The sequence below is a fragment of the Elephas maximus genome, chromosome 1 (assembly GCF_024166365.1).
Source record: "Elephas maximus indicus isolate mEleMax1 chromosome 1, mEleMax1 primary haplotype, whole genome shotgun sequence".
In the NCBI taxonomy this organism is placed as follows: domain Eukaryota; kingdom Metazoa; phylum Chordata; class Mammalia; order Proboscidea; family Elephantidae; genus Elephas; species Elephas maximus.
Window position 1 is genome coordinate 141,519,601 of NC_064819.1, and position 72,089 is coordinate 141,591,689.

The window sequence follows — 72,089 nt, forward strand, 5'->3', positions numbered from 1 at the left end:
TTCAGGGTGCCAGTTCCAGGGGAAAGCTTTCTCTCTCTGTTGGCTCTGGGTGAAGGTCTTTGTCATCAGTCCTCTTCTGCTCCAGGAACTTCTCAACTCAGGGACCCCTGGTCCAATGGACTCAAGCTCCTGGCTCTACTTTCTTGGTGGTATGAGGTCCCCATGTCTCTCTGTTCTCTTCTCTCTTTTATATCCCAAAGAGATTGGCTTAAAACACAACCTAATCTTGTAGATTGAGTCTTGCCTCATTAACGTAACTGCCACTAATTCCATCTCATTAACACCACAGAGATTAGGATTTACGAAACTTAAGAAAATCACATCAGATGGCAAAATGGTGGACAATCACACAATACTGGGAATCATGGCCTAGACAAGGTAACAGATATTTTGGGGGGACACAATTCAGTCTATGACATTAGATATTTAGTCTCCTTCTTTCAGGAAATTTTCAAAAATACATGAAATCGCACAAGACATAAAAATGATTATTATCTTGACCTATATTTACCATAACTGGGCCATCAATTTAGTACTAAATTTTCTAGAAACTAGTTGCAAACAAGGAATCCTTGTCAGTTAACAAGAGTCACAGTGTTCACTGGATAAAAACATCAAATTCTAGGATGATTATAAATATTCTTGGAAGTAGAATAGACAAAATTTTATCCTGGGGGCTTTGTAAAGAGAACACCTTGTGAACTATTCAACAACATTCTCACAATTCAACGAATTTCTTAGGCATCTTTCTTATAACACCGTCAGTAAAAGCTGATATTATCATTGTTATTTTTTCCATCGAGTAAATTCCAACTCATAGCAACACTAGAGGACAGAGTAGAACTGTCCCATAGGGTTTCCTAGAGTGAAATCTTTACAACGGCCAGGTCTTTTCTCCTGCGAAGCAACTGGTGGTTTCCAATCACTGACCTTTCAATTAGCAGCCAAGTACTTAACCATTGTCTCACCAGGGCTCCTTCGTATTATCATACCTGTGCATAATTTAGTAACAACAATTCTCTGTGTGTGTGCCTGGGTGGGGTGGGGAATCCAGGGTAGTGGTGGTGGTGGTGGTGGTCGTTGTAATTCAATGCCAACTAGGTGTCCAGATTTTGGCTGACTTGAAGAGGATTGGACTCCTAGCACCAACGTGTTGCCCTGAATGTAACAGATGCCCAACAAATCTTCGTTGAAGGTGATAATTATTTCCAGAGGGAACAGATATTTAAGAATGTCCCTGAGTGGCTCATCTGCCTACAGTCTTCATAGGAGCATCTCGTTACAGGCTACTTGAAATCTGCTACTCTCGGTGCCCATGAGGGTGGAACAAAATGATGTCAGCTAGCCAGATCGAGGTCTGAAAGATTGCTCCTCAGTTTGTGATAGCTCATATTTAATAACTTCAATACCAAAAGCACGAAGTTAGTCTTTCAAATATCTCTTTAAAATGTCTATAGATTTAACCCCAAGATTTAGTTCTGTCTGTTGCCAATAAATGTAAAATCCTTGTAGGGTGGGAACACTAAAAAAAAAAAAAGTTGTCTTGGAGACAAGTTCGACTCTTGCAACCCTATATGTTGCAGAGTAGAACTGCACTCCATAGAATTTTTGTGGCTATGACCTTGCATAAGTAGAATATCAAGTCTCTCTTCTGAGGTGACTCTGAGTAGGTTAGAACCACCAAATTTTCGGTTAGTAGCCAAGTGCTTACGTCAGTAACTGAGTGCTTAAATGTTTATGTCACCTAGGGACTTACACATAAAGAAATTGAGGTTCAGAATGGTTGAGTGTATTGATCCAGTTCATTGAGCTAGCAAGTGGCAGACCTGGGGCTTGAACTCATGTGTGTCTGACTCCACAGTTCATGATCTTAACTACTGCACTGTGCTGAGACAGACCTTGTAGGGCTTGGATAATAAACTTTCCCTCACAAAGAAAGGGTAAAAAAAAGGCACTGAAGATAGAAGGAGCTGTAACAATGTCACAGTCAATAATTCTAGAAATTCAGATATTCTAAATCTGTTCTGTTGCTCCAGGGTCTCAAGCCTTATCTTTGTTGTCATGTGAACTGGACTTTCTCAATGTCAGCCTTTGTGTGGTGCTTCAGGGGCAGCCTGTCTGTTGTACATTTTGAATCCCAGAGACATTGGCTTTCACGGGAGAGCCTACATCCTTTCATTTATTTCGTGCGCTCTCAGGTGGTATTTAAGTTGACAGCCAAGGCCTCAGTTTTCTTCTCAAGGGATTATAGGTGTTGAACTGCTTTCATCTTTCTTTGTCTGTGTATTTTTTTAGTGATAAAGGATCAAGATGATGCCCCCTCCTCCTCTCTCCCCAGTAGTCCCCTGGCACCTCAGCAAAATGTTCTTTGGAAAATCACACTCCTACAGCGGTGGTTGGATAATTGAAATTCAATGCAGTAGAGAGAAAATCAGTTCTGGAGGCCTATTTTTGTACAGATTCTTTATTAGGATTTCTACCCTGGATCAGCACTGGTCAAGATAGGAAATAGAGAAGGGGGACAGGCCTCCTGGAATGTCACAAAAGGAAATGATCACATCCTATCTCTTTACTTCTGAGATGGCCTGCTTACCTTGCACACAGCCCTCTTGTTTTCTCTTCTTTAGATGTTCCTTTTGATGTCATGTCATCCTGCAAAGCATCTTTAGGAAATGCCATTTGAGGATTAGACACACAGTGTTCGTATTAACATAGTGCCTATCATAATCCTATTATTATTATTTTTTTACTCTAAGCAGGCTGACAGTCCCATCACACTCTTCTTAACTGTAGCCTGCATAATTTCCTCAGGCCTACTTATTAACAGGATGCTTTTGTCAACTAAGATGATGCATCCCTTCTTCTGTGGGAAATCTGGCTTTAAAGAAACACGTTCTCTCCTGACAAGTGTAATACTGACATTAGCCAAAATGATAAAGGCTGTACTTTTAAAGTTTAATTTTCTGATTCATTGAATACATAGGCATAGCATAGAGCCCAAACTCACAATGTTATAAGATTTTGAAGAGTATGAAACAAAAGGATTAGAGAAAAGAAGCCTGCAGTATACATGGATAAGGTCACAAAACCTGTGAAGTACAAGTGAAGTGTCAGTTTCTGCTGCCCCAATGTAGTTTTTTTTCCACTACAATTAAACTTCATGAAGAGAATGATAAATGACATGTAATAGAACATGGTTTAATTAAGGGAACATACTTGTGTCACCAGGGGATGAAATAAAATTAATAGAGAATAATGTGTGTGTACATATATATATATACATATTTGTATGTGATGGAAAGACATTAATATACGAAAAGGCTTTCTGACATTCTGTTATTTTATAGGCTTAAGTTTGCAAGGTTGTTGTTGTTAGGTACCTTTGTGTGGTTTCTGACCGATAGCAACCCATGTACAATAGTACGAAACACTGCCAATCCTACACCGTCCTCACAATCGTTGTTATGCTTGAGCTCATTGTTTAAACCACTGTGTCAATGCGTCATCTCATTGAGGCTCTTCCTCTTTTCTACTGACCCTCTACTGAGCATGATGTCCTTCTCCAGCGACTAGTCCCTCCTAATAACATACCCAAAGTATGTTAGATGAAGTTTTGCCATCCCTGCTTCTAAGAAGCATTCTGGCTGTACTTCTTCCAAGACAGACTTGTTCATTCTTCTGGCAGTCTGTGGTATATTCAATATTCTTTGCCAACACCATAAATCAAAGGCATCAATTCTCCAAACTTCCTTATTCATTGACGAGCTTTCGTATGCGTATGAGGCAATTAAACACAGCATGGCTTGGGTCAGGCTCACCTTAGTCCTTAAAGTGGTCTTTGCTTTTTAACCCTTTAAGGGGTTCTTTTGTAGCAAAAAAAATTTTTTTTTTTTTTTTTTTTTTTTTTTTTGTAGCAGAATTGCCTGATGCAATGTGTCATTTGGTTTCTTGACTGCTGCTTCCATGGGCGTTGGTTGTGAATCCAAGTAAAATGAAATTCTTGACAACTTCAATATTTTGTTTTATTTGTTTGTTTTGCTAAGTTAGGACCAATTGGAAAGGTTAGGACAAAAAAAAAAATAGTATTTCATGTATATTAATGCTAGATTTCAAAAGTCATTCTCACCAGTCTGCATTAACTTTTTATCATTCCTGATTATATATTATGTCGTATATATGTATATATAGAGAGAGAGAGACAGAGAGATATAGAGAGGTTTTAAGAACTCTTTCAAAGCATTCAAGGTATGCTGAGGCAACCAGGACAAAACTGAGTCCAGATAATCCAGATATTGCAGTCTTTGAACATGGATTTTAAGATAAGTGTGATTATGTTGAAGAAAACAAATATAATAAGCTGAAATATGTCAGCAGACAATAGGAATGTGTAAAGCAGAATCGAGTAGAAAATCATAAATTTAAAAATAAAAAGACAGGAATTTTTAAATGAATTCATGGATTTTGTTAAAACTAGTTAGATATAACAGAAAAAAACTGGAAGATCTGTCAATAGAAAACATTCAAAATGAGAAAGTAAAATAAAATATATAAAATAGAATTAAGGGATTTATGATGTTCAGTGAAAAGATCTGACATTCATTTCGTTGGAATTCCAGAGATGAGAGAGAGAGATAAAGAAAGAGGGAAAGGGAGAAGGAGAGAGAGAGAATTACTGAGGGAAGTATTATTTGAAGAGACTGTTGACATCGAGTCAATTCTGACTTATAGCAACTCATAGGACAGAGTAGAGCTGCCCCATAGGGTTTCCAAGGAGAGACTGGTAGATTCAAACTGCCCAGCTTTTGGTTAGCAGCTGAGCTCTTAACCATACACCACCAGGATCCATTTGAAGAGATAGTGGGTGAGAGTTCTTCAAAATTTACCGAAGAAATTAGGCCAGAGATTGGAATCTACCAGCTGCTCCTTGGAAACTCTATGGGGAAGTTCTACTCTGTCCTTTAGGGTCCCTATGAGTCAGAATCGGCTCAGTGGGACACAGCAACAACAATAAACTCTAAACAGGATAAAGTGAAAATCATAACTAGATATATCGTGGAAAAATATTAAAAATTAAAAATAAAGACTAAATCTTATAAGCCACTCTCCCCCGGACACACTTTTAACTCAGTACTGCAGTCACTCCTGAAGGTCACCCTTCACCCGAAGAATAGACAGGCCCCTAAAACAAAATGAGACTAAATAGGCACATCAGCCAAGGGACAAGGACGAGAAGGCAGGAGGGGACTGGAAAGCTGATAATGGTGAACCCAACGTAGAGAAGGGGAGAGTGTTGACATATTGAGGGTTGGCAACCAATGTCATAAACAATATGTATATTAATTGTTTAAGGAGAAATGAATTTGCTCTGTAAACCTTCATCTAAAGTACAATGAAACAACAAAAAAATCTTATAAGCCACTCAGATAACAACAAATCAGAACAAAAAAGAAGACTAATGGCAACAGAAGAAATGGAAGCCAGTAGACAATAGAATGACAAACCTAAAATGCTATAAAATGTGAAAATGTCCTTCAAAAAAGTAAAGCAATCAAAAACTGAAAGAAATTAAGGAAGAACTAAAAGGAATTTTTTTTTCAGTAGTAGAAAAATATTCTTAAGTCAAAGAGCAGAATTACAGAACAAATAAAGAATACTAGAAAGTGTAAATATGTAGGTAAGTATAAAAAGATTATTCACTGTTTAAAGAGACAATAATATACCTTGCAGGGTTAAAAATATATGTAGAATTAAATACATAACAACAATAACATAAAAGATGAAAGGAGGTAAAGGATAAGCGGAGTTGAATGTTATGAGGTCCAAGCATTGTCAGGGAATAGAAAAATAATAATTTATATTCAATGTTATTAAGTCAAGGTTTAATGTTGTAATTGCTAGGGAACCACTAAGAGGATAACAAAAGAATGTATAAGTAAAAGGATAAAATAAGAATAAAAAGATAATAAAAAAACACTTGAGGACTACTAGTTTCAGCCACAATGGAATAATTGGTTTCAAACTAGTATTACAGCTGTACAAAAATATATAAAACAACAATTTTCAGGCATTAAATGGCAACCAACATGGGGCTATGACTTTTGAAAAGTGGAAAGCACAAAATATGAGTCCATATTCATGCAGACTTTCTTCCTGGAAATATTTCCAAATACAGCCCAGGAAAACAGAACCCGAGTTAGGAAGTAGTGATGTCACTGGGTGGAAGAACTAGAAATCTGACTTGGGGCTGTTGAGGTAGGTGGAATTTGGAGAAAATAATAAAAAAATCCCAAAATTTTCCCTAAAAATCCCCCTAGGTTCAATTTTTCTCTTCCAAGCCACAGATGTGCAGGGGGAAAGACTTAAACAGTTACTTCACAAAAGGTTATATCGAAATAGGCAATACACATATTACACAGTCTCAACCCCATTAATCCTCAGAGATATGCAAATTAAGATCCTAATGAAATATCACACACATCCATCAGGCTGTCTTAAAAAAAAAATTGCTAAGGCAAAATATCCACAAAGATTTGGAACTATCATGCACTGCTGGTATGTGGGTAATTGGTACAACCAATCTAGAAAACTCCTTGTCAGTATCTATTAAATCTCAACTTATGAATATACTATGACCTAGAAATTCCATTTTTAATTATACATACAGCAGAAAGCAGACACACTCACCATAAGATACATACAGCTATGTTCTTACAAGCATTATCTGTAATAACTCAAATTAGAAACAACACAAATATACATCAATTATATTATAGATAAATAAATTGCAATTTAATCATGCAACAGAATACTATTCTGCAATGTTCGTGGTGATAGAAATCATGCTAGTTTTGCTTGCTTTTGAAATTTAGCTACACGGGATCAAGCAGTATGTATTCTGTATGCCAAAAACATTTTGTTCAGTACAGTGGTTAAGAGCTCAGCTGCTAACTGAAAGGTCAGCAGTTTGAATCCAACAGGCACTCCTTGGAAACCCTATGGGGCAGTTCTACGCTGCCCTATAGGGTCACTATGAGTCAGAATCGACTCTACAGCAATGGGCTTGGATTTTTTTTTTTTTAAATTGGGGAATCTCATGGTTTTCATATCAAATAATATGTTTTTCTCATTGCTGAATAGTACATCATTCATGTGCTTTCCTATGCATATGTATAAAAAATGCATAAAATAAATATAATATGCACATATGTCTAAAATACATAAAATGTGTATAATAAACATAGATTTTAAAATGTTTTCATAATAATGTTCTGGGGTTCACATTTAACAAAATACTGAACCAGGTGAATTCTCTAATCATGACTGGACAGCTAAGAATTAATTGCATAGTAAGAAGAAATAAATGAATCACTGAAACTGGACCTGGCTCTTTAAGTAAAGTGTATTCTCACTGAATGCTAAAGACCACAATAACTTGCTTCTTTCTCAGGACTGAGAATGACGTAATGAAGGATGAATTTCCTTTGGTCTGTTTTCTAATGTTCCTTTTAATTTCTCTCTTTTTCACACACCTCACATGCAATGAATCAGAAATCTTGCCAAAAAAAAATGGGCAAAGGATACGAACAGATACTTCACCAAAGAAGACGTTCAGGCACCTAACAGACACACAAGGAAATACTCGTGACCATTAGCCATTAAGAAATGCAAATCAAAACTACAATGAGACACCATCTCACCCCAACAAGGCTGGCATTAGTCAAAAAAACACAAAATAGTAAATGTCGGAGAGGTTGTGAAGAGACTGAAACACTTACCCACTGCTAGTGGGAATGTAAAATGGCACAACTGCTTAGGAAATTGATTTGGTGCTTCCTTAAAAAAGCTAGAAATAGAAGTCCCATATGATCTAGCAATTGCACTGTTTGGAATATATCCTAGAGAAATAAGAGCCTTTACACTAACAGATACATGCACACCCATGTTCAGTGAAGCACTGTTTACAATAGCAAAAAGATGGAAACAACCAAGTTGCCCATAAATGGATGAATGAATAAACAAATTATGGTACATTCACACAATGGAATACTATGCAACGATAAAGAACAATGATGAATGTCTGAAACATAACATGGAGGAATCTGGAAGGCATTATGCTGAGTGAAATTAGTCAGTCACAAAAGGAGAAGTATTGTATTAGGCCACTATTACAAGAACTCAAGTAAAGTTTAAACACAGAAGAAAACATTCTTTGATGGTTACAAGGGTGGGGAGAGAGGGACTGGGGTATTCACTAATTAGATAGTAGACAAGAAGTATTTTAGGAGAAGGGAAGGACAACACACAGTACATGGGAAGTCAGCATAACTGGACTAAACCAAAAGCTAAGAAGTCTCCTAAATACAACCAAACACTTTCAGGGACAGAGTAGCAGGTGTGGGGGTCTGGGAGTCTCGGTTTCAGGGGACATCTAGGTCAATTGGCATAACAAACTATATTAAGAAAATGTTCTGCATCCTACTTCAGTCAATGATGTCTGAGGTCTTAAAAGCTAGAAAGCGGTCATCTAAGTTGCATCAATTGGTCTTAACCCACCTGGAGCAAAGGAGAATGAAGAACACCAAAAACACAACAAAAATATGAACCCAAGAGTCAGAAAGGACCACATAAACTAGAGAGTCCATCAGCCTGAGATGGGAAGAACTAGATGGTGTCCACCTACCACCAATGAGTGCCCTGACAGGGAACACAACAGAGAATCCCCGATGGAGCAGGAGAAAAGTGGGATGCAGACCTCAAATTCTTGTGAAAAGACCAGGCTTAATGGTCTGACTGAGACTGGAGGGACCCCAGAGGACACGGTCCCCAGACTGTTTGTTAGCCCAAAACTAAAACCATTCCCAAAGCCAACTCTTCAGACAAGATTAGACTGGGCTATAAGACATAAAATGATACTGGTGAGGAGTGTGCTTCTTCGCTCTAGTTGACACATGAGACTATGTGGGTGGCTCCTGTCTGGATGAGGCAGATGGGGACAGGACCTGGTTGAATGGACATGGGAAATACAGAGTGGAGAGGAGGAGTGTGCTCTCACATTATAGGAAGAGCAACTAGGATCACATAACAAGGTGTGTATAAGTTTTTGTATGAGAAACTGACTTGAACTGTAAACTTTCACTTAAAGCACAATTTAAGAGAAATGAAGGTGAATAGAGACATTTTAAGACATAGTAAAGCTGAAAGAATTCACCAGCAGACCCACACCACAAGAAATGTTAAAGAAGTCCTCCAGGCAGAAGGAAACTGATTCCAGATGGAAATGTGGATCTACAAAAGGAAAGAAGAACACCAGAAATGGTATGTACACAGGTATATACAAGTTTTTTTCTGGTTATCTAAATCTCTTTAAAAATATTTGACCACTTAAACAAACAAACAAAAAGAAATCTTACCAGTTGTACTTTCAAAACTTATCTTGACTGTGACCTCTTCTTACTAGCTCCACCACTACAATCCTAGTTCAAGTCATTAACCAAGAAGTTAGAAGAGTGTAGGAAAATTATCCGGGAAAGACAGAAAGAGCCATAACACAGAAACAGCACGCTACCCAGGATAGTAAACAGAGCTCATCACCATTCCTAAACCTGAAGAGGCAAGGAGAGCATGCTGTTTATTGGACTGAGAGGGCTGCCTGGTAGAAGTCAGGACTTTAGCTAAGTCTGACCTTGAGTTGAAGAGGTCAGCCAGCTTGAGACAGCTATTCCTGAGGAGGAAAACTGAGGAATAAATGTCCTAAAATTACTGTCCTTTCTACCTCAGTTCTTTGCAGGTGTTCCCCATTGGCTGAACCCAACCTGAAGCCCGCCTTCAAAGGAGACCATTGATGTGGTGCATGAAGGTCATACAGTGAATCTGGGGTGTGTATCTCCTAAAAGGACCTTCTTCTTCCACTCTTGTTTCCTTTTATTTTCTACGAAGCAGCCCAACTGATTCTCTAAAGCCCAAGGCAGATCATGCCACTGCTCTTCTCACAAACCTCCAGTGATTTCCAGTCTCAACCAGAGAAATATCTGAAGTCCTTCTAGTAGACTGTTAGGTGCCATTGAGCTAGTTCCAACTCATAGCAACCCTGGGTACAACAGAAGGATATGCTGCCCGGTCCTGCACCATCCTCACAATTGTTGTTATGCTTGAGCCTGCTGTTGCAGTCACTGTATCAATCCATCTCATTGAGGATCTTCCTCTTTTTTGTTGACCCTCTACTTTATAATGTCCTTCTCCAGGGATTGGTCCCTCCTAATAACATGTCCAAAATTTCACCGTCCTTGCTCCTAAGGAGCATTCTGGCTGTATTTCTTTCAAGACAGTTTTGTTTGTTCTTCTGGTCCAGTAGACTAGAAAACCCTAAATGGCCTGGCCCCATTAATGCTTCTTTGACTTTATGTTAAACCATTCTCCATCTTGGACAAGATTCTTCAGTCCCATGACCTCTTTTCTGTTCCTTAGACATAACAAGCTTACTCCCATCCCAGCATATCTATGATTTCTATTCTCTCCCTGGACTTCTTCCCCATACCCTGCTGTATACAGATAGATCTAGATTTAGATATATCATCCCTTCGCCTTTTCAGGTCTCTGCTCAAATGTTACCTATTTAAAGAGATTTTACTTGACCTTTCCATATAATATTGCACCTCAATATCACTTTTATAGTCTAACACTGCTTTGCTTTTTTTTCCTAGCACTTAACTGTTTCTGGCATATATTTTATATTTATTTGTGTGTTTATTATTTTCTCTACAACTGTAGAATGCAAACTCCATGAGAGGAGGGGCACATTTTTCCTCTGCTGTATCCCCAGATCAATGACTGGTGCCAAGTAGGCACTTATATTAGTGTGGAGAGGCTACCAATTACAATGAACAACCTGAATTTAACACCTAAAAGGGTTATTTCTTGTGCATGTTACATCACGCCACTATGAGGTAATTACCAAGGGATCCTAACTGCTAAGTGGCAAACAATCTATATACACCCAGACAGGTAAATGATTATAATGGCTAATATCATCGGTTTTATGAAACTTCCAGTACATAAAGAATAATCAAGCTCTGGATAGCTCCCACCCTATTTTTAGCGAGTCAGTACCTGCCCTAATCTCAGAATTGTTGTAGCTGTTGTTATTGTTAGTTGATGTGATCCATGTGTATAAAGTAGAACTGTGCTCTATAGGGTTTTCAAGGTTGTGATCCTTCAGAAGCAGATCATCAGGCCTGTCTCCTGAGGCGCCTCTGGGTGGGATCCAACACCCAACCTTTCAGCTAGTAGTTGAGCACGTAACCATTTGCACCGCCTAGAGACTCCTATTAATTAAGAGAGAGAGAAAGCATCAGAGACAGAGAAAATGAGAGAGTGGGGAATTTATTTACAAGCTTATACTTATTCTTCTTTCTTCCAGTCATCTAGAACTAATTCTCCTTTCCTTCTGAACAAGGTAGCTGTATCTTCAAATTCTTATTCCTATGAAATATTTTTGGCAACCATCAGGCCATTCCTTTTGTCAAGATCTGTCCTTGCATGTGTTACAGAAGACCCCATTGCCATTGAGTCGAATACTGACTCATAGAGACCCTATAGAACAGAGTAGAACTACCCCATAGGGTTTCCAAGTCTGTAATCTTTATGGAAGCAGACTGCTGCATCTTTCTCCTGAAGAACAGCTGGTGGGTTTGAGCCAACGACCTTTAGGTTAGCCGCTGAGTGCTTAACCACAGTTCCACGAGGGCTCTTTGTTCCTGACGAACCTCTGATATTTCTGGAGTTCATTTTTCCTGTAATAAATATTCCAATCAGTGCAACAGATAACTGTGAGCCTTACATTTTCATTTCTTTCATTGATCTAAAGGCTTTTGTGCATGGTCATTTGTCAATCAATACCTATTTCTAGTATTCTTCAAGAGAATTCATTTAATTTTTGCAGTACAAGCAATGTTACAATGAAAATAATCAATTTCCTGCCATACATAATAAAAAAATGAATTAATATATTTAAAAGAATAATGCCCTTGAGGAAAAGGAAAAACCATTACCTTATATGAGTTGAGAAGGGTGAGAAGTGTCACAAAGTCTAAAATCAGTAAGTAATTCAAGTGCACATACAAGTGCAGATACAAGTACAAAGAGGTTACCAGGAAGTACCACACACAAAATCCATCCTGTTGAGGAACTCAACTTTATTAACATTTAACTTTATGAAGAGTGACTAGTTTTTAAACATTAAACAATGGATACCAGTGTTGTGTTTCTGAAGAAGATAAATATATGGTTAGACTCCTGACCTCTTTGATGATGCTGAGGCTTTGTTTCTTTTCAGGTCAACTATCTAAAGTGAAAGGCTACGTGAGTCATTCCATGGCCAATTGTTCCAATTTCTTCTTTAGCAGGATCATGATCTGTACTTTTCCTAAGGAGTAATATACTTTTCAACTTTCTCACTACAAGTATAATTTAACTGAACATAGTAGTTTTTATATGTGCAATTTTGTTGTGTGTTTTCAACGTATAAATTTTTGTTCTTAAAACAAAAGCATTACTTCTTCATCATATTTGATTGTCTTCAGAACAAGACAATTTAGGCATTTGCATCACGGAATCTATCTTCATAGAGCCCCCAATCTGAAAATATTTTTAAGGCATACCATTTCCCAAAGAAAACGTAGTAAATGGACTCTAGATCCCTAAAGATTTTTCAAACATAAGAATAAATTTATTTATAATGAGCTTAAAACAAATTTTATGTTAGAATAAAAGCGGTTTTGTACATTGTTTTGGTGATAGCATTAAAGTCTGCAATGGAACTCGAATTTCTGTGCTTGGGATAAGAAGAGAGCAATGTAGCCAGGCTGAGGGGTGGATGCTAGGCAGTTCACCAATTCGCCATATTACCTAAATGATACCTTCTCACAAGCCAGCCTTGCAGCAACCTGTAAGACAGAAAATGTGGCTAACTTCCAGGAGACCCTATCAGTTGAGAAAAGTAGACTACTGCATCCTTTGCTCTTAAGCTCCAGCCCATTTCATCTAAAAGTAACATTTTTTTTTCAGCTTAACATTGTACAGTATTTATTAGAAGACAATCTTAACTGAACAGTCAATTTTTCATGTAACAGATTTACCATTTGTGTCTTTGGGGACTGTCCACTGGAATAGACCAAAAAAAAAAAAAAAGGATTGCTTTAGATCACATTCTGAATAAGACGATTTCTTAAATTGGGCAAATTAAGGACTGTGGCATCTCTTATTGACAAGTCCACGAAGGGCCTGACGTTGCCATTTGCCCTAATACTTCATATTTAAGAGTTTAGTGACTTATCAAGCATTTTTTCAATCCATAAGAGTTGTTGAATATTATTAAAATGTTTTGGTAGAGAAATCAGTACTTTATGCATAAGGATTTACTAAAATGGAGATTTTATTTAAGGGCAGTTACAGGAAGCCAGCATTGGGTTATGTACTAAATACACCCAGGAATGATACTGCAGAGGTCACCCAGAAAACTGGACTTAAATTTCCCGGACTACTGATGTCATGTGCAACTGTTTTATGATCTGAACTGCTTCCTGCGTCTTTACCCATTATTCCTGCAAGAATGGGAGTAGACGGTGTCTCCATGGTGATGCTTCTGTTCTGCTAAAGCTCTTAGTTTTTTTCTGGTTCCTTTTTTTTTTTTTGAACCTGCTTGATCTTGTCCTTTTTTTTTTTCTTCCAAATTATCCTCAGATCAGAGGATTGCCCCCATCAGGTGGACAAGAGTAGTTCCACATTGGTGTGCATCCTTTCTCACTGCAGTTGATATTAGAAAACTAAAGTCCTGAAACAAGATTTCTACTTTATGAAGTCAAGTCCCAACAAAATAAAAAGTGAGTGATGTTTACCTTCAACACTCTCCACTCCTATTTCAATCTTTCTGCCTCCCTTTTGGGTATTAGTCACAACAGATATTGAATCTCACACTGTTTTGTCTTCTATCGTCACAATAGAACCCTATAAGGCAGCTACAATTATTATCTCCACTTTGCTGATTAGGAAACAGTCATAGAACGAGTAAGGAATTGGCCAACCCATCCAAACCAAACCCATTGCCGCAGAAATGGAACCCCTTTTGAAACAAAGATTTGAACCTCATTGAGCCTAGAGTTTTGCTGAGATGACTTCCTTTTCTGGACTCTCTTCTACATTCCCCTCCATCTGATATTCTCTGAACTCCCATCCCCTACCCCTGACCTGCCCTCTGAGATGCCGTCAAAGCTCTGTAAGTTACTTTTCCACCTTGATTGCTAAGCTGAGATGCAAAGTTACTTAGCCTGTGCCATGCCAAGTATTGGCACCACACCAAGTAATGCAAGAAACAATTTGAAGTAAAGGAACTAAGGATTGACAATAAATTACTTGTTAAATTTTTCTGACAGGCTGGAACTGTCTAGTCAAATCAGATTTTGGATTTGTAGTATAGAGGTCCAGGCCTATAGCAGTTTGGAGGTTTGTTCTCCAAATTTTATTGTATAAATCTGATACTTTTTTTTTTTAATAACTTTTATTAAGCTTCAAGTGAACGTTTACAAATCCAATCAGTCTGTCACATATAAGTTTACATACATCTCACTCCCTACTCCCACTTACTCTCCCCCTCTTGAGTCAGCCCTTTCAGTCTCTCCCTTCTTGACAATTTTGCTGGCTTCCCTCTCTCTCTATCCTCCCATCCCCTCTCCAGACAAGAGTTGCCAACATAATCTCAAGTGTCCACTTGATATAATTAGTTCACTCTTCATCAGCGTCACTCTCCCACCCGCTCCCTTTCATGTCTGATGAGTTGTCTTCAGGGATGGTTCCTGTCCTGTGCCAACAGAAGGTCTGGGGAGCATGGCCGCCGGGATTCCTCTAGTCTCAGTCAGACCATTAAGTTTGGTCTTTTTATGAGAATTTGGGGTCTGTATCCCACTGATCTCCTGCTCCCTCAGGGGTCCTCTGCTGTGCTCCCTGTCAGGGCAGTCATCGATTGTGGCCGGGCACCAACTAGTTCTTCTGGTCTCAGGATGATGTAGCTCTCTGGTTCATGTGGCCCTTTCTGTCTCTTGGGCTCTTAGTTGTCGTGTGGCCTTGGTGTTCTTCATTTTCCTTTGCTCCAGGTGGGTTGAGACCAATTGATGCCTCTTAGATGGCCGCTTGTTAGCATTTAAGTCCCCAGATGCCACATTTCAAAGTGGGATGCAGAATGATTTCATAATAGAATTATTTTGCCAATTGACTTAGAAGTCCCCGCAAACCAAGTTCCCCAGACCCCCGCGCTTGCTCCGCTGACCTCTGAAGCATTCATTGGAAACTTCTTTGCTTTTGGTCCAGTCCAATTGAGCTGACCTTCCATGTATTGAGTGTTGTCTTTCCCTTCACCTAAAGCAGTTCTTATCTACTGATTAATCAATAAAAAAACCCTCTCCCACCCTCCCTCCCTCCCCCCCTCATAACCACAAAAGTATGTGTTCTTCTCAGGTTTACTATTTCTCAAGATCTTATAATAGTGGTCTTATACAATATTTGTCCTTTTGCCTCTGACTAATTTCACTCAGCATAATGCCTTCCAGGTTCCTCCATGTTATGAAATGTTTCACAGATTCGTCACTGTTCTTTATCGATGCGTAGTATTCCATTGTGTGAATATACCACAATTTATTTACCCATTCATCCGTTGATGGACACCTTGGTTGCTTCCAACTTTTTGCTATTGTAAACAGAGCTGCAATAAACATGGGTGTGCATATATCTGTTTGTATGAAGGCTCTTGTATCTCTAGGGTATATTCCCAGGAGTGGGATTTCTGGGTTGTATGGTAGTTCTATTTCTAACTGTTTAAGATAACGCCAGATAGATTTCCAAAGTGGTTGTACCATTTGACATTCCCACCAGCAGTGTATGAGAGTTCCAATCTCTCCATAGCCTCTCCAACATTTATTATTTTGTGTTTTTTGGATTAATGCCAGCCTTGCTGGTGTGAGATGGAATCTCATCCTAGTTTTAATTTGCATTTCTCTAATTGCTAATGATCGAGAGCATTTTCTCATGTATCTGTTGGTTGCCTGAATATCTTCTTTAGTGAAATGTGTGTTCATATCCTTTGCCCACTTCTTGATTGGGTTGTTTGTCTTTTTGTGGTTGAGTTTTGACAGAATCATGTAGATTTTAGAGATCAGGTGCTGGTCAGAGATGTCATAGCTGAAAATTCTTTTCCAATCTGTAGGTGGTCTTTTTACTCTTTTGGAGAAGTCTTTAGATGAGCATAGGTGTTTGATTTTTAGGAGCTCCCAGTTATCGGGTTTCTCTTCATCATTTTTGGTAATGTTTTGTATTCTGTTTATACCTTGTATTAGGGCTCCTAGGGTTGTCCCAATTTTTTCTTCCATGATCTTTATCGTTTTAGTCTTTATGTTTAGGTCTTTGATCCACTTGGAGTTAGTTTTTGTGCATGGTGTGAGGTATGGGTCCTGTTTCATTTTTTTGCAAATGGATATCCAGTTATACCAGCACCATTTGTTAAAAAGGCTATCTTTTCCCCAATTAATTGACACTGGTCCTTTGTCAAATATCAGCTGCTTATACGTGGATGGATCTATGTCTGGGTTCTCAATTCTGTTCCATTGGTCTTTGTGTCTGTTGTTGTACCAGTACCAGGCTGTTTTGACTACTGTGGCTGTATAATAGGTTCTGAAGTCAGGTAGAGTGAGGCCTCCCACTTTCTTCTTCTTTTTCAGTAGTGCTTTGCTTATCCGGGGCTTCTTTCCCTTCCATATGAAATTGGTGATTTGTTTCTCTAGCCCCTTAAAATATGACAGTGGAATTTGGATCGGAAGTGCATTAAATGTATAGATGGCTTTTGGTAGAATAGACATTTTTACTATGTTAAGTCTTCCTATCCATGAGCAAGGTATGTTTTTCCACTTAAGTATGTCCTTTTGAATTTCTTGTAGTAGTGCTTTGTAGTTTTCTTTGTACAGGTCTTTTACATCCTTGGTAAGATTTATTCCTAAGTATCTTATCTTCCTGGGAGCTACTGTGAATGGTATTGATTTGGTTATTTCCTCTTCGGTGTTCTTTTTGTTGATGTAGAGGAATCCAAGTGATTTTTGTATGTTTATTTTATAACCTGAGACTCTGCCAAACTCTTCTACTAGTTTCAGTAGTTTTCTGGAGGATTCCTTAGGGTTTTCTGTGTATATAATCATGTCATCTGCAAATAGTGATAACTTTACTTCTTCCTTGCCAATCCGGATACCTTTTGTTTCTTTGTCTAGCCTAATTGCCCTGGCTAGGACTTCTAGCAAGATGTTGAATAAGAGCGGTGATAAAGGGCATCCTTGTCTGGTTCCCGTTCTCAAGGGAAATGCTTTCAGGTTCTCTCCATTTAGAGTGATATTGGCTGTTGGCTTTGCATAGATGCCCTTTATTATGTTGAGGAATTTTCCTTCAATTCCTATTTTGGTAAGAGTTTTTATCATAAATGGGTGTTGAACTTTGTCAAATGCCTTTTCTGCATCTATTGATAAGATCATGTGGTTTTTATCTTTTGTTTTATTTATGTGATGGATTACATTAATGGTTTTTCTGATATTAAACCAGCCTTGCATACCTGGTATAAATCCCACTTGATCAGGGTGAATTATTTTTTTGATGTGTTGTTGGATTCTATTGGCTAGAATTTTGTTGAGGATTTTTGCATCAATGTTCATGAGGGATATAGGTCTATAATTTTCTTTTTTTGTAATGTCTTTACCTGGTTTTGGTATCAGGGAGATGGTGGCTTCATAGAATGAGTTGGGTAGTATTCCATCATTTTCTATGCTTTGGAATACCTTCAGAAGTAGTTGTGTTAACTCTTCTCTGAAAGTTTGGTAGAACTCTGCAGTGAAGCCGTCCGGGCCAGGGCTTTTTTTGCTGGGAGTTTTTTGATTACTGTTTCAATCTCTTTTTTTGTTATGGGTCTATTTAGTTGTTCTACTTCTGAATGTGTTAGTTTAGGTAGGTAGTGTTTTTCCAGGAATTCATCCATTTCTTCTAGGTTTTCAAATTTGTTAGAGTACAATTTTTCATAATAATCTGAAATGATTCTTTTAATTTCATTTGGTTCTGTTGTGATGTGGTCCTTCTCGTTTCTTATTCGGGTTATTTGTTTCCTTTCCTGTATTTCTTTAGTCAGTCTCGCCAATGGTTTATCAATTTTGTTAATTTTTTCAAAGAACCAGCTTTTGCCTTTGTTAATTCTTTCAATTGTTTTTCTGTTCTCTAATTCATTTAGTTCAGCTCTAATTTTTATTATTTGTTTTCTTCTGGTGCCTGATGGATTCTTTTGTTGCTCAGTTTTTATTTGTTCATGTTGTAGGGACAGTTCTGTGATTTTGGCTCTTTCTTCTTTTTGTATGTGTGCATTTATCGATATAAATTGGCCTCTGAGCACTGCTTTTGCTGTGTCCCAGAGGTTTTGATAGGAAGTATTTTCATTCTCGTTGCTTTCTATGAATTTCCTTATTCCCTTCTTGATGTCTTCTATAACCCAGTCTTTTTTCAGGAGGGTATTGTTCATTTTCCAAGTATTTGATTTCTTTTCCCTAGTTTTTCTGTTATTGATCTCTAGTTGTATTGCCTTGTGGTCTGAGAAGATGCTTTGTAATATTTCGATGTTTTGGACTCTGCAAAGGTTTGTTTTATGACCTAATATGTGGTCTATTCTAGAGAATGTTCCATGTGCACTAGAAAAAAAAGTATACTTTGCAGCAGTTGGGTGGAGAGTTCTGTATATAGTCAATGAGGTCAAGTTGGTTGATTGTTGTAATTAGATCTTCCGTGTCTCTATTGAGCTTCTTACTGGATGTCCTGTCCTTCTCTGAAAGTGGTATGTTGAAGTCTCCTACTATAATTGTGGAGGTATCTATCTCACTTTTCAGTTCTGTTAAAATTTGATTTATGTATCTTGCAGCCCTGTCATTGGGTGCATAAATATTTAATATGGTTATGTCTTCCTGATCAATTGTCCCTTTTATCATTATATAGTGTCCTTCTTTATCCTTTGTGGTGGATTTAAGTCTAAAGTCTATTTTGTCAGAAATTAATATTGCTACTCCTCTTCTTTTTTGCTGATTGTTTGCTTGATATATTTTTTTCCATCCTTTGAGTTTTAGTTTGTTTGTGTCTCTAAGTCTAAGGTGTGTCTCTTGTAGGCAGCATATAGATGGATCGTGTTTCTTTATCCAGTCTGTGACTCTCTGTCTCCTTATTGGTGCATTTAGTCCATTTACATTCAGCGTAATTATAGATAAATAAGTTTTTAGTGCTGTCATTTTGATGCCTTTTTATGTGTGTTGTTGACAATTTCATTTTTCCGCATACTTTTTTGTGCTGAGGCGTTTTTCTTAGTAAATTGTGAGATCCTCATTTTCATAGTGTTTGATTTTATGTTAGTTGAGTCGTTACGTTTTTCTTGGCTTTTATCTTGAGTTATAGAGTTGTTATACCTTTTTGTGGTTACCTTATTATTTACCCCTATTTTTCTAAGTAAAAACCTAACTTGTATTGTTCTATATCGCCTTGTATCACTCTCCATGTGGCAGTTCAATGCCTCCTGTATTTAGTCCCTCTTTTTGATTATTGTGATCTTTTACCTATTGACTTCCCTGATTCCCTGTTATGTGTATTTTTTTTTTTTTACTTAATCTTAATTTGTTTGTTTTTGTGATTTCCCTATTTGAGTTCATATCAGGACGTTCTGTTTTGTGACCTTGTGTTGTGCTGATATCTGATATTATTGGTTCTCTGACCAAACAATATCCTTTAGTATTTCTTGTAGCTTTGGTTTGGTTTTTGCAAATTCTCTAAACTTGTGTTTGTCTGTAAATATCTTAATTTCGCCTTCATATTTCAGAGAGAGTTTTGCTGGATATATGATCCTTGGCTGGCAGTTTTTCTCCTTCAGTGTTCTGTATATGTCGTCCCATTCACTTCTTGTCTGCATGGTGTCTGCTGAGTAGTCTGAACTTATTCTTATTGATTCTCCCTTGAAGGAAACCTTTCTTTTCTCCCTGGCTGCTTTTAAAATTTTCTGTTTATCTTTGGTTTTGGTGAGTTTGATGATAATATGTCTTGGTGTTTTTCTTTTTGGATCAATCTTAAATGGGGTTCGATGAGCATCTTGGATAGATATCCTTTCGTCTTTCATGATGTCAGGGAAGTTTTCTGTCAGGAGTTCTTCAACTATTTTCTCTGTGTTTTCTGTCCCCCCTCCCTGTTCTGGGACTCCAATCACCCGCAGGTTATCCTTCTTGATAGAGTCCCACATAATTCTTAGGATTTCTTCATTTTTTTTAATTCTTTTATCTTATTTTTTTTCAGCTATGTTGGTGTTGTTTCCCTGGTCCTCCAGATGTCCCAGTCTGCATTCTAATTGCTCGAGTCTGCTCCTCTGACTTCCTATTGCATTGTCTAATTCTGTAATTTTATTGTTAATCTTTTGGATTTCTACATGCTGTCTCTCTATGGATTCTTGCAACTTATTAATTTTTCCACTATGTTCTTGAATAATCTTTTTGAGTTCTTCAACAGTTTTATCAGTGTGTTCCTTGGCCTTTTCTGCAGTTATCCTAATTTCATTTGTGATATCTTTAAGCATTCTGTAAATTAGTTTTTTATATTCTGTATCTGATAATTCCAGGATTGTATCTTCATTTGGGAAAGATTTTGATTCTTTTGTTTGGGGGGTTGGAGAAGCTGTCACGGTCTGCTTCTTTATGTGGTTTGATATGGATTGTTGTCTCCGAGCCATCACTGGGAAACTAGTTTTTCCAGAAAATCCGCTAAAAAAAAAAAAATGCAGTCAGACCCCTATCAGAGTTCTCCCTCTGGCTCAGGCTATTCAGATGTTAATGAAGCCGCCTGGGGAGGGTGGGGGAGGGAACAGAGAGATAGGAGAGTAGCACCTCAGAATATAGCCAGAGTTGCTTGTCTTGCTTGGAATGACTATTATATCTGAGATTCCCATGGGGCGCATCGCCTCTGTGTGCTGGCTGTGTGGAGATTGCCCCCGGGGGGTCTGGCCTGCTGGAGTCAAGGTCAGATCCTCCGCTTCCAGCCCCACGCCCAGCGTCAAGGCTCCCCTACTGGGACGGTGCACTCTCAACTCCAAAATCAGTCGCTGCCACCCGGGGACTTCTCGTCCCTCCAGCCGCGTGGCCGTGCCGCCCCCGCGAACCAGGTAGGCCCCCTCCCGGGGTTAGTTCAGATGGGTAGAGCAGCTCCCCGTGCTTGTGCCGTGACTGAGTGTCCTGGCTGGGACGCTGTTCTCCCCGCTCCAATACCAGTCGCTGCCTCCCGGGGACTTCTCCTATCGGCTGCGTCCCACACAGCCCGCGGAACGGCTGGTCTCCCTCCCAGGGTTAGTTCAGGGGAGTGGAGCAGCTCTCCGTGTTTATGCCGTACCTGCGTCCAGTCCAAATCCCTGCGGGACGGTACCCCGGCTCGGACGCTGCTCTTTCTGCTCCAAGACCAGTCACTGCCTCCCGGGGACTTCTCCTACCGGCTGCGTCCCACACCGCCCGCGGAACTGGCTGGTCTCCCTCCCGGGGTTAGTTCAGGGGGGTGGAGCAGCTCTCTGTGCTTGTGCCGTACCTGACTGGTACGCTGGCTCCAGGCTCTGGAAACAATCGCTGCTTCCCCGTATTAGTTCGTTCTCCGTCTCTAAATCTGTGTTTGTTGTTCAGGGTTCGTAGATTGTTATGTATGTGATCGATTCACTTGTTTTTCCGTGTCTTTGTTGTAAGAGGGATCTGAGGTAGCGTCTGCCTAGTCCGCCATCTTGGCTCCGCCTCCTCCCTGATACTGTTTTAAGATGAATTAACTCTGACCTCACACAGGAAAACTTGTTCCTTTTAATTTTATCTACCTCCTCTATCCCTATTCCCTTCACACTCATAAGCTATTGAACTTTTGAAAGTCCTCTGAATAATTCTAGGTGCCTCAGCAATGATTTCCAGGCAAGACAACTTTTGCAAGCACTATGTTACCCACGCAGCATTTTCTTTTTAGCTGAAGGCTTAAACTTTTTAGACCAGTCAACCATGCTACCTGATAGAGGGGTGCCATTCCACATACCTATGGCCATCAGCTTAGCCCTGCTTGTAGCTGTTCTCCATGCTTTCATTATGGCACTGTGGGTTCTAGGGCAAAAACATCCTGAAACCTTGAGCTAGATAATTCAGAAATTTTTTAAAAATTTTCTTAATGACATAAACATATTATTTTGTGAACATATTTTGACATTAAGTGAGTATTGGCGATGATTTTTTAAATATATCCTACTTACATATTTATTTATAGAAATATGGACTTTATGAAATAGAGAAATCCATGAATTGCAAGTTTTAAGAATTACTGTAACAAGTAAAGAAAAAAGAATACCATTATTTCCCAAACTATCATAATAGTTCTTTGGGTTTTGTTGTTGTTTTTGTTTTGTTTATTTTATCCAGGGGAGGAGTAAGTAATATTTACAGTATATCAAAAAAAATTCAAGCTCTATCAAACTTTAGTTGTATACTGTTATCATACATATATGTATTTTCTTAGCTTAAAGCTAACAAGTTAAAATATAAAACTTAAAGTCAATAATGTCAGAAGAGATATACAGTGATTTCATTAGAGATAGTTTATTAATAGTCTTAAAGAGGGAAAGAATTCATTCAAACGTGGGCTAAATACTGTAGGAGCGTGCTGCATCTCTCTATAACATGGACTATACATATCATGGGAAGTAAATAATAGAAAATATATTTTTCCCCTCCACCCCCCCACAAAACTGAGCAACGAAAATATGAAACAATTTCTTGGAGCTATCAAACACTGTTTATGTGTATATGGCTCTATATATCTTTGTGAGGGTTTCTGAGTTCATTATAAGTGAAATATCATCATTGTTTATTTTTCTGTCTAAAGATTTTCACCAAACGGAAGACTCTGGGGATTTTTCTACCATTCCCAAACAATTCCTATTTTGTCTAATAGTACGTCATTGTCAATGAAAGACATATATATATGTGTGTGCACACACACACATATAAACATACACACATCCTAAACACAGTTTTACATGCATTTGTATTCGTCCTCCACACACTTTCTGGGTTAAACTATGAGTTTCTTAAACTATGATACATTTTAAGTTCACAGGAATTACAGCCTTTAAATTAGTAAAATATTCTTCAGATCTCATACTCTGATCCCCATCAAATATGATGGTACCATCTGCACTGCTATAACACCATAAATCCAACAATTCTCTCACCCTAAGTCAATGAAGTAGAACTTTATGATCGGTTTCTGAATTCTTTAAGGTCCCATTCCCAGACCAGATCATCTGAATATTCCATAACCAAACTCTAGTCTGACATTTTTGTTCTTGTTGTCTTTGTTATGGTTATTGGCTCTTATTTTTTAAATTAAAAAAAAAACAGACAGATCATAAAATAGTCTATTCCTTCTCATATAATTCAATTCTTTATCAGAAGCCGAATCCAATCCATGTCAAATTACTAAAAATAAAATGGTAAATATATACACCATATGGTCAAATGAGATGGAAACATAGAGGTTTTTAAGAAAACAGGAAACAAAACAAAACACTGTCCTAAAGGAGGCATTCCACAATAAAAGAGGAGCTAGAGGAAGGTTTTAGCACCTCATCCTGCTAATCAGGCTTCCCTAACTGAAGGAATGTAAGGACAAATCCATGGACAGGTTCACAGGTTTCCTTGTAAGTGCACGAAATTTGTCTCCCAAATATGGAAAAACAAATAAACACTGGGAACTATCAGGTTGAAAGATCCATGTGGCTAAGATATGGCAAAGATATGGCTAAGATATGGCGGTCACTGGACAGCATTAAAAATAAATTTGCCAAAGTCCATCATGAGATGATTTATCAGAGTAAGGACAAATTGTCTACAATATTAAATACTTATGGATAAAATTTTTGAGGATAACAGAATATAGCCTCATCCATAGCTAACACAATTCTGGAAATAGTGTAGAGACAAGGCATTGACTGAAACCATGCTCTGAGAAAATATTTGAGCATCTTCATATTGGATTTTATGCACTTGCTTCCCTCTGTGTATTATATTTGCAAATAACAGCATACTTATTTTCTGGGAGCTGGCATATATCACTCCAATTAATCTAGCCAGTAATGGGGGACCATTTTACTGGGCAGATATTTGGGAATTATGGAAGCATTTTCTTCTTGCTCAAAAAAAATTTCACTGTCTTCATTACCCTGAAGCTCTAAAAAATAGAAAGAACATTACCAGAATTGAAAAGTTGCACCAATAGGCTGAAGATTTCCAGAGAATCCCACGGAATTCTACTACTGACTCACTGACCCAAGGTCCTCAGGACAGTAAGATAACTGTTGCAGCATTCAGAGCTTATGTGCAAGGCCATCAGAACCAAATTCTCCTAAATGCCTAAAGCCACTAATTGTTAGCCACCCTTCTTCATATATTTTTGTTCGTTATCCTTTCACTTGTAAATTTTCTCCTTGCAGGTTTAAGATTATATACTTCTGATTTATCCTATAATATTCCCCCTACCAATAATATAAATCACCATAACTCTATAATAGCTCTTCCAAGCTATTGCTGGTCACCCAATTTTGAAAAAAAAAAAAATCTGTGTATCTATGTATATATATATATTAAACTATGGTTCCATTATGGTAGACACAGAGAGAGGTGTGTTACAGTGACCTTACTAATAATAAACTCCTTGCAGATAACACATATCGAGGCCCACTAGAAGAAGGGGATTCGATATTCTTGCAATGCCAAAATGATTGTTTGTCTTAGCAATACTCCCAAAACAATATACTAACAGCTCCACAAAAGTTGTTCACATCTCGTGTTCAGATTCTACCTTCTTTTTCCCATGAGAAAAATCAAGGCTCTTCAATGTTAACACAGGACAAAGGCTATCTGTTTTACAAGGCTGTTAGAATTAGGCTACTCCAAGTGTATGACTCCTTAGCATCCTCAGTGGGCTGTCTTGTTACAAAGAGTACAAAGGTATAAGATCCTTCATGAGGAAATAAATAATTAGTGGAACAAACCACAGAGGAGTTGGGCAACTCCAGTGGATCAATAAAAAATTGGTCTCATGACCTGAATGGCATAATAAATAATACAGCACAAAAATAACTTTAAATTGCTTAGACAAACAATCGAATAACATCGAGTTTTCTTTGGGCTATTCAGTGAACATCCGTGCCATTTTGAACATATCTTGTTGTACCTAAATTAATGTTAGCCATGAAATGAATCAATCTACATCAAAGTGAAAAGGAAAGTCAACCTGGTGATCTGAAGTCAACTAAGGCAATCCTTGGGATTTGTTTACTTGATCAAGCCTGAAAAACCTTGGGTCATGATTCTGGAGTGCCTTTCAGTCTCTTAGCTATTTTTTATTTTTCTCATAGTTATTAAATGTCGGTTTTCCATAAACTCAAATGCTTCTATGGAGCCACCATCCTGACAGCTATTTCAACAGAAGAGTCAAATATAAAAGCACAATGAAATCATGCTGATAAATACGCAAACCAAAAATCATACCTCTACAAACAAACCTCATCTTTAAGGAGAATACACAGCAATGGTGAAAATCTGAACAATTATTTATCATCTTTTTTCAGTTGGCTGAGAGAAAACCAAAAGGGGATAGCAAGAATAAGAAGTTTCCACAGCCCAGAAAAAGACTGATTCCTTTGTAACTGTGGTAATAAGAGCAACAAGGACTCCTCTTGAATATATTTAATAAGTAAATGACAGCCTTCTAGTCATCATAAAAATTAACCACCGAAGCCAGTTTTAAATCTACCTAATTAACCTCTGACAACCCACCTTAATAAACCAACCAAACAGTAACAGTTCTTCACTAATGAAAGTCAACCAAACAAGAGATTCATTTCAGTAAACAAGCTTGTGAGTACCAACTAATCAACAATAGTCTTACCCAAATAACCAAGTTTCTACAGTAGTGTTAAACCACCCATGACCCTGAAAATTTGCAATTGCTAAATTTCAAAAAAAAAAAAAAAATTTTTTTTTTTTTTAAATTTCATGCTTTCCCAAAACACTGTATCGTTCGGCTCTGCTTAGAGAGCTGTGTCTAACCAGCATAGCTCTTATCCAGCTTAAGAAAGCAATAAGTTCAGCTTTGTGTGTGTCTGTGTGTGTTTCAGATGTTGAAGAGTGGTCTCATCCTTTCACAGGGTTGTGGTTACCTGGGTGTTCACATTTGTCGAAAATCTACACTTAAAAATCTGTGAGTTTTATTACACATAAATTATGCCTTTTTTAAAAAATTATTAGGAATAAAACACATAGTCAAAAAAGCGGGGATCATTTAGAGTTGAGATGGGAACTTGGAACACCCCATGTGTCCTCTCTCACACCTAACTTACCAGCCTCTGAGACAGCTGTATGATCTCAATGGGCTCCACAAAACACAATTTGAAAATAACCACTGAATACATGATAAGGACAGTTGGATAATAGGCACTAGACAACTATAGTTTAAAATCCTACAAATAATGATACTCTGACTATTTTGAGAAGCCTTAAAAACATGGACTAAAATGTCAGATATCAATGTCATAAAAGCAGGGAAAAGGAAGTAGAATCAAAGTAACCCACAACCCTTAGATACTTCAAGGGGAAGATAAAGGTATTGATTAGTTTGTTAAATCAATATACATGTTAAAAAATTCCAGGATAACCACTAAATAAATAACATAAAATGTGTGTAACTTCTGTTCCAGCAGAGAAAAAATAAGAGAATAAGAAAATTTGGTGAATCCAATACAAGGAAAAAAAAAAAAAATTTGCCATCGAGTTGATTCCGATTCATAGTGACCCTATAGGACAGAGTAGAACTGTCCCATAGGGTGTCCAAGGAGCACCTGGTGGATTCGAACTGCAGGCCTTTTAGTTAGCAGCTGTAGCTCTTAACCACCGGGGTTTCCAATACAAGGAAGGAAAGGTGTAAAAAGAGGCAAACAAAATGCATTCTCAGTGATGGCGCTAGAGCCAGCTTACACAGGCTCTCAACAGCTCTTCAGAGCTGATTATGCCCATCTCCTTTCACCTCTGCATTCAAGTACTTCATGTGAGCCGCTTGAAATCCACCGTGTTGAGAGGACTTATACTAGAAAAATCAGCAAACACTACAAATTAGGACTTTCTTTTTTTTTCCGGAGAGCCAGCTTTAAACACTTACCAGCATACCTCTGTGTATAAGTAGAAAATATAATTATTACTAAAAATAACAGCAAAAATATAGCTTAGTTATATCAATATCTAACCAGCCTTTAAGCTGAAAAATTATGAGAAGATATGAGAAAAAATTCATGGTAAAGGTGTAACAATCTTGAGCGTATGTACAGTTAACAATAAAGCCTTAACATATATAATGCAAAACTGAATTACAATTATATGTGAATGTTATAAACATAAAAAATATGTGTATAGTTAGTAACACATGCATATATCATAAAAGTCAAAGATAAATATATGGTAAGTATCGACTTTTTTTTTTTTTTAAGGAGCGAGAAAAAGTAATCACAAAGAAGTACAAAGTGGACCTATCCATAATAATTTATTTTCTAAAAACACATACATAAAGGAAACAGTGAACATTAACATTTGTTAATTTGTTAAGATTTATTTTTTGTCATTTTTTTTTTTAAACATTATAACCTGTGACATTCTGTTTGTTTAAAAATACCCAATGAAAAAAATTTGAATGCAAGATCAGGAATGGGTGACACTGAGCAGAGACAACTCCTTTAAGAAATTTGGCTTCAATGGAGCAGTAGTTACCTAGAGAGTGGCATGAGATCAAGGAAACATTATTTTATATTATGGGAAAGGCCTGAGCATGTTTACATTAGAGGGAAGAGATCTAGTAGAGAAATTAAAAATAATAAAAAAAAACTTTATGATATTGGACAAAGAATAGAATTGATATATAAGGTCTCTGAGGCATCAGAGTACATTGAATCAAGAGCACAGGTGAGAAGAGAGCACTTTATTATACAACAGGAGGAAAGGTTGAATGTAGATTACCACATTGCTAGTGAAAATGAGTCTGAGTCAAAGTCCAGTGTACACCCCTCATAGACAGCAGAAGCATATCTTTACTCTTCTAATTCCACCAAAAGTTGGTCTAGTCAAGTAACAGATTTTTTGGATGAGATAGAAACAAGGTCTGCAAAGAATAGAAGCCATGTAACTCAATGGATGCTATCTGATACCCAAGGCAGCTGCAAAACTGAGAGTCTAGGCAAAAGTTACATTCCTAGGGAGCCTACCTATCTCCTAGCTCCATTTTCCCTAGTCTCCTTGTTCTTCTTTCTAATTCCCCACCCTCTCCTATAGGAACTTTGCATCAATTTGCATATGATTTTAATAGCTGTATTGAAAAAAAGAAAGGACCTTGAAAAATAGAAGGTGGAGCAGTTGGGTTGGTCCAATCCCCTAATGATATGATTGTCTTCTCACCAAGGTGGCCATAGTTATCCAGAAGCAGCAAAAGGAGTCATTAAGATCCTAATCCCACCTCCAGTCTCTAGGTCTGTGAACTTCTATTTGGAAAAATTTAGAGGAAGCACTGAGCTTAGGTGAGATCCTGTTTTCACCACAAGAAATAGATAGAGGAGCCATTCAAAACAATATTTGAGGATTAAAAAAAAAAGGTGGCAAAAGTCCTAATGAAAGTGTTCAGGAGAGAGAGAATAAGATTTGGGAGGACAGAAGACACCTTCCCAAAGTGGAGTAAGAATAAGTGGAAGAAAGAAATGCCTCCAGGAAATTTTATTTCAGGTACCAACCAAGATTATGATAGATGTGAGAGGTTATAGGTTTATTTCACAACTTCATGATGAGATAATTTTTCCTCCCCCTTTAATATAAACTCACTGCCCCTAAATTTCCTATCTAATCTTTTGAGTTGCTGTTGTCAGTTGGATCCCATAAAGATAGCTCTTAAGAAAGCACAATGTTCAAGGCAAACATTCTCACTAATAAAGCTAAACTACTCTTTGGTTTTAAGAAGACTTCAGGGGATATTTTTGGTTTAAGGTTTAAAGATTATCTCAGAGCAATAGTTTTGGGGGTTCACCCAGACTCCATGGCTCCAGGAAGGAGGGATTCCATGAGAATTTCAAATTTTTCAATTCTGTTCCACATTTCCCCCTTTTGGTCAGAATTCTTCTATAGAATCTCTGATCAAAATGTTCAGTAATGATAGCCAGGCACTACCCATTGTTTCTGATCTCATGGCAAAGGAGGCAGTTGTTCATGTAAGCAATTAGCCACAGATTCCATTTCTTCCTATTCCTGTTTCTCCTTCTTCCTCTGTTGTTCCAGGCGAATAAACAACAATTGTGCTGTAGATGGCAGCTTGCAAGCTTTTAAAACCCCAGCATTACGCAATGAACTTGGAGGTAGAACAGAAGTGCTAAACACAATATTAGGCCCATTAACTAGTATATCCCAGGAAATCATGACCTTACACCTCTAAACCAAGAAATGAAATCTTATGAGGTGTTTTGTCATACATAAGCAGCCTCAGCAGCTGCTATTTTTGTTGTTGCAAAGATCATAGTCCCTGGTCCAGAGTTTTGATCTCATTTTTACTCTACTAATGAAGAATGATTTCTTTTCTTTGCACTCTACTGGTAAATAATGATTTTCTTCTTTATACTACAAGTATTTGACACACTAGGAATGCCGTTAGATATGATTTAACATAAGATCATAGTATTCCTTCTTGATTTCTTAAGGAGATAGGAATATAATTTTTCTTGATCCAAATAGAAAGATACCACACCAAGATTGAGGTGACGCCACTTACAGGAGTAAATCTTGCCACCATGGTTTTTTCGGAGGGATAAAAGTCATCATCCATGCCCATCATCTTTAAGGAAAGTGTTGCCTAGGAGTCAAGACTTGAGATCTAGAAGAGACAAGCAAAGCTCTTATTTTCTATTCTAGAAAATAAGTGCATTGGGCTACATGATCTCTAAATACTCTTTCAACTCTAAAATCCTGCAATTTAGTGATTCTCTCTCTACGACTATTTGCTCCAGTAAAATGGAGGCAACTATTCAATATCCTAAGGTAAAAATTTCAGAAATCATCTAGCTGTTTTTTCCAATAATATTTGCTGGCTAGATTTGAATCATAGAACTTTAGAGCTGGATTAGACTATTAATAGCCTAGTGCCTTCTTTGAATTAATGGCTTGCTTATTTTTTTTAAGGGAACACAACTGATTAATGAGACATCTCAGCTGTTTCCTTGTGTGCATTTAAAACTTGCTCTGATATAAATATTTATTGAATTAAATCAAACTGCTTTCTGAAAAGCTTGCACATTTTTATATAATTGTACATTTTGTGCAGTTTAAATAGAAAATTTTTTTTAACATGGAGACTTAAAGAAGCTTCTTCACAGCAGTAGTACATTTTGCACATATTATTGCGTTCAAGCACCTACAGTGGTTGTGGCCAGTTTACATCTTATTAGATCTAGGAGGTCATTGGCTTGGGTGAGAAAATGGCTATATTAAAGCTCCTGTTCTTCTCTTTCAAATGAGGTTGTGGTAGGAGATATCTTACTGGGATAAAATTTGAGGCCAATTCTATGCACAATTTAATCAAATTGAGTATGTCTGAAGGGCTTTCAAATTAATAGTTAAGTTCATTGCTTCTAATAGGGAAACTTGACTACTGTTGATTGCTTTATAAGCCATGATAATTTAGAATGCATAATAGAATAACATAGTAAAAATTATTGCTTCTTTTAAACATGAAAGTAGTGATTAAAGAACTATTCCAATTTTATAGTTCTCTGAAATATTTAGATTTTAGGCAACTGTGAAATGTTATCCTTCATGCATGTATTTAAACATAAATCATGCAAAGCAAAGAGACAATCTCTTAAAGTGTGATCATATCCAGGAAGAACCATCTGGACCTTTTCCTTTAAGATTTCTTGTTTATTTCCAGTAGAACTTTAATTTCAATTTAGTGGTCTACCTAGGACACTACTTGAAATATAAAGAATTCAGAGTTTTGATTTTGTTCATGTCATTAGAGAAAATTGACTGACGGCCTTTGAAAATCGGGAGAGAAAAGACTGGTGACACTGAAAAGCACACAAATGTAAGAATACACTCAAAATGAACCTATAGCAAAGTAGAAGGTGAAAGTAAATCAATCCAATATCATACAGTCCAGCTTTGAGGGAGGAGAAAATATGTAACTCTCACTTTTTATGTTTGTATAGATTGTATGGTTCACAGTGACATACATCTAAGGGGGCACCACTTATTTTGTACATATGTGTATACTTATTACAATTTTCCTGACAGATAGATAACTATCTTTGGGAAAGGATACCTTTTTCTAATTCAAATATAGATTCCATGTAGATTAGGAGCAGTTTGGAAGTCTCAAACCATTATTTTAACAATGGATTCCAGTCTCTGTGTTTCTTTTAACCTTAAAGTCTACATACCACATCAAGAAAATTTTACAAATAAGAAAGTTAAATAACATAGGAGTAAGGTTAGTTGACCTATCATTAACTGGAAAAACACATTGCAAATATTTACCTAAAATCATAAAAAAAAAAAAAAATAAGCACTATAAATTTAGTTAAATGAAAATTTACATATATAAAATGCATAAAACATTTTCTATCCTTATTTTAACTTTTCATCATATGGAATCCACAGTATAGTAGTAAACTTCCTGACAGAAGAATACTTATGCTAACACTACGAATAAAAAAAGAGGTGGATCTCAACTCTGTCATTTTAATTAAAGGAAGTTATTCTCAAGAATCTTCTACTGGAGTCTACAGTGAGTTGAAGAAGGAACCATTTGTGGATTTGAGAATACTACTTTGCCTCAATAGTAGGATTACAGGTAGTCCCCAGATTATGAACATCCAACTAATGGACAACTTGCCCTTTAAAAAAAAAAAAAAATTTTTTTTTATGTATGTAAATTTGCACTAATTTTATTTTTGTTTTTTTCATTATTTAACATATTCTTTTACTTTTGTGTGTGTGTGTGTGTGTGTGCTTTAGGTGAAAGTTTACAGAGCAAATTAGTTTCTCATTAAACAATTAATGCACATATTATTTTGTGACATTGGTTGTCAACCCCTTGATATGTCAACTCTCTCCCTTTCTCGACCTGGGTTTCCCCATTTCTATTTGTCTAGCTTTTCTGTCCTTTCCTACCTTTTCATTTTTGATTTTGGGTTGGTGTGCGGTGTACCCATTTTGTCTTGCATACATTGTTGAACTGTATGTGTTATTGTTTATTTTATAGGCCCATCTATGGCTGAAAGATGAACTTCAGGAGTGACTTCACTACTGAATTTAAAGGGTTTCTCCAGTCTCAGACCAGTAAGTTTGGTCTTTTTTTGTCGGTTAGAATTTTGTTCTACGTTTTTCTTTCTCCTGCTTGGTCCAGGACCCTCTATTGTGATCCCTGTCAGAGCAGTCAGCAGTGGTAGCAGGGCACCATCTAGCTGTGCTGGACTCAATCTGGTGGAGGCTGTGGTAGTTGTGGTCCATTAGTCCTTTGGACTAATCTTTGCCTGTATCTGGTTTTCTTCATTCTCCCTTGCTCCAGATGGAGTGGGACAAGTAGACATATCTTAGACAGCCACTCACAGGCTTTTAAGGCCCCAGACGCTACTCACCAAAGTAGGATGTAGAACATTTTCTTTATAAACTACGTTATAAAAATTAGCTAGATGTCCCCCGAAACCATCGTCCCCAGCCCTCAGCCCAATAACTCGGTCCCTCAGGGAGTCTGGATGTGTCTATGAAGCTTCTATGACTTGACCTTGGGCAAGTTGTTCTAACTTCTCCAGCATTGCGTACTGTCTTAACCTTCATCAAAGTTACCGTTTATCTATTGTCTGCTTAGTGCTTTTCCCTCCCTACCCCCACTCCTAACCATCAAAGATTGTTTCTTTCTGTCTGTGTGTAAACCTTTTAATGAGTTTTATAACAGTGGTCTCATACAGTATTTGTCCTTTTGTGATTGCTCATTTCACTCAGCATAATGCTCTCCAGATTCACCCATGTTGTGAGATATTTCACAGATTTATCATTTTTCTTTATTGTTGCATAGTATTCCATTGTGTGTATGTACCATAATTTGTTTATCCATTTATATGTTGCTGGACACTTAGGTCGTTTGCATCTTTTTGCTATTGTGAATAAAGCTGCAATGAATATGGTTGTGTGTATGTCACTTTGAAACAATTGAAACACCTACCCTCAATAAGTTTTTCATCACAATCACCTTCACTTGCTGCACTCGCAGCTTTTAAATCATTGAAAAGCCTTTGAGTCTTTTCTTGCAATGAACTAAGGCTAAATAAGAACCATAGGTACCTGTTCTGACTTACGTACAAATTTGACTTAAAGACACAGTTAGGAATGTATCTTGTTCGTAACCCAATGACTGCCTTATTTCTAATTCTAAAATTAACTTCATACAGCTTTACAATAATTTCATGAAACCTAATAATGTGTTAGGCAGAAGGTAGAAAAACAAAGATATCCTCTGTTGTATTCTATTTTGCCTTTTAAGTTATTAATATCCTAATTAAACAGAGTATTGATCAGAACTAAATTGGATCTCTAACAGGTATTTTCTCTTGCTAACAAAAGCAATTGCTTAGAGTTTCCATCTCAATGTGAAACAAATCAATAATGCCATATAGACAAGGGAGAACATTCTCACAAAACTATGACTTTTAAATAAAGAAATACAGCCTTGGAAGTTCCATGCAGCAGTATCTATGATGTGCGAAGATGTGTCTGTGGACACACTCTTGCAGACTGATCCTATCCTCACTTTTAGTACTGGATCTACATCTGAGGAGATTTCTGGCTCCAGAGACACTATGTGTGCTTAAATCCAGAATTGTGCCCATATCTTATCACTACTCACATAACTTCAGGGAAGCTGCCCAACCTCTCTGATGTTCTTTACAAAAACTGAGGGTTAATGAAACAAAAGTCACACAAATGACTTGCCTAAAGTGTGTTCCACAGAATACTAACTCCTTACTGTGTAAATAAATAATTGAAAAGTAAGCTGTGTATTGGGTTATGGTTAAGAAATGCTAAATTTAACAAGTTTTAAATGTGAGCCTCTCAAAGACTTCAATATTCTAATGTTCATTTTTAAATTCTAAGAGCATAATCCAGTGTACATCATTTCCCAATCATACTTGCATATGGAATGTTTGTTTTAATAGAGTCCTTACTGAATCAGCATTACTTGGAGCACACTTTGGGAAATGCTGCTGTAAGTAATACCTTTTACACATTTGAGAAGAATAAGCCCTCTGGAATCAAGAACTCTTCCTTACCTAAAAGCATATATACTTTTTATTTTTCTCAAACCATGCAGCCAGTGTGTGAATGCAATTAGCATTTAATTTGTTGTCAGTAGAAGAAGTCCTAAAGAGAACACATAAATCTGAAGACTTAATTTAAGTCATACTATCTCTGAGGAATCAAGGAACATGCAAGTGGTTGAATTTGTTATTCTAGAATAAAATAGTTTCCAAAGCCCAGTGCTTTGGGGTTGTGATTATTGCTATGATTGACTAGTCAAGAATGTAAACAATATTGGAATATAAATTTCTTGGAGATATGGCCAATCTCTAAAGGCAACAGCTGCTGATATAATGTAAAATCATGCTGAAATTCAGTTTATGAGGCTAAAACATATATAGTTGACTTATCAATCCATAGAAAACAAAGGTTGAGTTAAATGTAATCTACTGAGATAAAAATAAATATCACCATAGGGCACTGCCTGGCTCTGGTGGTGTGAAGAGCCTAGCAAATCCTCTTCTCCCAAAAGAAGTATAAAGCTGTAAACAATTTATCAAAATAATTCCAGGGCTCTAGAAATTGATCAAAGGCAAGCAACAATTTGAGAAGCATTTATACAGGAAAAGAGACTTGAACTTCAATAAAGATGGTAGGAGTCCAGAGCCTTGTTGACTGGGGCTGCTCCCATTCCCCGACCCAGATCATCAGTTTTAAACCAGGGCAGGGCTGGCCGTCTTGTTGCCAAATCTGATTACATACAGAGGCCAAAAACCTGTGACAATATTGTCAGTAAATGTAAAAAACTAATCACTAAGCTATGCTGTTACAGGGGTGAATGCTAGGAAGTCAGGCTGAAACACAAACAAATAAACAAAAATCCTCTGTGATCCTTAGGGTTGTGTGTCAACTTGGTTGGGTCATGATTCTCAGTGGTTTGGTACTTATGATGTAGTTTGGCAATCGTATGATGATGCTATCACTTCCATGATGAGATCTGATATAATGTGATTACCTCCATGATGGCATCTGCTATGAGCAGCCAGTCAGTTGAAAGGGATTTTCCTTGGGCATGTTGCCTGTACTGAATATAAATGGACATTCTGGCAAGTCTTGTGGGCTTTTGCTTGCTCTGGATCCTCCAAATGGCTCCTGTTCATCTGACCTCTGGTTCTTGGGACTTGAGCAACAACTTACCCGCCATCTTGCCTGCAGATCTTATGATTTATCTGTCTCCGCAACCTGTAAGCAAGAGCTCTGCTGTCTGACCTGCTGATCTTGGGTTAGTTAGCCTCAGTGGCTGCTGGAATCAGGAGAAGGCTCCAGTCTGACCCACAGAGTGGGGACACTTCAGCCTCTACAACCACACGAGATATTTCCTTGAGATAAATTGCTCTCTCTATATATATTTATATGCTTTTCTGATTTTGCTTCCCTGGAGAACCCAGACTAAGACATCCTCAGTGGAATTAGCAGCAATTTTACAGTATGGAGGAGAGAGATACCCAAAAATATGTGAGGGCAAATTAATATTACCCCCCAAAAATTAACTCAAAAAAGAAATTATAATCCAGAATTGCTATATTTTCTAAAATGGCCAATTTTTGCTGTGACCAGCAAAGAAACAGAAATGTGTGACTCATGGGAAAAAGCAACCAATAAAACTGACTTTTAGTGGGCTTAGAGGTTGGATTTAGCAGATGAATACTTCAAAGCAGTTATAAATACGTTAAAAAATAAATGAAAATATTATAGTAAGGACTCAGCAAACAGAGAAGCTAACAGAAAACTAGGAACTATATAAACAAAATGGAAATTATGAATTCAGAAATACAATAATTGAATTAAAAAAATCACTAGATGTACTCTCTTTCTACTAGATTTAAAATAGATTGGAGGGAAATGATACTGAATACAGAGAGATAAATAAAGCCAACTTGCAACCGTCCAGGTTAAAGCAATGATAATTTTGTCCAGCATGATGGTGATAGTACAGATGGAGAAAACCAGATATTTATGAGATAACATTGGTACCCCTTGGTAGTTAAAGTACAAGCTATAGCTGTTGAGTTGATTCCAACTCATAGCGACCTTATAGGACAGAGTAGAACTGCCCCAGAGGGTTTCCAAGGAATGGCTGATGAATTCAAACTACTCACCTTTTGGTTAGCAGCCAATCTCTTAACCGCTACACACCAGGGTTCCAGTTATAGTAAAAGACAATAAAAAAGAGGTTTACAATATGTCACAATTTTCTGCTTGGACTACATGATGGATGGTGTTGCCTTTCACAATGGTCATATATCTCATATTTCTGTGAGATATCCAAGTATAAATAATGAAAAGCAGAGCAAATTTACAGTGGTAATAACATTGAGATTTACTTTTCATCCTAAGTGTTCCATCTTCAGTCTAGTTTGTTTTTTCATTCTGCATTCTGTGAGTGCCATGAAGTTGTTCCCATAAATAAAACCATATCTAATTTATCTTTTTATCTGCAATACCTAGCATAGGTGGGGCAGGTCTGAACTAAGACCACAGAAGTAGAAGTAGTAGAGCGGGGGCAGAAACAGGAGAGGTTAAAGAGGCAGAAGCAACGAGGATTAGTAACTAATTGTATGTAGAAAAGAAAATCAGAACAGAACAACCAAAAACCAAACTCCCTATAGGGTTTCCAAGGCTCTAAGTCTTTATAGAAGCAGACTGCCACAGCTTTCTCCCACGGAGCTGCTGATGGGTTCGAACCACTGACCTTTTGGTTAGCAGCCGAACGCTTTAACTAGTGAAATGCCAGGACTCCTAAAGCAGAGAGAGAGAAAAAAAAATCGGAACAAAAGAAAGGATATAAAATGACTCCCCGATTGATAACATGGATATGGATCAAAGGTGGTACTACTAATTAAAATACACATTATATGAGGAAAAGCAGTCTTTGGGAGTGCAATGAGTTTTGTTTTATATATGTTTTTTGTGGGATGTCCAGGTGAAGGTGAACAGTAAACAGTTGGGAGTACCGGCCTGAAGTTTGTAAAGAGAATCTGAACTAGAAATATAAGATTGAGAGTCAGTATGCATGGTGGTCCATAGGTGTGGATAATATAACCCAAAAAAAAAGTTTAAACTGAGATCTCTGAGCAGAATCTTGATGAACTCTATTATATAAGGCATTAGGTGTGGAAAAGACCATGAGATCATTGAAAAGCATACAAAGGGCTTGAGAACGAGTAGCTAGAGAGGAAAGAGGAGAAAAAAATCAAAGAGAGGTGTCAAGTTACATTGATTTAGAATTTTTTACTTTGCAATTTTCTACTTTTTTTTTTCCACTGAGATTCTCTGAAGAGTTTCCTGAAATTAGTTTGCTCATCGTCAATTGAATTAGTGACATCCATTTGGTCCTTTCCACCTCTACTTTATACTTTAATTTTATACTCAGTTATTACGTGAATAAGGTCACATTTTAGAATCTAAGATTTTTATTTTAATATTATCCACCTCACTTTCCCAAGTGTTTATCATCATAAGACGTAGACTTCTGATCTTATGATGTGGCTTTTAATGTCTGATTTTGTCAAGCACGTATTTTTCCAATTACAATTTTAAGAATATTTGCAATATTCTTTTAAACATACATTACTTGCTCTGGTCTAAGCATATGAGAGTTCTTAGATAGAAATCAGCAGGCAAAATAATCCATTTAGCTCTTAATGTTTCATTCAATGAGAAAAATCCTTGAAAAAAATTTGGACTGAGAATTTCCTGAGTCACCATGAGAAACTTTGAAGTACATCAAGCCAATAATTTAAGTTATTAAAGCACAGTTTCCACATTTGACATGCCTACGAGCTTCTTATATGTTCATCTTTTGGTGCTTTGGAGAGTATGAATCAAGTGTTTTAAAAGGAGAAAAATATCTGGGAAATTCGAGGGGTATTGATAAATCATAACTACACAGAGAAGAATGGGGTTAGGGAAATAGTGCAAATTTGAGTATAGATTTACTGCAGGGACATAAAGAGCGCATTTCATTTGGAAGGTGTACCTCTTCTTTATTGAACTCATTCCTGTTCTCTATTTTATTTAACTACTGGGAATGACTTTTTTTTTTTTTTTTTTACCTTATTTTTAACTTCGATCAATTTCTCTTTGACTCTCTGGATGATATGCAAACTCGACATATGCTTCCACAGACTGTCCTCAAAGTTACTCTGATGACAAAGATAAAAGACATGTGGCCCATTCCTGCTGACCTAAGGGTCATTCATAGCCAAGAATGCAACTACTTATAGAACAAGCTGTCTGGTGAGAAACACTATGTTCTCTTGCCCACCAGGTATTCAGTAAAATGATAAATTTTGGTGTATTTGCTACTGAGCAAATTTCTTCAAGAAACATTTCTTCTTTGCATAAACAATGGAAAAACCTTCTGCCCTTCAATCAGATCTGGTCAGGTAAGGTTATTCAGGGAAAGATCCAAGCCCACAGGTATTTAACCTGATTTAGTCACATTTAAACTTGGAGATAGATCCAACCAGAAAGTCTCAACTCCTGAGTCTTTAAGCACAATTCTATAATAAAAGCTGTTTTACTTCTGAGGAGACTCTCTGGAGATTGCCATGCCTGCCAAGCCAACAGCGGTCAGGCTAGTGGAAGATGGGGAGTTTCTCTGTTATTGAACTAAGGATCATCCGGGACAAAATAATTGATTCCCCAGAAATTAGAAGCAGGCTAACCCGTGTCTTTCCCCTTTGTATGAGAGGAGTCAGTGAAGGATCCCAGTTGTATACTGTTGTATATTTCACCTTCTATCTACTTCATTATCCCTAAGTTTTATCATCTTACTGTCTGAAAAGTTGTCTCCAACATGACAGATGCAGCACATCCAATGAGGTCTTGAGATGATTCACTGAGATTCTTAAACAAAGTAGTAAAACTTTTATGTCTACTTAAACTTTTTCACCCCCTTTCTATTCTGTTTGTGAATGTTTTGCAATGTATGTAATAAATCAGGATAGGTAAGTAGATAGACGATAGATAGAGAAAGAGAGAGAGATGATAGATAGATAGATAGACAGATGATAGATAGGCAGACAGACAGAGAGAGATGATAGATAGATGATAGATTGATAGATGATTGATAGATTGATAGATAGATGATAGATTGGATGGATGGATGGATGGATGGATGGATGGATGGATGGATGGATGGATGGATGGATGGATGGATGGATGGATGATAGACGGATAGATAGACAGAAAGACAGACAGACAGACAGATAGACAGATAGATGATAGATTGATTCATGGATTGAATTGTATCCCCCCCTAATATCTGTCAACTTGGCTAGGCCATGATTTCCAGTACTGTGTGATAGTCTACCGTCTTATCATCTGGTGTGATTTTCCTGTATGTTGTAAACCCTATCTCTGTGGTGTTAATTAGGTGGAATTAGTGGCAATTATGTTAATGAGGCAAGACTCAATCTACAAAGTTAGGTTGTGTCTTAAGCCAATCTCTTTTGAGATATAAAAGGCAGAAGCGAGCAGAGAGACACAAAGGGGCCTCATATGACCAAGAAAGCAGCACCGAGAGCAGAGCGCATCCTTTGGACCCTGGGTTCCTGTGTGGAGAAGCTTCTAGACCAAGGGAAGACTGATGACAAGGATTTTCCCCCACAGCCGACAGAAAGCCTTCCCCTGGAGCTGGTGCTCTGAATTTGGACTTCTACTCTATAACACTGTGAGAGAATGAATTTCTCTTTGTTAAAGCCATCCACTTGTGGTATTTCTGTTATAGCAGCACTAGATAATTAAGACAGACAGATGATAGACAGACAGATAGATAGGTAGCTAGCTAGATAGACAGATAGGTAGACAGGAATGCAGGTGGGCAGGCAGACAGACAGACAGACAGATAGCTGCTGTCACCAACTTATGATGACCTTATGAACAACAAAATAAAACATTGCACAGTCCTGCATCATTCTCATGATTGCCAGCATTTTGAGCCCATTCTTGTGGCTATTGGCCAAATCCATCTCACCAGGGGTCTCCCTTACCCTAACTAGCCCTCTATTTCACCAAACATCATGTCGTTCTCCAATGATGTGTCCTTATGATGTGTCCAAAGCAAGTGAGTCTGACAATGTTTTGTTGTGATCCATAAGGTTTTCACTGGATAATTTTTGGAAGTAAATTGCTAGGCTTTTTTTTCTAGTCTGTCTTAGTCTGAAAACTCTACTGAAACCTGTCCACCATTGTTGACACTGCTGGTTTTTGATAGCATAGCTTCCAGCATCACAACAACGTGCAAGCCACCACAGTATGACAAACTGACAGATGAGTGGTAGGCAAATACATACATACCCACTGCCGTCGAGTCAATTCCGACTCATAGCGACCCTATAGGACAGAGTAGAACTGCCTCATAGGGTTTCCAAGGAGCGGCTAGTGAATTCCAACTGCTGACCTTTTGGTTAGCAGCTGAGCTCTTAACCACTGTGCCACTAGGGCGGCAGATATATATATATATATAGACACACAAAAGTTTCTTTCTGGTATGAGTACATGTTTAAGAAAAATTGAAGAGTACTAACATATTTTCTTAAGCAGTCTTCTGGCTGATAATCACTCCCCCTAGCTCAGCCATCTTTTGCAGTATTAATGGAGAACCTTTTTCTGAGTATCTAGTTAGTTCTCTGTACAGTCATTACTTATGAACCTCTAAAGCTTGTCATTCAAGAATCTGTGCATTACACCAGGCCATCCTAAATCTTAGCCTCAGCTCCAGCTATATTCTTCGGAATTCTGCCTCTAGGAGTCCCATGCTTTTGCTTTATTGGCTTTCTCACTATTCTTTTAACATAACTCTGATACTGTTCTGCCTTTGTTGAAAATGCATCCACTCTGCCTTGAACGCCCTCTACTAAAATGTATTCTAATAGATATAGCCTTCTCTGATCCCAGTAGGCACAAATGAGCTTTTCCACTCTTGTGCCATACAGTTTCAAAGCAATGTGATCTCTCTCAAGCTTTTAGTCTTGTGCAATGCATTCGTAGCTATGTCGTAGCTATGAAACTGCTTTAAACTGTATGCCCAGAAAGGAGAGGGCCCATTTTCAATTTTCATTGTGATACAAATTCACCTATTTGGTTTTAAAAGCATTTGTTGAATTATTTTGAGTTGAATCAATAGGTAATATCAATAACTTATTCTTAGATAATAAAGAATGAGATATATCTCTTGCTAGTTATTTACTTATAAAATAGTGTCCTGATATACATTAACTGTGAATTTATATTGCTATTTACAGCTCTTCCAATGATTCCAATTTTAGAAATAAGATCATGTTTCAAAAGATGTCATGGGCACACAGGAGCATTTCCCTGAAAAAAAATCTTTGTTATAACCTTAGGTGGTATTATTTGAGAGCTCTCCACTTATATTTTTTTTGTGTCTCAATTATTAGATTTTATTTTAACTCAGATGGAAAACCCTCTGGAAAGTAACTGAGTCATATTTTGTGACTTATGAGCCTCAAAAGGCACCTCTGAAAATTCACGCATAAATACATCATCATCATCATCATAGTTGCCCCTGAAGAGTGTGTGAGGTTGAAAGAAGACCGTAGAGATGCATATTACTTATAACTACAGCTTCAAGAAGATCTCTTTCAGCCTAGTTTCATCTTTTACAGAGACTCACACCCCAAGTGTGAGAACTCTCGCACCTAAAGATGCATAGTAAACAACATAGAGATATGACTCCTATAAGCTTTATTTACAGGATAGTCCCTGAGGCTAGAGGGCCTCTAGAGTTGTTCAGGTAGAAAACATAATGCTAGCTGGACAAATGGTACCTATGCCAGCTTTACAAAAGAATGAGAAGAAGAATTATGCATTTATCTAAAGGACTAGAACAGCTGAATAAGGCCCACTCACCCTTTGTATTTTTAGGGATGACATGTGCCTATTTTGGTGCTAGTAAATAACATAATTTCCCCCAAAACAACTTTGAGATATTGTGCTTCTAGTTCAGTTCTTAATGGGGTTGTGGTGGTCTCAGGTTCATGACAAAATCAATTATTTGGTTGTTGAACTACTCTTCCTGGAAGGCAAAAAAAGCAGTCTTTGAAAGATGAGGAAAGGATGGAATAGGAAATAATATATCAAATGCTTACAATGCCTCCTTTCCTTCTGTTGTACACAGAGTTGCTGTGTGTAGGAACAGACTAGATGGTGGCACCTGACAACAATAATGCCTCAGGCTTGATGCTCACATTTGGTCTTCCCAAGCCTCTCCCTTGTCAAATGCATAACAAGTGAATGGACAAGCCAACATTTAAAGACCATCTGATTTCAAATCATGCAGGGTTTTTTTTTTTTTTTGGTCATTGTTGGTACATATTTGCTGCCTTTTCATACCACAGGTTACCATACCCAAACAGTAATTATCAAGAGAAAACAAATTCAGAAGCAGTTAATAAAGGACTCCAGATATATATAGAAGCTGGTCCAAAGAACTGTGGGTTCTCCCGATCAGCCAGTGGTGTAGTTACTACTCAGTTGTAATATGTTGGGGTTTCAGTGGTTTAATAAATAACGCTAATTTATTCCTATCCTAAGTGTAGAACTCATTTAGAATAAAAGCCACTGGTGTCAGAAAGGTGAAAAATCAAAATTTCAACCTATTAATGATAACCTATTAGAAGCATGGATTTACTTTACTGCCACTTGTTAGTTGCCATTAAGTCAGCTCTGACTCATGGCGAGAACAAAATGTTGCCCAGTCCTGTGCCATCTTCATGATCGTTAGTATGTTTGAGTTCATTGTCACTGCCACTAAGGACTAGTTAATACTCCATTTGGATTTAAAATACCTCCCCAAAAAGAATGAAAGCTGAAGACCCATCCACGTGGTGTCCTAACATCAAGTGTATTCAGTACTGAAATGAATCACCTCTTGATCCAATAGTCAGGGTACACAGCCAAAGCAGACTTCAGTGAATATTCCAAAGCAAAGAGCAAACAACATAAAGAGCTTCATTTGGAAGTTCTGTTTTCCAAAACCTACTCTTTCCAAAACATGACAGATTTTTCAGTGTCTCTGTGCTGCGGGAACCCTGTAACTGCACTCTACACTGGAACTACCATCAGCAGGATAATCTCTAATTAACAGGACCTGCTGTCCTTTGAATTCTGTTTAATAACGTGTAGTTCTTGTGCATATAGTTAGGAGCCTGGGCTGAGCAAGCAATTTACAATTGGCTGGTAACATAAAGCCTGACGGTTCAAACCCACCCAGCAGATACATGGAAGAAGGTCCTGGTGAACTGCTTCTGTAAAGATTATAGCCAAAAAAACCCTATTGAGCAGTTCTACTTTGTAATATGTGGGGTCACCATGAGTCGGAATCAACTCAACAGCAATCAGTTTGCTTTTCTGGTTTTCTACATATAGTTGGGAGCATAAACCTCATCACAGACAAGGTATTTCCTAGAATAAATCCAGTGTTCTCCATCTTGTTACATCAGAAAGTTCTTGGACACCAGAGAAATAATCTGAGGGAAAAAATAAATTAGAAATGACATTAGTAATAAGTGTGTAAAAAAACACTCATTTTTATGTTTTGTAGATACATATCTTGCTGTCCACATCTAAGTGTGCATGACATATTTCATTGGTCTTTCCTAGACTGTCAGATTCAATAAGGAAAACTGAAGAGTTTTGGGGTTCTCATAATGGCAAGGGAAACCATAGATTCTTGTCTAAGTCTCTAACTTAATGGTTGTACTCCAAGACGTCCTCACCTATCTTTGGAGCAAGATGATGATAGCACGAATCTTGGAGGCAGGCTCTGCCATGTGCAGCAGTGTACATTTGGGCAAGGCATTTAATCCCTCTGAGACAGTTTCCCTCACCAAAAAATATGTATACTAATATTATCTAATTTTGATGACTTTTTTAAGACATAAACTGCTTTGCACTTATTATAATGTTAACTATTATTCCAAATTGGGTTCTTGAACACTTCTTACACTGCAGAAAATAACTATATATTCAGTCTACTTTCTTTTCAAAACATTTAGCAGCAGTCATGTACTTAAAAGACGTATAATAAATGTTTGCTGAATTAATGTTTTTAATAACCAATTAATTTCAAATTGACCTCTAAGGTTTACATGCCCGATTTTGATTTGCATTGAAATATCACATGCTTTGGGTTAGATAGATGCCTATTAAAATTGAAGCTCATATTTATACATTTATACATGTTGTGGATTGAGTTGCATCCCCCAATAATGTGCGTCAATTTGGCTAGGCCATGATTTCCAGTATTGTGTGATTGTCCACCACTTTGTCATCTGATATGATTTTCCTCTGTGTTGTAAATCCTACCTCTACAATGTTAATGAGGCAGGATTAGACGTGGTTATGTTAACGAGACAGGACTCAATCTATAGGTTGTGTCTTGAGTCAATCTCTTGTGAGATATAAAAGAGAAGCCAGCAGAGATGGGGGGAGGGGTTTCTATCACCAAGAATGAAGAAGGAGGAGGGGAGTGCGTCCTTTGAACCTAGGGTCGCTGGGCTGAGAAGCTCCTAGACCAGGGGAAGATTGATGACAAGGGCCTTCCCCCAAAGCCAACAGAGACAGAAAGCCTTCCACTGGAGCTGGCACCCTGAATTCGGACTTCTAGCCTCCTAGACGATGAGATAATAAATATCTGTTTGTTAAAGCCATCCATTTGTAGTATTTCTGTTATAGCAGCACTAGATAACTAAGACAATACATATTTAGTAAAAAAAAAAAAAAACTTATAATGTTTCTTTTAATAATTACTTGGTTTTCGTCATCTCTCAACAGCTTTACATTTTATTAAATGTTCTAAAACTTTACTATTTAAACTGTATCTTCATATGTTGATAAGATTCACTTTTTTAATCTTTACAACAAAGACTAGTGTCTAATTTTTGAACAATGTCATTGTCTTACTTGATAGTCACACAAATTTACACATAGAGGGTATACAAAAATATTTCTTTTATAAATAGTGATGATGATGATTGTTGTTGTTGGGTGCTGTTGAGTCCGTTCCAACTCATAAAGCCCTTGTAGGATGACAGGGATGAGAACGGTGATGGTAGTGGTGATGATTATGGGAATGATAATGTGATCTAATATTAATCTCTCGTATGTTAAGTGCCAGACAATGAATTAATTGCTCTTTCATAAATTAGCTTATGCAATCTTCTCATCAAATCTACTCAATAACTAATATTACTGTCCCATTTTCTAAAATTGGGAAACTACACCTTATAGTTATTAAAAAATTTCCAAAGTAGCTTATAGCAGGCAGAGATTTGATTCCAGCTGAGACTGTCTAACTCCAGAGCCAAGTAAGCTAATGATAGCATTTGGGTATTAATTTTTACTTTTCTCAAATGTCAATAAACACATTTGATTAGAGTTAATAAAGTAAAATTCCCTGTGGACTGCTCCCATGCCAACATTTGGGCCAAACCATTGATTTCAACTTGTTTATAAAGCACCCATGATGATGACAGGAAGCTATATTTTGTGTGAAATATGTTTTGTTTTTAAAGAAACTCTCCTTTAGAATGCATAAAATAGCAAGACTGCATGATTAACCTCCCTCTTTTATTTAATTTACTATAATAGAATATTACCTTAACCCTCAATTTCCTTTCTGAGTATACAATCAACTTAGTTTGGTTAATAATATGTATCATTTTTTAAAAAATAATCTATTAGACTAGCTGTTGTGGGAAAAGAATGACAGTTACAGAAGGGAAAGTAAAAATGAACATCGACAGGAATAAAGTATGGATTTTTGAAAGTTTAATTATGAGAATTATTGATGAGTGTTTCTTAATCTCTCAAAGCCTCAGTTACCTCATCTATAAAGTGGTTATAATAATATCTATCTCATTTAACAGATGTAAGAACAAAAATTATATATTAGTTATATAATATCCTTATTGCCATCAAGTTGATTCTGACATGTTGTGACCCAAAGGACAAAGGAGAACTGCCCCATAGTGTTTCCAAGAAATGACTGCTGGATTCAAACTGCCAAACTTTTGGTTTGCAGCCGAGCTCTTAACCACTGCACCACCAGGGCTCCTATATAATAATATAATATAATATATAATAAAATATAATAATATAATAATAATATTATAATCTAATATAATATTATAATATAATAATATCATATCATATCATATCATATCATATCATATCATATCATATCATATCATATCATATCATATCATATCATATCATATCATATCATATAAGAGTTGTGAGGTGATATCAAGGACATAATGCATGAAGAACAGATTAGGTCATTAAAAAAGACAGAAAAGACCAATATGGATGTCAGAAGAGATCCTGAAATTTGCTCATGAATGTAGAGTAGCAAATGTGAGTGAAAAAAATGGTCACATAAAACAGCTGAACAGAAGATTTCAAAGGGCAGCTCAGGAAGACAAAGTAAAGTACTATAATGAAATGTGCAAAGACCCGGAGTTAGAAACAAAAAAAGGAAAGAACACACTCGGCATTTTTCAAGCTGAAAGAACTGAAGAAAAAAAAAATTCAAGTCTCAGTTTGCAATATTGAAGGATTCTAAGGGCAAAATATTGAATGACACAGGAAACATCAAAAGAAGATAGAAAGAACACACAGAGTCACTGTACCAAAAAGAATTGGTTGACATTCAGCCATTTCAAGAGGTAGCAGCATATGAGCAAGAATCTGTGGTATTGAAGGAAAATGTCCAAGCAGCACTGAAGGCATTTGTAAAAATCAAGGCTCCAGGAATTGACAGAACACCAACTGAGATGTTTTATCAAACAGATGCAGCTCGGGAGGTACTCACTCATCTATGCCAAGAAATTTGGAAGATAACTACCTGGCCAGCCGACTGGAAGAGATCCGTTTGTGCCCATTCCAAAGAAAGGTGATCTACCAAAAACCCACCCACCCACAGCTGCAGAAATTATCTAACAATATCAGTAATAGCACCTGCAAGTAAAATTTTGCTGAAGATAATTCAAAAGCAGTGACAGCAGTACATCAGCAGGGAACTGCCATATTCAGAAAAGGAAGTGAACTGAAAGATATCATTGTCGATGTCAGATAGATCTTGGCTGAAAGCAGAGTACCAGAAAGATGATTATCTGTGTTTTGTTGACTATGCAAAGGCATTCGACTGTGTGGAATGTGTGGATAACATTGAGAAGAATGGGAATCTCAGAACATTTAATTGTGCTCATGAGGAACCTGTGCATAGATCAAGAGGCAGCCATTCGAACAGAATAAGGGGATAGTGCCTGGTTTAAATCACAAAAGGTGTGCATTAGTGTTGTACCCTTTCGCCAGACTTATTCAATCTATATGAGAGCAAATAATCCAAAAGGCTGGACTGTATGAGGAAGAGCACTGCATCAGGATAGGAGGAAGACTCATTATTAACAACCTGCAATAGACACAATCTTGCTTGTGGGAAGCGAAGAGAACTGGAAGCACTTACTTGTGAAGATCAAAAACTACAACCTTCAGAATGGATTACACCTCAACGTAAAGAAAACAAAAATCCTCACAACTAGACCAATAACCAACATCATGATAAACAGAGAGAAGACTGAAGTTGTCAAGAACTTCACTTTGCATTGATCTACAATCAACGCCCATGGAAGCAGCAGTCAAGAAATCAAACAACATATTACACTGAGCAAATCTGCCGCAAAAGACCTCTTTAAAGGGTTGAAAAGCAAAGACGTCACTTTGAGGACTAAGGTGTGCCTGGCTCAAGTCATGGTATTTTCAACTGCCTTATATGCATTTAAAAGCTGGACAATGAATAAGGAAGACCTAAGAAGAATTGATGCATTTGAGCTATGATGTTGGCAAAAAACATTGAATATACCATGGACTGCTGGAAGAATGAACAAACGAAGAAATACACCCAGAATGCTCCTTACAAGCGAGGATGGTGTTACTTCACCTCATGAACAACAACAACAGCAACCTTTATGGAAGCAGAGTCTGGCATCTTTCTTCCATGCAGTGGCTGGTCAGTTCGAACAGCTGACCTTTCAGTTAGCCACCGGGCACTTAACCACTGTGCCTCTGGGCTCCTTTTGTTGTGAATAATGTTCCATAAATGTGTGTTGTGTCAGAACTGACTCAATGACTCCTAACAACAACAAGCAAACACTGGCAGTTATTATGCATCATAATTTATATAGCCCAGGATCTAGAACAGTGCTAGGATAAAGAATCTGCCCATATTTTTTTAAAACAAATATGTTGTTCCATGTATCTTAACCTTCTTATTCACTGGATTGTGAACTACTCAAAGGCAACCATCCTTTTTTTGGGTTCTCATAGATCCTCCCATATGGTTGAACAGAGAGTGAACACCAGCTAACTGTACTGCAACATCTTGTTCCCCGGTGTAAATGTGATTTGAAAATTAAGTCAGGTCTATTGAAGTCTAATTTAAGACAGTAAAAATTTTCCCTTTTGAAGTATGCAGTCAATGAGTTGTGATAAATATAGACTGTCATATAACTACTGCCATGATCTAGATAGAGAAATTTTCCACCATCCCAAAAACTTCCCTTGTGCCCCTTTGGAGTCAAGCCCCTCCCACTCTGGAAACCTTGGATCTAATTTCAGTCCCTATAGCTTTGACTTTTCCAGTACACTGTCTAAATGAAATTATACATACTGTTTTGGGAATTTGTTCATATTGTGTGTATCAGAAGTTTTTTCCTATTTACTGCTAAATACCTTAGGCTAGGTTCTCTAGAGAAGCATAACCAGTGTAGTGTATATAGATAGATTCATAGATACATAGAGAGAGAGAGATTTATCTCAAGGAAATAGCTCACACAGTTGCAGATGCTGGCAAGTCCCAAGTCCATGGGTCAGGCATCAGGCTAGAGGCTTCTCCTGACTAAAGTAGCTGTACGGGCTGGTGAATCCAACATCAGCAGGTAAGACAGCAAGCTGCTGGATCACAGGCTGCAGAGGCTAACCCATTCCAAATTCAGCTGGCAATGTGGCAGGAGTGATTCAACGGAATTTAGAGGCTCACTGTACCCAGCTTCCTGATTAGCTGCTCATATGTCCCCATCCCAAGTTTCAGGATCCCATTTCTTCCCAATCAATGCCCTCATTTTAACTTCAGACAACATTCAAGGTTGGGAATTCAGTTGGTGTTGTAATTCAGCCACTCTTACAGTAAGACTCTGGGTTTGGTTTTCAGCAATATCAGCTCTGTTACAACAAGAAATAAAGCTATCTTGCAGAGCACAAATAGCACCTTTCAAGTCTTCTATGTGGTGCTTGAGCTGTGACTCTGAATCCCTGAGCTCATCTCTTTCTTTCACCACTTTGTCTAGCAAGAGTAGGACCAAGCAATCGGCTTCCTTATACTACTTATTCTAACAAAATTATAGAAAAGTATCAAACATGTGATCACCCAGAGCCTCACCAATACTTGGCCTATTGGTGGTCATATTTTGCATATTAATATTGCCTTCTATAATACTGGAGGGAGAGTCATCAGTGCCCTTAAGACTAGTCAGATTTGAGAACCAATTTAGAAAACTCATCCTTACAATTTTGTTCCTCTAGGACTACTTTCAGTAGATATATTACAATTTGTTTATCCATTCATTAGTAGATAGACATTTGAGTTGTTTGCAGAATTTGGCAATTTTGAATAAAATTACTATAAGCAGTCACACACAGGATGTTGTGTGAGCATGGATTGTCATTATTCCTGGGTAGATATTGAGGGGAAGAATTTCTAGGTCACATGATAAACCTATGTTTAATTCATAAGAAATTGCCAAACAGTTTTCTGAAGTGGCTGGAAATTTTACATTCTCACCAACAATACTTTTATAAATTACCTCAGTTATGTATAAGAGCTCCAGTTGCTCCAGATCTTTGCCAAAAGTTGATACTATCAGCTTTTATTAATTTTTTTCTTTCTAGTATATGTGTAGTCTTCTTTGTATTTTCATTTAATTTTCCATTTCCCTAATGCTTTTGAACATCTTTTCATGCGGTTATTGATGATTCATACATTGTTCATAAAGTATTTATTCAAAGCTTTTCTGCATTTTAATTGGATTCGTTTTCTTACAGAGTTCTAGGAGTTCCCTATATATTGTTGCTGCTACGTGATGTGGAGTCAGTATTGACTCGTAGAAATGCTATGTACAACAGAACAGAACACTGCCCGATCCTGTGCGATCCTCATGATCGTTGTTATGCTTCAACCCATTGTTGCAGCCTCTGTATACAGAGGATTAAAGTTCCTTATCAGATACATGTTTTTCTTGTCTTTTTTATTCCTTAAGAGTGTTATTCAAAGTATGTTGTTGTTGCTGTTGGGTGCTGCCCAGTCAGTTCTGACTCATAGCAACCCTATGTACGACAGAATGAAACACTGCCCAGTCCTGCACCATCCTCACAATCATTGCTGTGTTTGAGCCCGTTGTTACAGCCACTATGTCAATCTATCTCATTGAGGGTCTTCCTCTTTTTCACTGGCTCTCCACTTTACCAAGCATGATGTCTTTGTTTAGGGACTGGTCTGTCCTGATAACATGAGATGTAGTCTCTCTATCCTTGCTTCTAAGGAGCATTCTGGCTGTACTTCTTCCAAGACAGATTTGTTCATTCTTTTGGCAGTTCGTGGTATATTCAGTATTCTTCACCAACACCATAATTCAAATTCGTCAATTCTTCTTAGGTCTTCCTTATTCATTGTCCAGATTTCACAAGCATATGAGGCAATCGAACATACTATAGCTTGGGCCAGGCACACTTCAGTCCCCAAAGTGGTATCTTTGTTTTTTTAACACCTTGAAGAGGTCTTTTGCAGCAGATTTTCCAAAAGTATAGAAATTTTTAATTTTCAAAATATATAATTTATCAATTTTGTCTTTTATAGTTTGTGATTTTGCATCCTTTCTAGTAAATATTGGCCTAATTCAAGGTAAAAAAATTTTTCTTCTATGTTTTCCTCTAGACATTTTATAGTTTATATTTAAATTTATGATCCATTTTAAGTTGATGTTTTATATGACATAAAGTTAAAACATAACAAGGGACCTTCACTCAAAACAAGACACAAAGAGATAAATATTTTTTCAACATGAAAAATGTAAGAGGCCTGCATAAAAAAACAGCTTTGATAGAGGCTTCCAATATTACTAAGAGGGGTTCTAGAAGAAAAGAATAGAGAAAATGGCAGAGTAGAAACATCCAAAGAAATAACTTTTGAGAACTTCTTAGAATTGGAGAAGACACTCTGAACACCAAGGCAGATAAATAAACCCAAATATTGAGCACATGGTAATGAGACTATACCACATAAAGAGTAAAGAGAATACATTTAAAGGAGTCAGAAAGAAAAAACACATTACTTGCAGAAGAATAGCAAATCAACAACCAACTCCTCATTGTGATGACAGGTGTGAAAATTATCTTCAAAGTGTTGAGGGAAAATAATTCAGTCTTGGTTTTTCTATCCAAATAAACTGTCTTTCAAGAGTTGTCATGGGTAGGATCATGCCCACCAAAAAGATATATCTAAATCTTAACTCCCAGTACATGTAACAGAATGTGACCTTATTTGGAAATACGGTCACAGCAGATATAATTAGTTCTGGTGAGGTCTTTAGGGAGGGCTCTAATCTCTTTATGACTGGTATCATTATAAGAAGAAAAGAGACACAGAGAGAGACACAAAGGAAAAGTGCGGGTGACCATGGAGGCAGACACTAGAGTTATGTTGTTACAGCCAAGGAACACCTGGGGCTACCAGAAGCTGGGAGAGACAAGAAAGGATCTTCTCCTAGAAACTTTGGAGAGAGCATGCCTCTGCCTATACGCTGAAATAGAATTTCTAGCCTCCAGAACAGTGAGGAAACAAATCTCTGCTGTTTTAAGTTACATAGTCTGGGGAATTTTGTTTTACAAGCCCTAGGAAATTAATACAAGAGTGCGAGCAAAATCAAGAAAGTTTTCCAGTACATAAATAGTAAGAGTTTACCATTCACAGAATCTCAACAATTTAACAAGTAAAGGATGTGTTAAACTTTTATGTAATGTTAATCCAGAGGAAAGGCATAGTCTATAAGAAGCAATGGTGGGCACAGAGCATTACTGAAGTTAATTAACTAATGAGTAAAAACAAAATAACTAAACATGATATTTGCTTTAGAATATAAAGTCCATGATGATAGAGTAGCACTGATTTTGTTTACTGAAGGACTGCAAGACTTATTGCCTAGAACATAGTTGAGGTTCAATAAATATCGGTTAAATGAGTAATTTCGGCTCCTGTGTTTGTGAAGAGGATGGAACTATTGAAAATCTAAATCTTTATATAAAAATAGACTTAGCTATATATTCAAATAAAGAGTCCTTTGGTGGCTCAAATGATTAAGCACTCACTTTACTAGACAAAAGTTTCGTGATTTGAACTCACTCAGAGGTGCCTCAGAAGACAGGCCTGGTGATCTGCTTTGGAAAAGTCACAGCCTTGAGAATCCTATGGAAAAGTTCTATTCTGCAAACATGGGATCACCATGAGTCTGAATCAACCCCATGGCAACTAACAACAACATATATTCAAATAATTAAAAATATCTACTAAAAATCAAAACAGAACTTATAATGGCCAATCAAACACAGAAAAGGAGAGAAACAAAGACAAAAAAAAGATAATATACAGAACATTAAATTCAGATAGTGGAATTAAGTAAAAATATATCAACTATCACATTTAATGTAAACATTCTAAATTTGCCTACTATGTGATAGGGATTATGAGATTGGAGGAAATAATCAGCATCAAGTATTTGCTACTCACAAAATATACAAGCATAGAGAAAGTCTGAAAATAAAAGACAAAAATAAAATGTTATAACAGTTGATAATCAAAACAAAAGCTAATAAAATATAATATGAGAAATGATTCGCATCAGTAAACAGTGCATTACTTTAACAAACACTCTTATCCACTGTAGCACACCTCTCACTTCTCAGCACCCTTTACTGATAATGACTCACACCTGCTATCTTCAATGGCTTGCCTTTGGGCCTTGGAGCAAACTAACCTTTAAGAGAATCAGAAGTGCCTGGTGATCCACGTTCTACTCCTCAGGAATGCCTGTAGCTAATGTCCAACTATGATTGGAGTACAAAACTCAGCTCCTTTGCTTCAAGGCAGAATAAACTCTGAAGTATATATAATTGATCAAGCAGTCTAGGATGTCACAGAATTTGTATCCTTGCTGAGATTCTTCCCCTTCCATTTCCTGCTTCCCCCGAATCCTTAATTGTTTCTTTTTCCAGCACTTAGTAAATGTCTTGTACTAGAATTTTTGGCTAATAATCTGCACCTAAAATAGCCTACTCTAAAGTAACTACATAATAATAATTTAAGAAACAACCGGAAGTTCCACTTAGGATATGAAAAGTGGGAAACAGCATTGCTCTCACCCTAAGAAGAACAAAATGCTAGATAAATGATAAAGTCACAACTATTCTTTTTTTTAATTGTACTTTAGATAGTTTACAGAACAAACTAGCTTCTCGTTAAACAAGTAGTATATATATTGTTTTGTGACATTGGTTGCCAACCCCATGACATGCCAACACTCTCCCCTTTCTCAACCTTGGGTTCCCTATTGCCAGATTTCCTGTCCTCTTCCTGCCTTATAGTCCTGCCCCTGGGCTGGTGTGCCCTTTTGATGTCATTTTCTTTTATAGGCCTGTCTAATCTTTGGCTGAATGGCGAATCTCAGGTGTGAGTTCATTACTGAGCTAAAAGTGTGCCTGGGGGCCATACCCTTGGGGTTTCTCCAGTTTCTGTCAGGCCAGTAAGCCTGGTCTTTTTTGTGAGTTACAATTTTGTTCTACATTTTTCTTCAGCTCTGTCCAGGACCCTCTATTGTGATCCCGGTCAGAGTCGTCAGTGGTGGTAGCTGGCATCATCTAGTTGTGCTGGACTCAGTCTGGTGGAGGCTGTGGTGGTTGCGGTCCATTAATCCTTTGGACTAATCTTTCCCTTGTATCTTTGGTTTTCTTCTTTCAACCTTGCTCCAGACGGGGTGAGACCAGTGGAGTATCTTAGATGGCCACTCACAAGCTTTTAAGACCCCAGACACTACTCACCAAAGTAGAACGTAGAACATTTTCTTTACAAACTATGTTATGCCAACTGAGCTAGATGTTCTCTGAGACCATGGTACCCACAGCCCTCAGCCCAGTAATCTGATCCCTCAGGGAGTTTGAATGTGTTTGTGGAACTTCTCACCCATGTGTGTGTCTGTTTCTCATACTGTGGGGGCTTGTGTGTTGTTGTGATGCTGGAAGCTATATCATTGGTATTCAAATACTAGCAGGGTCATTCATGGCAGACAGGTTTCAGTTGAGCTTCCAGACTAAGATCAGAAAGAAGGACTCGGCAGTCTACTTCTGAAGAGAATTCGCCAATGAAAACCTTACAAATTGCTGAACATTGTCATATATAGTGCCAGAAGATGAGGCCTTCAGGTTTGAAGGCACTCAAAATTTGACTGGGGAAGAGCTGCCTCCTCAAAGTAGAGTTGACCTTAATTGCGTTATGCAGTCAAGCTTTTGGGACCTTCATTTGCTGATGTGACATGACCCAAAATGACAAGAAACACCTGCAAACATCCATTAATAATTGCAACCTGGAATGTATGAAGTATGAATGTAGGAAAATTAGAAATCATCAAAAATGAAACGGAACACATGAAGACAGATATTCTAGGCATTAGTGAGCTGAAATGGACTGGTATTAGCCATTTTGAATCAGGCAATCGTATGGTCTCCTATGCCAGAAATCATAACTTGAAGAGGAATGGCATTGCATTCATCATCAAAAAGAACATTTCAAGATCTATCCTGAAGTACAACACTGTCAGTGATAGAATGATATCCATAACATACAATGAAGACCAGTTAATACGACTTTTATTCAAATTTATGCACCCGCCACTAAGGCCAAAGATGAAGAAATTAAAGATTTTTACCAACTTCTGCAGTCTGAAATTGATCAAATATGTAATGAGGATACACTGATAATTACTGGTGATTGGAATGTAAAAGTTGGAAACAAAAAGAGTCGGTAGTTGAAAAATATGGCTTTGGTGATAGAAACAATGGTGGAGATCACATGATAGAATTTTGCAAGAGCAACACTTCTTCACTGCAAATACCTTTTTCACTAGCATAAATGGTGACCATACACTTGGACCTCGCCAGATGGAAAACGCAAGAATCAAATTTAAGAGTTCAGCAGAGTATCGGGATACAAGATAAACATACAAAAATCAGTTGGATTCCTCTACACCAACAAAAAGAACATTAAAGAGGGAATCACCAAATCAATGCCATTTACAGTAGCCCCCAAGAAGATAAAATACTTAGGAATAAATCTTACCAGAGATGTAAAAGACTTATACAAGAAAACTACAGTGCACTTCTACAAGAAACCAAAAGAGACTTACATAAGTGGAAAAACGTACCTTGCTCATGGATAGGAAGACTTAACATTATAAAAATGTCTATTCCACCAAAAGTGATCTATACGTTTAATGCAATTCCAATCCAAATCCCAACAACATTCTTTAATGAGTTGGAGAAACAAATCACCAACTTCATATGGAAGGGAAAGAGACCCTGGATATATAAGGCCTTACTGAAAAAGAACAAAGTGGGAGGCCTTACTTTACCTGATTTTAGAACCTGTTATACCGCCACAGTAGTCAAAACAGCCTGGTACTGGTACAACAACAGATATATAGACCAATGGAACAGAATTAAGAATCCAGACATAAATCCATCCTCATTTGAACAGTTGATATTTGACACAGGCCCCAAAACAGTTAAATGGGGAAAAGACAGTCTTTTTAACAAAATGGTGCTGGCATAACTGGATAACCATTCGCAAAAAAATGAAACAAGACCATACCTCACTCCATGCACAAAAATGAGCTCAAAATGGATCAAAGACCTAAATATAAAATCTAAAAAGATAAAGATCATGGAAGAAAAAATAGGGACAACGTTAGGAGCCCTAATACATGGCATAAACAGTGTACATAACATTATTAAGAATGCAGAAGAAAAACTAGGTAACTGGGAGCTCCTAAAAATCAAACACCTATGCTCATCCAAAGGCTTCACTAGAAGAGTAAAAAGACTACCTACAGACTGGGAAAAAAATTTTAGCTATGACATTTCCAATTAGCGCCTGATCTCCAAAATCTACATAATACTGCAAAAACTCAACTACAAAAAGACAAATAACCTTATTAAAAAATGTGCAAAAGATATGAATAGACACTTCACTAAAGAAGACATTCAGATAGCTAACAGATACATGAGGAAATGTTCATGATCATTGGCCATTAGAGAAATGCAGATCAAAACTACAATGAGATTTCATCTCACTCCAACAGGGCTGGCATTAATCCAAAAAACACAAAATAATAAATGTTGGAGAGGCTGTGGAGAGATTAGAACATTTCTACACTGCTGGTGGGAAATCGATTTGGCACTTCCTTAAAAAGCTAGAAATATAACTACCATACGATCCAGAAATCCCACTCCTCGGAATATATCCTAGAGAAATAAGAGCCTTTACATGAACAGATATATGCACAACCATGTTTATTGCAGCACTGTTTACAATAGCAAAAAGATGGAAGCAACCAAGATGCCCATCAACGGATGAACGGATAAATAAATTATGGTATATTCACGCAATGGAATACTACTCATCAATAAACAACCGTGATGAATCTGTGAAACATTTCATAACATGGAGGAACCTGGAAGGCATTATGCTGAGTGAAATTAGGCAGTTGCAAAAGCACAAATATTGTATAAGACCACTATCATAAGAATTTGAGAAATAGTTTAAACTGAGAAGAAAACATTCTTTTGTGGTTAGGAGAGGAGGGAGGGTGGGAGGGTGAGAGAGGGGTATTCACTAATTAGTTGGTAGATAAGAACTACTTTAGGTGAAGGGAAAGACAACACACAATGCACGGGAGGTCAGCACAACTGGACTAAACCAAAAGCAAAGAAGTTTCCTGAATAAACTGAATTCTTCAAAGGCCAGCATAGCAGGGGCAGGGGTTTGGGGACCATGATTTCAGGGACATCTAAGTCAACTGGCATAATAAAATCTATTAAGAAAACATTCTGTATCCCACTTCGAAGAGTGGCTTCTGGGGTCTTAAACACTAGCAAACAGCCATCTAAGATGCATCAATTGGTCTCAACCCACCTGGATCAAAGGAGAATGAAGAACACCAAGGACACAAGGTGATTACGAGCCCAAGAGACTGAAAGGGCCACATGAACCAGAGACTACATCATCCTGAGACCAGAAGAACTAGATGGTGCCCAGCTACAACCAATGTCTGCCCTGACGGGGAACACAACAGAGAACCCCTGAGGCAGCAGGAGAGCAGTGGGATGCAGACCCCAAATTCTCATAAAAAGACCAGACTTAATGGTCTGACTGAGACTGGAAGGCCCCGGTGGTCATGGCCCCCAGACCTTCTGCTGCCCCAGGACAGGAAGCATTCCCGAAGCCACCTCTTCAGACATGGATTGGACTGGACAATGGGTTGGAGAGAGATGCTGGTGAGGAGTGAGCTTCTTGGATCAGGGGGACACTTGAAACTATGTTGGCATCTCCTACCTGGAGGGGAGATGAGAGTGTAGAGGAGGTTAGAAGCTGGCGAAATGGACACGAAGAGAGTGGAGGGAGAGAGCGGGCTGCCTCATTAGGAGGAAAGTAATTGGAAGTAAGCAGCAAGGTGTATATAAGTTTTTTATGTGAGAGACTGACTTGATTTGTAAACTTTCACTTAAAGCACAATAAATATTATAAAAAGAAGAAGAAATGGAAGGAATACACAGAGTCACTATACCAAAAAGAATTGGACGATGTTCAACCATTTCAGGAGGTAAAATATGATCAGGAACTGATGGTACTGAAGGAAGAAGTCCAACTGCGCTGAAGGCATTGGCAAAAAACAAGGCTCCAGGAATTGACAGAATACCAGTTGAGAAGTTTCAACAAGTGGATGCAGCGCTGGAAGTGCTTACTCGTCTATGCCAAAAAAATTTGGAAGACAGCTACCTGGCCAACTGACTGGAAGAGAATCATATTTATGCCTATTCCCAAGAAAAGTGATCCAACTGAATGCAGAAATTATGTATCTATATGAGATTATCTAAATATCACATGCTAACCAAGTTTTGCTGAAGATTGTTCAAAAGCGACTGCAGCAGTATATCGATAGGGAACTGCCAGAAATTCAAGCCAGATTTAGGAGAGGACGTGGAAACAGTGATATCATTGCTGATGTCAGATGGATCTTGGCTGAAAGCAGAGAATACAAGAAAGATGTTTATCTGTGTTTTATTGACTGTGCAAAGGAATTTGACTATGTGGATCACAGCAAATTATGTATGGATAACATTGTGGAGAATGGAAATTCCAGAACACTTAATTGTGCTCATGAGGAATCTGTACATGGATCAAGAGGCAGTTGTTTGAACAGAACAAGGGGATACCGTATCTTTTAAAGGCAAAAAAAGGTGTGTGTCAGAGATGTATCCTTTCACTGTACCTATTCAATTTGTATGCTGAGCAAATAATCTGAGAAGCCGGACTATATAAAGAACAAGGCAGCAGTATTGGAGGAAGACTTATTAATAACCTGCAATATGTAGATGACACAACCTTGCTTGCTGAAAGTGAAGAGGACTTGAAGCACTTACTGATGAAGATCAAAGATAACAGCCTTCAGCATGGATTACACCTCAACATAAAGAAAACAAAAATCCTCACAACTGGACCAATAAGCAACACTAAGTTACAGGGAGAAAAGATTGAAGTTGTCAAGGATTTCATTTTACTTGGAACCACAATTAACACCAATGGAAGCAGCAGTCAAGAAATCGAACAACATATTGCTTTGGGCAAGTCTGCTGCAAAAGACCTCTTCAAAGTGTTACAAAGCAAAGATGTCACTTTGAGGACTAAGGGTGCGCCTGACCCAAAAGCCATGGTGTTTTCAATTGCCTAACATGCCTGTGAAAGTTGAAAAATGAATAGAGAAGACTGAAGAAGAATTGATGCCTTTGAATTGTGATGTTGGCAAAGAATATTGAATATACCATGGACTGCCAAAAGAACAAACAAATCTATCTTGGAAGAAGTACAACCAGAATGCTACTTAGAAGCAAGGAGGACGAGATTATGTGTCACATAATTTGGACATGTTATCAGGAGGGATCAGTCCTTGGAGAAGGACATCATGCTTGGTTAAGCAGAGGATCAGCGAAAAAGAGGAAGACCCTCAACAAATGGACTGACACAGTGACTGCAACAATGGGCTCAAGCCTAGCAACAATAGTGAGGAAGGCACAGGACCGGGCAGTGTTTCCTTCTGTTGTGCATAGGGTCACTGTGAGTGGGAACCAACTCAACAGCACCAAACAACAACACGGAAATTCCATGACCTTGCCTGGGACAAGTTGTACTGACTTTCCCCAGTATTGTGTGCTTTCTTATCCTTCACCAAAGTTACTACTTACCAATTTCATGTTTTTTCTTTCCCACTCGTCTCCTCCCTTTTAACCATCAAAGATTGTTTCTTTTTGTGTGTCAACCTTTTCATCAATTTTTATAGTAGTGGTCTCATACAATATTTGTCCTTTCGTGATTGACTTATTTCACTCAGCATAATGCCCTCCAGATTCATTCATGTTGTTAGATGCTTGCAGATTCATCATTGTTCTCCATCATTACATAGTACCCTATTGTGTGTATGTACCATAGTTTATTTATCCATTTATCTGTTGATGGGCATCTAGGTTGTTTCCACCTTTTTGTTATTGTAAACCATCCTACAATGAAATGGGTGTGCATATGTCTATTTGTGTGATGGTTCTTTTTTTTCTAGGATATATTCCTAGGAGTGGGATTGCTGGATCATATGGTATTCCTATTTCTAGCTTTTTAAGGGAGTGTCATGTCATTTTCCAAAATGATTGTACCATTTTGCATTCCCACCAGCAGTGCATAAGAGTTTCAATCTCCCCACAGCCTCTCCAGCATTTATTATTTTCTGTTTTTTTTTTTTATTCTTTCCAGTGACGTTGGGGTGGGATGGTATCTCATTGTGATTTTGATTTATGTTTCTCTAAAAGACAGTGATCACGAGCATTTCTTCATGTGTCTGTTATCCACTTGAATGTCTTCTTTGGTGAAGTAGTCTGTTCATTTCCTTTGCTCATTTTTTAAATTGGATTATTGGTCTTTTTGTTGTAGAGGTGTTGCATTTTCCTATAGGCTTTAGAGATTAACTCATAACTATTATTTAACCCTTCAGAGAACTGACATCTCAGAGCAACTAAGTAGTTTGAAATCTAAGGAAAAACACGTCTTCAAGTGGATCAGACACATGCACTGGGACAATGTGGCAGAATATGGTTGGAAGGGACACCAGGGGCCATAAAAGTGGGTAAGATGAATTTATCTAATTTTTAAAAAATAATTTGATGAAGACCAAGCGTGGGCTAATGTTAGAGTATATGACCCCCGTGGAAGCCACAGACACCAGGGGCCTTCACACTTGCAGGCTCTTCCACATAGACCTTTACCAGGGGCTCACAAGAACATGGATGTGGTGGGATACAAAAGAAACCATTTCATGGTGGTGTGGGCTTGGAGAAGGACAGCATTCACAGCTACAGAAAAGGTATAAACCCCACCTGAAATTTTTCTTCTATAGAACAAAAGCCTTAAGCTGGTAGGGGAAGGACAGCGCAAATGGTCACTCCCAGGCACAAGTGAAGATGTATTAAAGCTGGGGAAAGTATATATATATATATATATATATATATATATATATATATATATATATCTTCTGTCCCTAGGAGAGGAGTAGGAAACTGTCCTTGAATTAGTCTATTATCAGTTTCCTACCCCCAGGAGAAAGGTGCCCTGGTGGTTAAGTAACCAGCTGCTAATCAAAAGGTTGGTGGTTCAAACTAATCAGCGGCTCGGGAGAGAAAAAACCTGTTTATTTGGTCCCATAAAGATTATAGCCTAAGAAACCCTATGGGAAAGTTCTACTTTGTCCTATAGGGTCACTGTGAGTTGGAAACAACTCGATGGCACACAACAGCAACCACTAAGAGAGGGGGTTTGAAAGCCCACCTACCTACCCTAGATGATAAAAAGAGAAGTTTCTCCAGTTAGTAAAGGGGGTGAGGTGAGAGGTCAAGGGGTGCTAGTAGAAAGCAGATTCCTAAGCTATCAGGACTTCCCCCTGCAGCCTCTTCATGGGCAAATAAAAAAGAGGCCCTGAACATTGTCCTTTTTCAGTACCACTGAATCAACAAGAATTTATCATCAGCTCACGATGTACTAAGCCTTGCTGATACACTGGTCAACTAGAAAGATAGGTTCCTATCCCCATTGAGTTTATAGTGCACAAAGAAATAATTGAAAAAATTAATTACAATTGTGATGAGCAAAGAAGTATAGACATCACCTAGATGGGTCAAACAAAACAGGAAAACCTTTTCCAAAGAAGAGGTATTTAAACAGGTGGTCTCAAGACTGCGTAGAATTTAGCTTATCCGTACAGTGGTTAAGTGCTCAACTGCTAACCAAATGTTGGAGATTCGAAACTGCCAGAAGCTCCACCAGAGAAAGATATGGCAGTCTGCTTCTGTAAAGATTTACAGCCTTGGAAACCCTGTGGGGTTGCTATGAGTCAGAATCGACTTGAGGGGATTTGGTTTGGGTTCTTTTTGGGTTATGTGGTGATAATGGGAGAGAAACTGACATATAGAGCTTCAGGCAAAGGAAAGAGAAATACAACCTTGATGGCTCACTCACAGGCTGAATTTATGGTTTAAAAAGTTAATCTGTTTTCCTTCCACCCAGAACCAGGGAAGGATTAAGGAAGGGAGAATGATGAAGCAGTTAATACATATTGTATGGAAACCTTGGTGGTGTAGTGGTTAAGAGCTGTGGCTGCTAACCAGAAGGTCGGCAGTTCAAATCTACCAGGCGCTCCTTGGAAACTTTTGGGGCGGTTCTACTCTGTCCTGTAGGGTCACTATGAGTCGGAATAGGCTCAACAGCAACAGGTTCTTTGTTTGTTTTTGCTTTTTTTATGTATTGTATGAAGCCCTGTGGCACAGTGGTTAAGAGCTTGGCTGCTAACCAAAAAGTCGGCGGTTTGAATCCACCAGCTGCTCCTTGTATCATATATCTTTTGTGTGCCTCTAAAGTGCTAAAGTCTTTATATTTAATACCTTATTCAGTCCAGCACCAGCCCTATAAGGAAAGCATTTTCATTCTTTACATTTTACAGATGAGGAAACTAAAAATCAATAAGTTGACACTGCAGACAAATGACAAAGCCAAAAATTCAAACACAGGTCTCTTTGGTGCACACCCCAAACTCTTTCTGCAATACCTGTCTGTATGCCTTAGAAAAAAGCAGAAACAAAACAGATAACACTCAAAAAACAGCAGAATAAATAATCCAGGGGAAGAGGAATGAAAGAAGGAATGTCCCCCTCTGCCTACTCACATTTCTACTTAGATCATCAAAACCAAAAAGTCTGTTCAGAAAAATTTTCCAGGAGTTCTTAACGAACAGCAGGGGGCACCACTGTACAGCCCATTACACGTGATCCAAGCTCTGCCTTGGAGTCTGATTTTTCTATTCTTTTTTTTTTTTTTTCTAGTAAGGTGTCTCTCAACTCAAAACCCAATGTACAAGTATTTCATTCCCTGCAGAGAAGACATTTTTCCAAGGTGGAATTGATGGCAATCCTTCTCAAAATATGAATCATTTCACACAGAAAATGCCTAGGCTTTTCTTGAGGTGTGATATGCCATTGCCTTGGAAGCCATATTGTGCAAGACAATTCTCTCAAGGCCCCAAATTCTTTTCATATTTGCACAAAAAGAAATACTGTTGGGTAGAGAAGTTTCGCAAAGATCAAAATAACTGAAACACTTGGAATTTCAGTGAATCAAAAATTTCAACATTTACCCAAAAATATTGCCAGAAAACCACACTGTCAGAAGACAACTTATCTCACCCAGGGAGATGGGATTTAGTATTCTTGGAATACACTATTCAAAGAGAAGCTCACAAATCCATTCACCTTGTTAAGAGTTGTCAACTTCATGTTTAAAACACATTTTACTCACACAAAAATAAGGCACTTTCTGCAACTTTCAGTAAGTCAAACGAAAGGGAAAACAAATCAATACATGTTTTTCAAACCAAAAATATATGTCTTCATTACTAAGAGAAGTCAAAAATAAAATTATCTTAACAGCTGTAGCAATACCTCTCTTTTTCATTCATTGGTGATTTCCCCCCACCCCCCACCTTAGGTAGCATATAAAATGCTTAGATTTTTTTTTTTTCCTTTTACCAGAACTTGATCATCATTTCCCTGGGAGTGAGCTTCTAACTCTTTGGGAGCTACTGATGTGGTAATTGTTTTTTAAAATATTTGTAAATAATATAAATTTCATTTAATTAACACGTATGGCCTTTTCTTTACATATTAATGACTTCAACAAATAATGTCTATATGTACTGTCATACATCTCTCTGAAATAGGGAAAAAAAATCTGAAATTTTTTGGTGTTGTTGTTGCTGTTGTTTGTTTTTACCTGCTGCAACTAAAATCAGTATAGAGTTGAAGAAATACCAAATTGTTTTAGAGAATATAGATAAACAAAACATAAAAACCCTTGTGTGCCTCGGTAATCACTGCAACGAACAATAAAAAGGAAGGAGAAACAAGGTCAGATGAACTAGGAAAAAGACCAATAGTTGTAGTTAGAACTGGAAATTGCTCTAAAAGTTGAGGGAGAGGTTAATATGAGTTCTGATCCAATCGTATCGTTTAACCGATGCAGAAACAAAAAGAATGAAAGGCCATATTCACAAACTAGAACAGCTCAGCATAAGACATATAGCACTTTACTCTTCTCAAAGCCATTTATGTGTTACCCTAGATCAGAATAGAGACACTAAACAAGATAGCACAAGCAAACAATGGTATAACTAATACTAATACTTAGTACCAGTCCTCTGTACACCCAGCCTCCAGGACAAGGTCTTCAAGGATACAACACACATTTATAGAGCACTATGTACGACAAAGGGAGCCCTGCTGGTGCAGTGATTAAGCACGCAGCTACTAACCTAAACGTCGGCGGTTCAAATCCTTCAGCTGCTCCACAGAAGAAAAATGTGGCAGCCTGCTTCCATAAAGATTACAGTCTTGGAAACACTTGTCCTATATGGCCACTATGAGTTAGAATCGACTCCACAGCAGTGGTTTTTGGGTTTATTTTATCTACAACACTGTGCTAGGATTCGGTGAGAGATTTGAGGTGTGATGTGTTCCTTCAGGGTATTTGCATTGAAAGAGTACTTTGATCTCAATTAACAATGTGGCCAAAGTTATTTCCGGGGGACAGTGAAGCACTGATTATTCAGCATCTAAGTGCAGAACACAGATGACAATAAATTTTCTGAAAATAAATTGAAAAACTTATTTTTTACTCTACCAGGAGCAATTCAATAAAAGCAGACACATGAATAATAATAATAAATTGACCAGAAATAAATATGAGCTTGATTATAAAGTATCTTATTTTTCTGGAATGAAAAGAATCAAAATTTTATTCTCCTGGATATATGCACACCCATGTTCATTGCAGCACTTCAAAATAGCAAAAAGATGGAAACAACCTAGATGCCCATCAACAGATGAATGGATAAACAAATTATGGTATATTCATACAATGTAATACTATGCAATGATGAAGAAGAACAATGAATCCTGCAAACAATTCATAACATGGATGAATCTGGAAGGCATTATGCTGAGTGAAATTAGTCAATCACAAAAGGACAAGTATCTTATGAGACCACTATTATAAGAACTCAAGAAAAGGTTTAAATACAGGAGAAAACATTCTTTGATGGTTATGAGGGTGTGGACAGAGGGAGAGGGGTATTCACTAACTAGACAGTAGACAAGAATTATTTTAGGTGAAGAGAAAGACAATACACAATACAGGAGAGTTCAACACAAATGGACTAAACCAAAAGCAAAGAAGTTTCCTGAAAAAACCAAATGCATCAATGCCAGTGTAGCAGGTGTGGTGGTTTGAGGACCACAGTTTCAGGGGACATCTGAGTCAATTGGCATAATAAAATCTATTAAGAAAACATTCTGAATCCCACTTTGGAGAGTGGTGTCTGGAGTCTTAAACACTAGCAAGTGGCCAGCTAAGATGCATCAGTTGGTCCCAACCTACCTAGAATAAAGGAGAATGAAGAACGCCAAAGACACAAGAAAAATATTAGCCCAAGAGACAGAAAGGTCCACATAAACCAGAGACTCCATCAGTCTGAGATCAGAATAACTAGATGGTGCCCGGCTACCGCTAATGACCGCCCTGACTGGGAACACAACAGAGAGTCCCAAACAGACCAGGAAAAAAGTGGGGCACAGGACTCAAATTCTAGAAAAAGACCAGACTTAATAGTCTGACTGAGACTGGAGGGACCCTAGAAGACATGGCTTCCTTTTGCACATAGATTACAATTTGAATTTCTTACTATGGCTCATAAGGACTTTTGTCATTGAAAGTATGTCTCCTATAACAAAATGTATTAAGAAAATGTTCTGCATCCCACTTTGGTGAGTGATGTCTGGGGTCTTAAAAACTAGCAAGCAACCATCTAAGATGCATCACTTGGTCTCAACCCAAGGTGAATATGACCCCAATAGACAGAAAGGGCCATATAAATCAGAGGCTACATCAGCCTGAGACCGGAAGAACTACATTGTGCCTGGCTACCACCAATGACTGCCCTGACAAGGAACACAGCAGAGAATCCCTGATGGAGCAGGAGAGCAGTGGGATGCAGACCTCAGATTCTTGTAAAAAGACCAGACTTAATGGTCTGGCTGATACTAGAGGGACCCCAGAGGCCATGGTCCCCAGACCTTTTAACACAAGACTGGAACCATTCCCGAAGCCAACGCTTCAGACAGAGGTTGGACTGGGCTATAAGACAGAAAACGATACCGATGAGGAGTGGGTTTCTTGGCTCAGGTGGGCAGCTTCTGTCTGAAGGCAAGACAAGAAGGTAGAGGGGACAGGAGCTGGTTGAATGGACATGGGGAATACAGGGTAGAGAGGAGGAGTGTTGCTGTCTCACTGGGGGGAGAGCAGCTAGGAATACATAAACTCCCCCAAAAAACCCATTGCCATCTAGTTGATTCCGACTTATAGTGACCCTATAGGACAGAGTAGAACTGCCCCACAGGGTTTCCAAGGAACTCCTGGTGGATTCAAACTGCTGATTTTTTGGTTAGCAGCCGTAGCTCTCAACCATTACACCACCAGGGTTTCCAGGAATACATAGCAAGGTGTATATAAGTTTTTGTATGAGAGACTGACTTGATTTGTAAACTTTCACTTAAAGCATGATAAATAAATTTTTAACCCCCCCCCAAAACAAAACAAAACAAAAAGTATGCCTCCTTCACTGTCCTTCCTTATCCAGGTACCTCTCACCATGATACAGCTATTTCTTTTATTTTCTTGGGCATTCCTCACCTCTACATTAAGTCCTTTATTCTTTCTCTTCCTTCTGCCAAGAATGCCTAAACTAGATTTTCTCACAGCTGGCTCCTTTTGTTATTAGAATTTTATTTCAGTTGTTACCTCCTGAGAGAGGCCATCACTGACTACCCAGCATACACATCCCCATGCCTACTCTCTCCTTCACATAACTTGTTTTATTTTCTTCATAGCTCTTATAACAATCTGAAATTGTAGTGTGTAGTAAAATGTCATTGTTTATTGTCTGTCTCTATTCTCCTAATAGAGTGTGAGCTCCAGGAGGGCAGGTACCTCATCTGTCTTGTTATTTCTGTTTCAACAATTCTGGCATGTTGTATGAATTCAATAGATAGATAGGTAAGGAGCCATAAAATTATTGTGATCCTTGTTTTTGTGGCAAATCAGAACCAGTTCGTTTGCATGAATATGTAAGCCAAAGTGTGTATCTTATCTTTATGTCTGTTTGCATACAGAGCTGATTTTTCATAGAACTTACAGCATTAATTACACTATGTGACAACAGATACTGAGAGGTTATATTTACTCCATTATGTTACCTGATTAGGGTCCGTGCCCTGGAGCAGTCTACACAATGAAACACACTCCAAGTCAGAAAGAGTGAGAAAGTTTATTAAGGAGATGCATATATCACCAGGGACCCAGCAGCAACACAGGCTGCCTCTATGGAGTCCCAAAGAGCAGGTTCGAATTAGAGTTTATACAGAATCTTAAAAGGGTTAGAAGTGTCTTTGTAGTCCCTTGCCAGACATTTCTTTATTAGGTTAAAGATATACATATCAGATACCTGGGCTCCAACTTTCCTGTGGGGGTTGTATGCCACAGGTAGTCTGGACAGAACAAAAGGTTATTTGCATCAGTTTAAAACAAAGAACAAAGTCATTAACATTTGGCCAAAATAAAGTCATTAACAGAGGTAGGTGAAGAAGGCAAGCAGAGGAAGAACAACTTATAGGTTTATCATGGCCTTAGTTATGTTATGTTAAGCTCTCTGTTGCCCATTTTGAAAAAGGAGAAAACATGCTGGGTGGTATTGGGGTCACGATTATATAGATAGAGAGAGAGAGAGAGAGAGATCACCAGCCATCTGTCAGTGTGTCATACTGTAGTGGCTTGGGAGTTACCATGATACTGGAAGCTATGCCACCGATATTTCAAATACTAGCAGGGTCACCCATGGTGGATAGACTTCAGCAAAGTTTCAAGACTAAGATAGACTAGGAAAAAAGGCCTGGAGATCTACTTCTGGACATTGAAAATCTTATATATCACAACAAGATATTGCTCAATATAATGCTAAAAGATGTCCCCCTACGTTGGAAGACACTCAAAGTATACAGTGGTTGCAACAATGGACTCAAACATACCAGTGATCATGAAGATGGCACAGAACCAGGCAGAGTTTCATTCTGCTGTTTGTTCTGTTTGTTATACATGGGGTCGCCATGAGGTAGAGCCAACTTAACAACAACTAACTGTATTTTTTTAACTGTATATATATACACACACACATACATAATAGTTAATCCTCTAGTAAAGACAGATTTCTGAAGTGATAATTTGAAGATCCAGTACTACATTAGTGTTTCTACCTCCAAAATACGGCTATTTTGCACTAAAAGGGTACACATCCCTGTACAGTACTCAGGAACTGTAGAAACGAGCTAAATGGCTTATTCAAAAGATGGTGCAGCGGTGTCATAATGAGGATAAGGAATCTCTTTCTTTCTAAAACACTGCTTTAATTATATTATTTCCTGCTTATCGATCCACAGAGCACCCATTGCCATTCTGCCTTTGTCAATTGGCACATGCTGCCTTGTGCTCCTATTTATTAATTTATCTGTTTACGTTCTATCTCTCCGGGGTTTCACTTTTAGCTGATTTTGAAAGAGCATTCCTCTTGCGGTTAACAGTCAGATGGATCTGTTACTCAGTTTCAGTGTCAGTGGTTCTGAAAGATGTTTGCCTGGTTTTGGGTGCCCAAACTTTCTCACATTGTCGAAAAGTCTTCCACCACACGCCTTAGTTGCCTTTAAAAGTAATTACCTCTCTCTTTCCACCTAAAAATGGTCAGCCTTTGGGTCTATTTATGAAGGCAGTTTTTCTCTCTCAAATGGCCTTCAGATTGTGGTCTTTGAGGTATTCCTACAGCACGTTCATTGTGGGTTTTTCATACTTTAAAATGTTTTTATTTTAAACCAGACCACGATATATTGGCCTTTTAAAGTTGGCTAAAATATATCCAGTAGTTTTATTATAGTTTTGAAATAGACAAGAACTTAGTCTTTCTCAAAAGATTTACTCAAGTCAATATCCACACAGCATCCCACCCACAATAGCCCATTCCATTTGTATACCTTTTCTTGGTCTATTCTCTAAATAGGAAACCCTGGTAGTAGAGTGGTTAAGTGCTACGGCTACTAACCAAGAGATCAGCAGTTCGAATCAGCCAGGCGCTGTAGAGTGGTTAAGTGCTACGGCTACTAACCAAGAGATCAGCAGTTCGAATCAGCCAGGCGCTCCTTGGAAACTCTATGGGGCAGTTCCACTCTGTCCTGTAGGGTCGCTATGAGTCCGAATCGACTCGACGGCAGTGGGTTTTTGGTTTTATTCTCTAAATATAGTGTCCATTATTATTTCTCCCAAACCTAACTTCCTTCAACATCAAGCCTTCTTATCCTCAGTGGTATACTTCATTCCGAATTTGATCTCTGTTTGATAGGAATTCTTATTGTATTTATGAAACCAAAACTCATTGCCATCAAGTTGATTCTGGCTCATTATGACCGTATAGGAGAGAGTAGAACTGCTCCATAGGGTTTTCAAAGAGTGGCTGGTGGATTCAAACTGCCAACCTTTTGGTTAGCAGCCAAGCTCTTAACCACTGTACCACTGACTTTACCGTTTCCCAGGGAGTTAATTTTAAATCCTTACTAAAGATCCTTGAAGGTAAGGGTTTATCTGTCTATGTATCAGTGTATCTATCATCTATCATCATTTCTCCTAAGAGCTAGCACAGTGCTAAGTTCACAGTATCTTGGAGACTAATCAAGACCTGCAGAACAGTGAAATTCATTGTGACTGTAGAGCTAGCCTGAGCAGTCGGTATGATACCACCAGCTTTTTGAGGGATGATGATGGTTCTCTAAGAGCATATATCTTATCAAGACGATTACGAAATCTTAAGCTTTGGTGCAGGACAAATAATTCTGCCACCATTAACTGAAATAGTCTTTGTTAAATACCTAATTATATAATTTCTTTGATAAAAAATTTTATTTTAAAGCATGACTTTACATTTTGAAAGTTTTCACTTAAAATAAGGCTAGTTCAAAGGAAAGATTAATACAGTACTATGCTTTGATACCCTCTCTGCAATGAGTATAACCTTGACTTTTCACAGCTCCTCACCCCAAAAGTGATGCTTACAACCACAATTTAGTTTTTACATTTGAACTGTTGATAATAATTTCATAGCACTTAACCAGTTGATAATTTCACTTGTGGAAGGAGGCATCTTTTATTCTAGAGTTTTTTTTCCAATTTTCATAGTAAATGTCACTCAGACTTATTTTCATGAATATTCTAATGAGATGGCTCCTATGTTCATCTTCATATTTGTTTCCTGACAGATTTCCTCCAGGTGTCACTTCGTAATAGATAATCTTCAAGAAGAGGTAGCTTTATACTACCTCGATCACCAAAGTATCGACTTGAAGAGAATTAACTAATCAGTGCAAACACCTTTCTCTTTACTGAGATGTACATTGGTAGAAAATAACAATTAGAATCTATGTACGGTTAGGAAATGTTTGGAAGAAAATGTAAGAAACTCATCCCAGGATTCTTAGACAAAAGAAGAATTTACAGGTTTACTGACTGTATGAAGGGAAGAGGTAAAGTTCAAGGACACTAAAACTGAAGAATCCAAAGTAAACTGGACTCTCACTCTCCAATTCTCATCGCTACTTCTCTTCATATGTCGTCTTCATTCTTTCCAGCCACCTTCACCACAAGAGAACTGCTGAGGCTTGTGGCATCAAGTTAAAAGAAATTCAACTAAGAGCCCTAATTGACAGTCCGTGGATCAATATCCACTTCTAATTTATCAATGTTGACGACAGGGATAGCAGCTGTAGGCACATGCCAGGGCCCATCAAAAACACATAATTAGAATTGAAATGGGAGGAAGAGAGCTATATTTGCATAGCCAATAATAGATGGTCCCTGTATATTTATAAAATAACCTAATAAATATGTGAAATCAGTAATAAAAGAGCATTTATGACATTACTAACGCTTTTTTTTTTATGATGGTATGATAGTATTATATGATAGTACCTATGATGAAATGATAGTTTCATTTTTTAATATTACACAAATTTATCACTTACTTTATTAAATATCATATTTTATATAATTATCTAATTTAGCTAACTGAGAAGAAAAAAGATCATCTCAAACATGTACAGTGTAATGATCTCATTTCCTAAGTTTTCTGTTTTCATGCTTTAAAGTCTTTTAACATAACTGTTTTAAATACATGTATTGAAATGATTAGAACAAAATCACTTACAATTTTACTTGTCTAACAAAAATAAAATTGTTAAGCTCAGTAAAGAACTCAAAGCATTTGACATAAGGATAATGTTAAGCAAAAGTGGGATCTCATATAGGGAGATCAGTAAGAACAATGATGCAAGGTCAGGAAAACATTAGCAGTATTCAGATTATAATTTTTATTGCTGCTTCATGTATTTCAAAATCATTTTTCTCTGAAA